At 44.7% G+C, this 69,173-nt stretch overlaps 3 protein-coding genes across 3 annotated transcripts; 2 read left to right on the forward strand and 1 right to left on the reverse strand.

Moving 5' to 3' along the window:
- Positions 1-40,645: 40,645 nt before the first annotated feature.
- LOC141027890 (basic leucine zipper 19-like) lies at positions 40,646-44,748 on the forward strand. The gene is made up of 3 exons (XM_073505487.1): positions 40,646-40,873; positions 41,220-41,984; positions 44,249-44,748. The coding sequence occupies exon 2, from the start codon at positions 41,222-41,224 to the stop codon at positions 41,972-41,974; it is 753 nt and encodes a 250-aa protein (XP_073361588.1). The 5' UTR covers positions 40,646-40,873; positions 41,220-41,221; the 3' UTR covers positions 41,975-41,984; positions 44,249-44,748.
- Positions 44,749-49,301: 4,553 nt separating this feature from the next.
- On the forward strand, positions 49,302-52,278 carry LOC141027891 (basic leucine zipper 19-like). Its single transcript, XM_073505488.1, has 2 exons — positions 49,302-51,609; positions 51,710-52,278. The coding sequence occupies exon 1, from the start codon at positions 49,402-49,404 to the stop codon at positions 50,089-50,091; it is 690 nt and encodes a 229-aa protein (XP_073361589.1). The 5' UTR covers positions 49,302-49,401; the 3' UTR covers positions 50,092-51,609; positions 51,710-52,278.
- Positions 52,279-53,292: 1,014 nt separating this feature from the next.
- On the reverse strand, positions 53,293-54,458 carry LOC141026493 (uncharacterized). Its single transcript, XM_073503142.1, has 2 exons — positions 54,049-54,458; positions 53,293-53,969 (listed from the first exon to the last, which is right to left on the reverse strand). The coding sequence occupies exons 1-2, from the start codon at positions 54,208-54,210 to the stop codon at positions 53,466-53,468; spliced, it is 666 nt and encodes a 221-aa protein (XP_073359243.1). The 5' UTR covers positions 54,211-54,458; the 3' UTR covers positions 53,293-53,465.
- Between the last annotated feature and the right edge of the window lie 14,715 nt (positions 54,459-69,173).

The raw sequence follows: 69,173 nt of genomic DNA on the forward strand, positions 1-69,173 counted from the left end.
CGATCTCTTTCGGAGTATCAGGGTTTCGGACGAGAACTCATCTGTTACACGGGTAGTTCAATGTTTTTTAAACTTATTTGAACTCCAGCCTATTTTTGCGTTCAGTATGCATCATTCAAAGCGATGTCATCAATTTCCAACACGTTCTGACATCATTTGCTGTTTTTTCAGTGATTTACGGATTTGTTTAAGGAGCTAAATGACGGTGAAATTAAAAATCACTACAAAATGAACTCTGAAAATGTTGGAACTTGGCATGGTATCATCATTTCGCCCGCATAGCATGTGCAAAAGACTAGAGAGGGTCACGGCGAAAACTGGATGCACCTCGTGTACAAACTGGACAATCTCTTTCGGAGTATCAGGGTTTCGGACGAGAACTCATCTGTTACACGGGCACTTCAATGTATTTTAAACTTATTTGAACTCCAGCCTATTTTTGCGTTCAGTATGCATCTTTCAAAGCGACGTCATCAATTTCCAACACGTTCTGACATCATTTGCTGTTTTTCAGTCATTTACCGATTTGTTTAGGGAGCTAAATGAAGGTGAAATTGAAAATCACTACAAAATGAATTCTGAAAATGTTGGAACTTGGCATGGTATCATCATTTCGCCCGCATAGCATGTGCAAAAGAGTAGAGAGGGTCACGGCGAAAACTGGACGCACCTCGTGTACAAACTGGACAATCTCTTTCGGAGTTTCAGGGTTTCGGACGAGAACTCATCTGTTACACGGGCACTTCAATGTTTTTTAAACTTATTCGAACCCTAGCCTATTTCTGCGTTCAGTATGCATCTTTCAAAGCGACGTCATCAATTTCCAACACATTCTGACATCATTTGCTGTTTTTCAGTCATTTACCGATTTGTTTAGGGAGCTAAATGACGGTGAAATTGAAAATCACTACCAAATGAATTTTGAAAATGTTGGAACTTGGCATGGTATCATCATTTCTCCCGCATAGCATGTCCACAAGAGTAGAGAGGGTCACGGCGAAAACTGGACGCACCTCGTGTACAAACTGGACAATCTCTTTCGGAGTATCACGGTTTCGGACGAGAACTCATCTGTTACACGGGCACTTCAATGTTTTTTAAACTTATTCTAACTCCAGCCTATTTCTGCGTTCAGTGTGCATCTTTCAAAGCGACGTCATCAATTTCCAACACGTTCTGACATCATTTGCTGTTTTTCAGTCATTTACCGATTTGTTTAGGGAGCTAAATGACGGTGAAATTGAAAATCACTACAAAATGAACTCTGAAAATGTTGGAACTTGGCATGGTATCATCATTTCGCCCGCATAGCATGTGCAAAAGAGTAGAGAGGGTCACGGCAAAAACTGGACGCACCTCGTGTACAAACTGGACAATATCTTTCGGAGTATCAGGGTTTCGGACGAGAACTCATCTGTTACACGGTCACTTCACTGTTTTTTAAACTTATTTGAACTCCAGCCTATTTTTGCGTTCAGTATGCATCATTCAAAGCGACGTCATCAATTTCCAACACGTTCTGACATCATTTGCTGTTTTTCAGTCATTTACCGATTTGTTTAGGGAGCTAAATGACGGTGAAATTAAAAATCACTACAAAATGAACTCTGAACATGTTGGAACTTGGCATGGTATCATCATTTCGCCCGCATAGCATGTGCAAAAGAGAAGAGAGGGTCACGGCGAAAACTGGACGCACCTCGTGTACAAACTGGACAATCTCTTTCGGAGTTTCAGGGTTTCGGACGAGAACTCATCTGTTACACGGGCACTTCAATGTTTTTTAAACTTATTCGAACTCCAGCCTATTTATGCGTTCAGTACGCATCTTTCAAAGCGACGTCATCAATTTCCAACACGTTCTGACATCATTTGCTGTTTTTCAGTCATTTACCGATTTGTTTAGGGAGCTAAATGACGGTGAAATTGAAAATCACTACAAAATGAATTCTGAAAATGTTGGAACTTGGCATGGTATCATCATTTCGCCCGCATAGCATGTGCAAAAGAGTAGAGAGGGTCACGACGAAAACTGGACGCACCTCGTGTACAAACTGGACAATCTCTTTCGGAGTTTCAGGGTTTCGGACGAGAACTCATCTGTTACACGGGCACTTCAATGTTTTTTAAACTTATTCGAACCCTAGCCTATTTCTGCGTTCAGTATGCATCTTTCAAAGCGACGTCATCAATTTCCAACACGTTCTGACATCATTTGCTGTTTTTCAGTCATTTACCGATTTGTTTAGGGAGCTAAATGACGGTGAAATTGAAAATCACTACCAAATGAATTTTCAAAATGTTGGGACTTGGCATGGTATCATCATTTCGCCCGCATAGCATGTGCAAAAGAGTAGAGAGGGCACGGCCAAAGTTGGACGCACCTCGTGTACAAACTGGACAATCTCTTTCGGAGTATCAGTGTTTCGGACGAGAACTCATCTGTTACACGGGCACTTCAATGTTTTTTAAACTTATTTGAACTCTAGCCTATTTTTGCGTTCAGTATGCATCTTTCAAAGCGACGTCATCAATTTCCAACACGTTCTGACATCATTTGCTATTTTTCAGTCATTTACCGATTTGTTTAGGGAGCTAAATGACGGTGAAATTGAAAATCACTACAAAATGAACTCTGAAAATGTTGCAACTTGGCATGGTATCATCATTTCGCCCGCAGAGCATGTGCAAAAGAGTAGAGAGGGTCACGGCAAAAACTGGACGCACCTCGTGTACAAACTGGACAATCTCTTTCGGAGTATCAGGGTTTCGGACGAGAACTCATCTGTTACACGGGCACTTCAATGTTTTTTAAACTTATTTGAACTCCAGCCTATTTTTGCGTTCAGTATGCATCTTTGAAAGCGACGTCATCAATTTCCAACACGTTCTGACATCATTTGCTGTTTTTCAGTCATTTACCGATTTATTTACGGAGCTAAATGACGGTGAAATTGAAAATCACTACAAAATGAACTCTGAAAATGTTGGAACTTGCCAAGGTATCATCATTCCGCCCGCATAGCATGTGCAAAAGAGTAGAGAGGGTCACGGCGAAAACTGGACGCACCTCGTGTACAAACTGGACAATCTCTTTCGGAGTTTCAGGGTTTCGGACGAGAACTCATCTGTTACACGGGCACTTCAATGTTTATTAAACTTATTCGAACTCCAGCCTATTTCTGCGTTCAGTATGCATCTTTCAAAGCGACGTCATCAATTTCCAACATGTTCTGACATCATTTGCTGTTTTTCAGTCATTTACCGATTTGTTTAGGGAGCTAAATGACGGTGAAATTGAAAATCACTACAAAATGAATTCCGAAAATGTTGGAACTTGGCATGGTATCATCATTTCGCCCGCATAGCATGTGCAAAAGAGTAGAGAGGGTCACGGCGAAAACTGGACGCACCTCGTGTACAAACTGGACAATCTCTTTCGGAGTATCAGGGTTTCGGACGAGAACTCATCTGTTACACGGGCACTTCAATGTTTTTTAAACTTATTTGAACCCCAGCCTATTTTTGCGTTCAGTATGCATCTTTCAAAGTGACGTCATCAATTTCCAACACGTTCTGAAATCATTTGCTGTTTTTCAGTCATTTACCGATTTGTTTAGGGAGCTAAATGACGGTGAAATTTAAAATCACTACAAAATGAATTCCGAAAATGTTGGAACTTGGCATGGTATCATCATTTCGCCCACATAGCATGTGCAAAAGAGTAGAGAGGGTCACGGCGAAAACTGGACGCACCTCGTGTACAAACTGGACAATCTCTTTCGGAGTATCAGGGTTTCGGACGAGAACTCATCTGTTACATGGGCACTTCAATGTTTTCTAAACTTATTTGAACTCTAGCCTTTTTTGCGTTCAGTATGCATCTTTCAAAGCAACGTCATCAATTTCCAACACGTTCTGACATCATTTGCTGTTTTTTAGTCATTTACCGATTTGTTTAGGGAGCTAAATGACGGTGAAATTGAAAATCAGTACAAAATGAATTCTGAAAATGTTGGAACTTGGCATGGTATCATCATTTCGCCCGCATAGCATGTGCAAAAGAGTAGAGAGGGTCACGGCGAAAACTGGAGGCACCTCGTGTACAAACTGGACAATCTCTTTCGGAGTTTCAGGTTTCGGACGAGAACTCATCTGTTACACGGGCACTTCAATGTTTTTAAGCTTATTTGAACTTCAGCCTATTTTTGCGTTCAGTATGCATCTTTCAAAGCGACGTCATCAATTTCCAACACGTTCTGACATCATTTGCTGTTTTTCAATCATTTACCGATTTGTTTAGGGAGCTAAATGACGGTAAAATTAAAAATCACTACAAAATGAACTCTGAAAATGTTGGAACTTGGCATGGTATCATCATTTTGCCCGCATAGCATTTGCAAAAGAGTAGAGAGGGTCAGGGCGAAAACTGGACGCACCTCGTGTACAAACTGGACAATCTCTTTCGGAGTATCCGGGTTTCGGACGAGAACTCATCTGTTACACGGGCAGTTCAATGTTTTTAAAACTTATTTGAACTCCAGCCTATTTTTGCGTTCAGTATGCATTATTCAAAGCGACGCCATCAATTTCCAACACGTTCTAACATTATTTGCTGTTTTTCAGTCATTTACCGATTTGTTTAGGGAGCTAAATGACGGTGAAATTGAAAATCACTACAAAATGAACTCTAAAAATGTTGGAACTTGGATGGGTATCATCATTTCGCCCGCATAGAATGTGCAAAATAGTAGAGAGGGTCATGGCGAAAACTGGACGTACCTCGTGTACAAACTGGACAATCTCTTTCGGAGTATCAGGGTTTCGGACGAGAACTCATCTCTTACACGGGCAGTTCAATGTTTTTAAACTTATTTGAACTCCAGCCTATTTTTGCGTTCAGTACGCATCATTCAAAGCGACGCCATCAATTTCCAACACGCTCTGACCTCATTTACTGTTTTCAGTCATTTACCGATTTGTTTAGGGAGCTAAATGACGGTGAAACTGAAAATCACTACAAAATGAAATCTGAAAATGTTGGAACTTGGCATGGTATCATCATTTCGCCCGCATAGCATGTGCAAAAGAGTACAGAGGGTCACGGCGAAAACTGGACGCACCTCGTGTACAAACTGGACAATCTCTTTCGGAGTATCAGGGTTTCGGACGAGAACTCATCTGTTACACGGGCACTTCAATGTTTTTAAACTTATTTGAACTCCAGCCTATTTTTGCGTTCAGCATGCATCATTCAAAGCGATGTCATCAATTTCCAACACGTTATGACATGATTTGCTGTTTTTCAGTCATTTACGAATTTGTTTAGGGAGCTAAATGACGGTGAAATTGAAAATCACTACGAAATGAACTCTGAAAATGTTGGAACTTGGCATGGTATCATCATTTCGCCCGCATAGCATGTGCAAAAGAGTAGAGAGGGTCACGGCGAAAACTGGACGCACCTCGTGTACAAACTGGACAATCTCTTTCGGAGTATCAGGGTTTCGGACGAGAACTCATCTGTTACACGGGCACTTCAATGTTTTTTAAACTTATTTGAACTCCAGCCTATTTTTGCGTTCAGTATGCATCTTTGAAAGCGACTTCATCAATTTCCAACACGTTCTGACATCATTTGCTGTTTTTCAGTCATATACCGATTTGTTTAGGGAGCTAAATGACGGTGAAATTGAAAATCACTACTAAATGAACTCTGAAAATGTTGGAACTTGGCATGGTATCATCATTTCGCCCGCATAGCATGTGCAAAAGAGTAGAGAGGGTCACGGCGAAAACTGGACGCACCTCGTGTACAAACTGGACAATCTCTTTCGGAGTTTCAGGGTTTCGGACGAGAACTCATCTGTTACACGGGCACTTCAATATATATTAAACTTATTCGAACTCCAGCCTATTTCTGCGTTCAGTATGCATCTTTCAAAGCGACGTCATCAATTTCCAACACGTTCTGACATCATTTGTTGTTTTTCAGTCATTTACCGATTTGTTTAGGGAGCTAAATGACGGTGAAATTGAAAATCACTACAAAATGAATTCTGAAAATGTTGGAACTTGGCATGGTATTATCATTTCGCCCGCATAGCATGTGCAAAAGAGTAGAGAGGGTCACGGCGAAAACTGGACGCACCTCGTGTACAAACTGGACAATCTCTTTCGGAGTATCAGGGTTTCGGACGAGAACTCATCTGTTACACGGGCACTTCAATGTTTTTTAAACTTATTTGAACCCCAGCCTATTTTTGCGTTCAGTATGCATCTTTCAAAGCAACGTCATCAATTTCCAACACGTTCTGACATCATTTGCTGTTTTTCAGTCATTTACCGATTTGTTTAGGGAGCTAAATGACGGTGAAATTGAAAATCACTACAAAATGAATTCTGAAAATGTTGGAACTTGGCATGGTATCATCATTTCGCCCACATAGCATGTGCAAAAGAGTAGAGAGGGTCACGGCAAAAACTGGACGCACCTCGTGTACAAACTGGACAATCTCTTTCGGAGTATCAGGGTTTCGGACGAGAACTCATCTGTTACACGGGCACTTCAATGTTTTTTAAACTTATTCGAACTCCAGCCTATTTCTGCGTTTAGTATGCATCTTTCAAAGCGACGTCATCAATTTCCAACACGTTCTGACATCATTTGTTGTTTTTCAGTCATTTACCGATTTGTTTAGGGAGCTAAATGACGGTGAAATTGAAAATCACTACAAAATGAACTCTAAAAATGTTGGAACTTGGCATGGTATCATCATTTCGCCCGCATAGAATGTGCAAAAGAGTAGAGAAGGTCACGGCGAAAACTGGACGTACCTCGTGTACAAACTGGACAATCTCTTTCGGAGTATCAGGGTTTCGGATGAGAACTCATCTCTTACACCGGCAGTTCAATGTTTTTTAAACTTATTTGAACTCCAGCCTATTTTTGCGTTCAGTATGCATCATTCAAAGCGACGCCCTCAATTTCCAACACGTTCTGACATCATTTCCTGTTTTTCAGTCATTTACCGATTTGTTTAGGGAGCTAAATGACGGTGAAATTGAAAATCACTACAAAATGAAATCTGAAAATGTTGGAACTTGGCATGGTATCATCATTTCGCCCGCATAGCATGTGCAAAAGAGTAGAGAGGGTCACGGCGAAAACTGGACGCACCTCGTGTACAAACTGGACAATCTCTTTCGGAGTATCAGGGTTTCGGACAAGAACTCATCTGTTACACGGGCAGTTCAATGTTTTTAAACTTATTTGAACTCCAGCCTATTTTTGCATTCAGTATGCATCATTCAAAGTGACGTCATCAATTTCCAACACGTTCTGACATCATTTGCTGTTTTTCAGTCATTTACGAATTTGTTTAGGGAGCTAAATGACGGTGAAATTGAAAATCACTACAAAATGAACTCTGAAAATGTTGGAACTTGGCATGGTATCATCATTTCGCCCGCATAGCATGTGCAAAAAGAGTAGAGAGGGTCACGGCGAAAACTGGACGGACCTCGTGTACAAACTGGACAATCTCTTTCGGAGTATCAGGGTTTCGGACGAGAACTCATCTGTTACAGGGGCACTTCAATGTTTTTTAAACTTATTTGAACTCCAGCCTATTTTTGCGTTCAGTATGCATCTTTGAAAGCGACGTCATCAATTTCCAACACGTTCTGACATCATTTGCTGTTTTTCAGTCATTTACCGATTTGTTTAGGGAGCTAAATGACGGTGAAATTTAAAATCACTACAAAATGAACTCTGAAAATGTTGGAACTTGGCATGGTATCATCATTTCGGCCGCATAGCATGTGCAAAAGAGTAGAGAGGGTCTCGGCGAAAACTGGACGCACCTCGTGTTCAAACTGGACAATCTCTTTCGGAGTTTCAGGGTTTCGGACGAGAACTCATCTGTTACACGGGCACTTCAATGTTTATTAAAAAAATTCGAACTCCAACCTATTTCTGCGTTCAGTATGCATCTTTCAAAGCGACGTCATCAATTTCCAACACGTTCTGACATCATTTGCTGTTTTTCAATCATTTACCGATTTGTTTAGGGAGCTAAATGACGGTGAAATTGAAAATCACTACAAAATGAATTCTGAAAATGTTGGAACTTGGCATGGTATCATCATTTCGCCCGCATAGCATGTGCAAAAGAGTAGAGAGGGTCACGGCGAAAACTGGATGCACCTCGTGTACAAACTGGACAATCTCTTTCGGAGTATCAGGGTTTCGGACGAGAACTCATCTGTTACACGGGCACTTCAATGTTTTTTAAACTTATTTGAACCCCAACCTATTTTTGCGTTCAGTATGCATCTTTCAAAGCGACGTCATCAATTTCCAACACGTTCTGACATCATTTGCTGTTTTTCAGTTATTTACCGATTTGTTTAGGGAGCTAAATGACGGTGAAATTGAAAATCACTACAAAATGAATTCTGAAAATGTTGGAACTTGGCATGGTATCATCATTTCGCCCACATAGCATGTACAAAAGAGTAGAGAGGGTCACGGCGAAAACTGGACGCACCTCGTGTACAAACTGGGAAATCTCTTTCGGAGTTTCAGGGTTTCGGACGAGAACTCATCTGTTACACGGGCACTTCAATGTTTATTAAAAAAATTCGAACTCCAACCTATTTCTGCGTTCAGTATGCATCTTTCAAAGCGACGTCATCAATTTCCAACACGTTCTGACATCATTTGCTGTTTTTCAGTCATTTACCGATTTGTTTAGGGAGCTAAATGACGGTGAAATTGAAAATCACTACAAAATGAACTCTAAAAATGTTGGAACTTGGCATGGTATCATCATTTCGCCCGCATAGAATGTGCAAAAGAGTAGAGAGGGTCACGGCGAAAACTGGACGTACCTCGTGTACAAACTGGACAATCTCTTTCGGAGTATCAGGGTTTCGGACGAGAACTCATCTCTTACACGGGCAGTTCAATGTTTTTAAACTTATTTGAACTCCAGCCTATTTTTGCGTTCAGTATGCATCATTCAAAGCGACGCCATCAATTTCCAACACGCTCTGACCTCATTTACTGTTTTGTCATTTACCGATTTGTTTAGGGAGCTAAATGACGGTGAAATTGAAAATCACTACAAAATGAATTCTGAAAATGTTGGAACTTGGCATGGTATCATCATTTCGCCCGCATAGCATGTGCAAAAGAGTAGAGAGGGTCACGGCGAAAACTGGACGCACCTCGTGTACAAACTGGACAATCTCTTTCGGAGTATCAGGGTTTCGGACGAGAACTCATCTGTTACACGGGCACTTCAATGTTTTTTAAACTTATTTGAACCCCAGCCTATTTTTGCGTTCAGTATGCATCTTTCAAAGCGACGTCATCAATTTCCAACACGTTCTGACATCATTTGCTGTTTTTCAGTCATTTACCGATTTGTTTAGGGAGCTAAATGACGGTGAAATTGAAAATCACTACAAAATGAATTCTGAAAATGTTGGAACTTGGCATGGTATCATCATTTCGCCCACATAGCATGTGCAAAAGAGTAGAGAGGGTCACGGCGAAAACTGGACGCACCTCGTGTACAAACTGGGAAATCTCTTTCGGAGTTTCAGGGTTTCGGACGAGAACTCATCTGTTACACGGGCACTTCAATGTTTATTAAAAAAATTCGAACTCCAACCTATTTCTGCGTTCAGTATGCATCTTTCAAAGCGACGTCATCAATTTCCAACACGTTCTGACATCATTTGCTGTTTTTCAGTCATTTACCGATTTGTTTAGGGAGCTAAATGACGGTGAAATTGAAAATCACTACAAAATGAACTCTAAAAATGTTGGAACTTGGCATGGTATCATCATTTCGCCCGCATAGAATGTGCAAAAGAGTAGAGAGGGTCACGGCGAAAACTGGACGTACCTCGTGTACAAACTGGACAATCTCTTTCGGAGTATCAGGGTTTCGGACGAGAACTCATCTCTTACACGGGCAGTTCAATGTTTTTAAACTTATTTGAACTCCAGCCTATTTTTGCGTTCAGTATGCATCATTCAAAGCGACGCCATCAATTTCCAACACGCTCTGACCTCATTTACTGTTTTGTCATTTACCGATTTGTTTAGGGAGCTAAATGACGGTGAAATTGAAAATCACTACAAAATGAATTCTGAAAATGTTGGAACTTGGCATGGTATCATCATTTCGCCCGCATAGCATGTGCAAAAGAGTAGAGAGGGTCACGGCGAAAACTGGACGCACCTCGTGTACAAACTGGACAATCTCTTTCGGAGTATCAGGGTTTCGGACGAGAACTCATCTGTTACACGGGCACTTCAATGTTTTTTAAACTTATTTGAACCCCAGCCTATTTTTGCGTTCAGTATGCATCTTTCAAAGCGACGTCATCAATTTCCAACACGTTCTGACATCATTTGCTGTTTTTCAGTCATTTACCGATTTGTTTAGGGAGCTAAATGACGGTGAAATTGAAAATCACTACAAAATGAATTCTGAAAATGTTGGAACTTGGCATGGTATCATCATTTCGCCCACATAGCATGTGCAAAAGAGTAGAGAGGGTCACGGCGAAAACTGGACGCACCTCGTGTACAAACTGGGAAATCTCTTTCGGAGTTTCAGGGTTTCGGACGAGAACTCATCTGTTACACGGGCACTTCAATGTTTATTAAAAAAATTCGAACTCCAACCTATTTCTGCGTTCAGTATGCATCTTTCAAAGCGACGTCATCAATTTCCAACACGTTCTGACATCATTTGCTGTTTTTCAGTCATTTACCGATTTGTTTAGGGAGCTAAATGACGGTGAAATTGAAAATCACTACAAAATGAACTCTAAAAATGTTGGAACTTGGCATGGTATCATCATTTCGCCCGCATAGAATGTGCAAAAGAGTAGAGAGGGTCACGGCGAAAACTGGACGTACCTCGTGTACAAACTGGACAATCTCTTTCGGAGTATCAGGGTTTCGGACGAGAACTCATCTCTTACACGGGCAGTTCAATGTTTTTAAACTTATTTGAACTCCAGCCTATTTTTGCGTTCAGTATGCATCATTCAAAGCGACGCCATCAATTTCCAACACGCTCTGACCTCATTTACTGTTTTGTCATTTACCGATTTGTTTAGGGAGCTAAATGACGGTGAAATTGAAAATCACTACAAAATGAATTCTGAAAATGTTGGAACTTGGCATGGTATCATCATTTCGCCCGCATAGCATGTGCAAAAGAGTAGAGAGGGTCACGGCGAAAACTGGACGCACCTCGTGTACAAACTGGACAATCTCTTTCGGAGTATCAGGGTTTCGGACGAGAACTCATCTGTTACACGGGCACTTCAATGTTTTTTAAACTTATTGGAACCCCAGCCTATTTTTGCGTTCAGTATGCATCTTTCAAAGCGACGTCATCAATTTCCAACACGTTCTGACATCATTTGCTGTTTTTCAGTCATTTACCGATTTGTTTAGGGAGCTAAATGACGGTGAAATTGAAAATCACTACTAAATGAACTCTGAAAATGTTGGAACTTGGCATGGTATCATCATATCGCCCGCATAGCATGTGCAAAAGAGTAGAGAGGGTCACGGCGAAAACTGGACGCACCTCGTGTACAAACTGGACAATCTCTTTCGGAGTATCAGGGTTTCGGACGAGAACTCATCTGTTACACGGGCACTTCAATGTTTTTTAAACTTATTTGAACCCCAGCCTATTTTTGCGTTCAGTATGCATCTTTGAAAGCGACGTCATCAATTTCCAACACGTTCTGACATCATTTGCTATTTTTCAGTCATTTACCGATTTGTTTAGGGAGCTAAATGACGGTGAAATTGAAAATCACTACTAAATGAACTCTGAAAATGTTGGAACTTGGCATGGTATCATCATTTCGCCCGCATAGCATGTGCAAAAGAGTAGAGAGGGTCACGGCGAAAACTGGACGCACCTCGTGTACAAACTGGACAATCTCTTTCGGAGTATCAGGGTTTCGGACGAGAACTCATCTGTTACACGGGCACTTCAATGTTTTTTAAACTTATTTGAACTCCAGCCTATTTTTGCGTTCAGTATGCATCTTTGAAAGCGACGTCATCAATTTCCAACACGTTCTGACATCATTTGCTGTTTTTCAGTCATATACCGATTTGTTTAGGGAGCTAAATGACGGTGAAATTGAAAATCACTACTAAATGAACTCTGAAAATGTTGGAACTTGGCATGGTATCATCATTTCGCCCGCATAGCATGTGCAAAAGAGTAGAGAGGGTCACGGCGAAAACTGGACGCACCTCGTGTACAAACTGGACAATCTCTTTCGGAGTTTCAGGGTTTCGGACGGGAACTCATCTGTTACACGGGCACTTCAATATATATTAAACTTATTCGAACTCCAGCCTATTTCTGCGTTCAGTATGCATCTTTGAAAGCGACGTCATCAATTTCCAACACGTTCTGACATCATTTGCTGTTTTTCAGTCATATACCGATTTGTTTAGGGAGCTAAATGACGGTGAAATTGAAAATCACTACTAAATGAACTCTGAAAATGTTGGAACTTGGCATGGTATCATCATTTCGCCCGCATAGCATGTGCAAAAGAGTAGAGAGGGTCACGGCGAAAACTGGACGCACCTCGTGTACAAACTGGACAATCTCTTTCGGAGTTTCAGGGTTTCGGACGGGAACTCATCTGTTACACGGGCACTTCAATATATATTAAACTTATTCGAACTCCAGCCTATTTCTGCGTTCAGTATGCATCTCTCAAAGCGACGTCATCAATTTCCAACACGTTCTGACATCATTTGCTGTTTTTCAGTCATTTACCGATTTGTTTAGGGAGCTAAATGACGGTGAAATTGAAAATCACTACAAAATGAATTCTGAAAATGTTGGAACTTGGCATGGTATTATCATTTCGCCCGCATAGCATGTGCAAAAGAGTAGAGAGGGTCACGGCGAAAACTGGACGCACCTCGTGTACAAACTGGACAATCTCTTTCGGAGTATCAGGGTTTCGGACGAGAACTCATCTGTTACACGGGCACTTCAATGTTTTTTAAACTTATTTGAACCCCAGCCTATTTTTGCGTTCAGTATGCATCTTTCAAAGCGACGTCATCAATTTCCGACACGTTCTGACATCATTTGCTGTTTTTCAGTCATTTACCGATTTGTTTAGGGAGCTAAATGACGGTGAAATTGAAAATCACTACTAAATGAACTCTGAAAATGTTGGAACTTGGCATGGTATCATCATTTCGCCCACATAGCATGTGCAAAAGAGTAGATAGGGTCACGGCAAAAACTGGACGCACCTCGTGTACAAACTGGACAATCTCTTTCGGAGTATCAGGGTTTCGGACGAGAACTCATCTGTTACACGGGCACTTCAATGTTTTTTAAACTTATTCGAACTCCAGCCTATTTTTGCGTTCAGTATGCATCTTTGAAAGCGACGTCATCAATTTCCAACACGTTCTGACATCATTTGCTGTTTTTCAGTCATATACCGATTTGTTTAGGGAGCTAAATGACGGTGAAATTGAAAATCACTACTAAATGAACTCTGAAAATGTTGGAACTTGGCATGGTATCATCATTTCGCCCGCATAGCATGTGCAAAAGAGTAGAGAGGGTCACGGCGAAAACTGGACGCACCTCGTGTACAAACTGGACAATCTCTTTCGGAGTTTCAGGGTTTCGGACGGGAACTCATCTGTTACACGGGCACTTCAATATATATTAAACTTATTCGAACTCCAGCCTATTTCTGCGTTCAGTATGCATCTTTCAAAGCGACGTCATCAATTTCCAACACGTTCTGACATCATTTGCTGTTTTTCAGTCATTTACCGATTTGTTTAGGGAGCTAAATGACGGTGAAATTGAAAATCACTACAAAATGAATTCTGAAAATGTTGGAACTTGGCATGGTATTATCATTTCGCCCGCATAGCATGTGCAAAAGAGTAGAGAGGGTCACGGCGAAAACTGGACGCACCTCGTGTACAAACTGGACAATCTCTTTCGGAGTATCAGGGTTTCGGACGAGAACTCATCTGTTACACGGGCACTTCAATGTTTTTTAAACTTATTTGAACCCCAGCCTATTTTTGCGTTCAGTATGCATCTTTCAAAGCGACGTCATCAATTTCCAACACGTTCTGACATCATTTGCTGTTTTTCAGGCATTTACCGATTTGTTTAGGGAGCTAAATGACGGTGAAATTGAAAATCACTACTAAATGAACTCTGAAAATGTTGGAACTTGGCATGGTATCATCATTTCGCCCACATAGCATGTGCAAAAGAGTAGATAGGGTCACGGCAAAAACTGGACGCACCTCGTGTACAAACTGGACAATCTCTTTCGGAGTATCAGGGTTTCGGACGAGAACTCATCTGTTACACGGGCACTTCAATGTTTTTTAAACTTATTCGAACTCCAGCCTATTTTTGCGTTCAGTATGCATCTTTGAAAGTGACGTTATCAATTTCCAACACGTTCTGACATCATTTGCTGTTTTTCAGTCATATACCGATTTGTTTAGGGAGCTAAATGACGGTGAAATTGAAAATCACTACAAAATGAACTCTGAAAATGTTGGAACTTGGCATGGTATCATCATTTCGCCCGCATAGCATGTGCAAAAGAGTAGAGAGGGTCACGGCGAAAACTGGACGCACCTCGTGTACAAACTGGACAATCTCTTTCGGAGTTTCAGGGTTTCGGACGGGAACTCATCTGTTACACGGGCACTTCAATATATATTAAACTTATTCGAACTCCAGCCTATTTCTGCGTTCAGTATGCATCTTTCAAAGCGACGTCATCAATTTCCAACACGTTCTGACATCATTTGCTGTTTTTCAGTCATTTACCGATTTGTTTAGGGAGCTAAATGACGGTGAAATTGAAAATCACTACAAAATGAATTCTGAAAATGTTGGAACTTGGCATGGTATTATCATTTCGCCCGCATAGCATGTGCAAAAGAGTAGAGAGGGTCACGGCGAAAACTGGACGCACCTCGTGTACAAACTGGACAATCTCTTTCGGAGTATCAGGGTTTCGGACGAGAACTCATCTGTTACACGGGCACTTCAATGTTTTTTAAACTTATTTGAACCCCAGCCTATTTTTGCGTTCAGTATGCATCTTTCAAAGCGACGTCATCAATTTCCAACACGTTCTGACATATTTGCTGTTTTTCAGTCATTTACCGATTTGTTTAGGGAGCTAAATGACGGTGAAATTGAAAATCACTACAAAATGAACTCTGAAAATGTTGGAACTTGGCATGGTATCATCATTTCGCCCACATAGCATGTGCAAAAGAGTAGAGAGGGTCACGGCGAAAACTGGACGCACCTCGTGTACAAACTGGACAATCTCTTTCGGAGTTTCAGGGTTTCGGACGAGAACTCATCTGTTACACGGGCACTTCAATGTTTATTAAAAAAAATCGAACTCCAACCTATTTCTGCGTTCAGTATGCATCTTTCAAAGCGACGTCATCAATTTCCAACACGTTCTGACATCATTTGCAGTTTTTCAGTCATTTACCGATTTGTTTAGGGAGCTAAATGACGGTGAAATTGAAAATCACTACAAAATGAATTCTGAAAATGTTGGAACTTGGCATGGTATCATCATTTCGCCCGCATAGCATGTGCAAAAGAGTAGAGAGGGTCACGGCGAAAACTGGACGCACCTCGTGTACAAACTGGACAATCTCTTTCGGAGTATCAGGGTTTCGGACGAGAACTCATCTGTTACACGGGCACTTCAATGTTTTTTAAACTTATTTGAACCCCAGCCTATTTTTGCGTTCAGTATGCATCTTTCAAAGCGACGTCATCAATTTCCAACACGTTCTGACATCATTTGCTGTTTTTCAGTCATTTACCGATTTGTTTAGGGAGCTAAATGACGGTGAAATTGAAAATCACTACAAAATGAATTCTGAAAATGTTGGAACTTGGCATGGTATCATCATTTCGCCCACATAGCATGTGCAAAAGAGTAGAGAGGGTCACGGCGAAAACTGGACGCACCTCGTGTACAAACTGGACAATCTCTTTCGGAGTTTCAGGGTTTCGGACGAGAACTCATCTGTTACACGGGCACTTCAATGTTTTTTAAACTTATTAGAACTCCAGCCTATTGTTGCGTTCAGTATGCATCTTTCAAAGCGACGTCATCAATTTCCAACACGTTCTGACATCATTTGTTGTTTTTCAGTCATTTACCGATTTGTTTAGGGAGCTAAATGACGGTGAAATTGAAAATCACTACAAAATGAACTCTAAAAATGTTGGAACTTGGCATGGTATCATCATTTCGCCCACATAGCATGTGCAAAAGAGTAGAGAGGGTCACGGCAAAAACTGGACGCACCTCGTGTACAAACTGGACAATCTCTTTCGGAGTATCAGGGTTTCGGACAAGAACTCATCTGTTACACGGGCACTTCAATGTTTTTTAAACTTATTTGAACTCCAGCCTATTTTTGAGTTCAGTATGCATCATTCAAAGCGACGCCATCAATTTCCAACAAGCTCTGACATCATTTGCTGTTTTTCAGTCATTTACCGATTTGTTTAGGAAGCTAAATGACGGTAAAATTGAAAATCACTACAAAATGAACTCTGAAAATGTTGGAACTTGGCATGGTATCATCATTTCGCCCACATAGCATGTGCAAAAGAGTAGAGAGGGTCACGGCGAAAACTGGACGCACCTCGTGTACAAACTGGACAATCTCTTTCGGAGTTTCAGGGTTTCGGACGAGAACTCATCTGTTACACGGGCACTTCAATGTTTTTTAAACTTATTCGAACTCCAGCCTATTTCTGCGTTCAGTATGCATCTTTCAAAGCGACGTCATCAATTTCCAACACGTTCTGACATCATTTGCTGTTTTTCAGTCATTTACCGATTTGTTTAGGGAGCTAAATGACGGTGAAATTGAAAATCACTACAAAATGAACTCTAAAAATGTTGGAACTTGGCATGGTATCATCATTTCGCCCGCATAGAATATGCAAAAGAGTAGAGAGGGTCACGGCAAAAACTGGACGTACCTCGTGTACAAACTGGACAATCTCTTTCGGAGTATCAGGGTTCCGGACGAGAACTCATCTCTTACACGGGCAGTTCAATGTTTTTTAAACTTATTTGAACTCCAGCCTATTTTTGCGTTTAGTATGCATCATTCAAAGCGACGCCATCAATTTCCAACACGTTCTGACATCATTTACTGTTTTTCAGTCATTTACCGATTTGTTTAGGGAGCTAAATGACGGTGAAATTGAAAATCACTACAAAATGAACTCTGAACATGTTGGAACTTGCCATGGTATCATCATTTCGCCCGCATAGCATGTGCAAAAGAGTAGAGAGGGTCACGGCGAAAACTGGACGCACCTCGTGTACAAACTGGACAATCTCTTTCGGAGTTTCAGGGTTTCGGACGAGAACTCATCTGTTACACGGGCACTTCAATGATTTTAAACTTATTCGAACTCCAGCCTATTTCTGCGTTCAGTATGCATCTTTCAAAGCGACGTCATCAATTTCCAACACGTTCTGACATCATTTGCTGTTTTTCAGTCATTTACCGATTTGTTTAGGGAGCTAAATGACGGTGAAATTGAAAATCACTACAAAATGAACTCTAAAAATGTTGGAACTTGGCATGGTATCATCATTTCACCCGCATAGAATATGCAAAAGAGTAGAGAGGGTCACGGCAAAAACTGGACGTACCTCGTGTACAAACTGGACAATCTCTTTCGGAGTATCAGGGTTTCGGACGAGAACTCATCTCTTACACGGGCAGTTCAATGTTTTTTAAACTTATTTGAACTCCAGCCTATTTTTGCGTTTAGTATGCATCATTCAAAGCGACGCCATCAATTTCCAACACGTTCTGACATCATTTGTTGTTTTTCAGTCATTTATCGATTTGTTTAGGGAGCTAAATGACGGTGAAATTGAAAATCACTACAAAATGAAATCTGAAAATGTTGCAACTTGGCACGGTATCATCATTTCGCCCGCATAGCATGTGCAAAAGAGTAGAGAGGGTCACGGCGAAAACTGGACCCACCTCGTGTACAAACTGGACAATCTCTTTCGGAGTATCAGGGTTTCGGACGAGAACTCATCTGTTACACGGGGAGTTCAATGTTTATTAAACTTATTTGAACTCCAGCCTATTTTTGCGTTCAGTATGCATCATTCAAAGCGACGTCATCAATTTCCAACATGTTCTGACATCATTTGCTGTTTTTCAGTCATTTACGAATTTGTTTAGGGAGCTAAATGACGGTGAAATTGAAAATCACTACAAAATGAATTCTGAAAATGTTGGAACTTGGCATGGTATCATCATTTCGCCCGCATAGCATGTGCAAAAGAGTAGAGAGGGTCACGGCGAAAACTGGACGCACCTCGTGTACAAACTGGACAATCTCTTTCGGAGTTTCAGGGTTTCGGACGAGAACTCATCTGTTACACGGGCACTTCAATGTTTTTTAAACTTATTCGAACTCCAGCCTATTTCTGCGTTCAGTATGCATCTTTCAAAGCGACGTCATCAATTTCCAACACGTTCTGACATCATTTGCTGTTTTTCAGTCATTTACGAATTTGTTTAGGGAGCTAAATGACGGTGAAATTGAAAATCACTACAAAATGAACTCTGAAAATGTTGGAACTAGGCATGGTATCATCATTTCTCCCGCATAGCATGTGCAAAAGAGTAGAGAGGGTCACGGCGAAAACTGGACGCACCTCGTGTACAAACTGGACAATCTCTTTCGGAGTATCAGGGTTTCGGACGAGAACTCATCTGTTACACGGGCACTTCAATGTTTTTTAAACTTATTTGAACCCCAGCCTATTTTTGCGTTCAGTATGCATCTTTCAAAGCGACGTCATCAATTTCCAACACGTTCTGACATCATTTGCTGTTTTTCAGTCATTTACCGATTTGTTTAGGGAGCTAAATGACGGTGAAATTGAAAATCACTACAAAATGAATTCTGAAAATGTTGGAAATTGGCATGGTATCATCATTTCGCCCGCATAGCATGTGCAAAAGAGTAGAGAGGGTCACGGCGAAAACTGGACGCACCTCGTGTACAAACTGGACAATCTCTTTCGGGGTATCCGGGTTTCGGACGAGAACTCATCTGTTACACGGGCACTTCAACGTTTATTAAACTTATTCGAACTCCAGCCTATTTCCGCGTTTAGTATGCATCTTTCAAAGCGACGTCATCAATTTCCAACACGTTCTGACATCATTTGATGATTTTCAGTCATTTACCGATTTGTTTAGGGAGCTAAATGACGGTGAAATTGAAAATCACTACAAAATGAATTCTGAAAATATTGGAACTTGGCATGGTATCATCATTTCGCCCGCATAGCATGTGCAAAAGAGTAGAGAGGGTCACGGCGAAAGCTGGACGCACCTCGTGTACAAACTGGACAATCTCTTTCGGAGTATCAGGGTTTCGGACGAGAACTCATCTGTTACACGGGCACTTCAATGTTTTTTAAACTTATTTGAACCCCAGCCTATTTTTGCGTTCAGTATGCATCTTTCAAAGCGACGTCATCAATTTCCAACACGTTCTGACATCATTTGCTGTTTTTCAGTCATTTACCGATTTGTTTAGGGAGCTAAATGACGGTGAAATTGAAAATCACTACAAAATGAATTCTGAAAATGTTGGAACTTGGCATGGTATCATGATTTCGCCCACATAGCATGTGCAAAAGAGTAGAGAGGGTGACGGCGAAAACTGGACGCACCTCGTGTATAAACTGGACAATCTCTTTCGGAGTTTCAGGGTTTCGGACGAGAACTCATCTGTTACACGGGCACTTCAATGTTTTTTAAACTTATCCGAACTCCAGCCTATTTCTGCGTTCAGTATGCATCTTTCAAAGCGACGTCATCAATTTCCAACACGTTCTGACATCATTTGCTGTTTTTCAGTCATTTACCGATTTGTTTAGGGAGCTAAATGACGGTGAAATTGAAAATCACTACAAAATGAACTCTAAAAATGTTGGAACTTGGCATGGTATCATCATTTCGCCCGCATATAATGTGCAAAGGAGTAGAGAGGGTCACAGCAAAAACTGGACGTACCTCGTGTACAAACTGGACAATCTCTTTCGGAGTATTAGGGTTTCGGACGAGAACTCATCTCTTACACGGGCAGTTCAATGTTTTTTAAACTTATTTGAACTCCAGCCTATTTTTGCGTTCAGTATGCATCATTCAAAGCGACGCCATCAATTTCCAACACATTCTGACATCATTTACTGTTTTTCAGTCATTTACCGATTTGTTTAGGGAGCTAAATGATGGTGAAATTGAAAATCACTACAAAATGAAATCTGAAAATGTTGGAACTTGGCATGGTATCATCATTTCGCCCGCATAGCATGTGCAAAAGAGTAGAGAGGGTCACGGCGAAAACTGGACCCACCTCGTGTACAAACTGGACAATCTCTTTCGGAGTTTCAGGGTTTCGGACGAGAACTCATCTGTTCCACGGGCAGTTCAATGTTTTTAAACTTATTTGAACTCCAGCCTATTTTTGCGTTCAGTATGCATCATTCAAAGCGACGTCATCAATTTCCAACACGTTCTGACATCATTTGCTGTTTTTCAGTCATTTACGAATTTGTTTAGGGAGCTAAATGACGGTGAAATTGAAAATCACTACAAAATGAAATCTGAAAATGTTGGAACTTGGCATGGTATCATCATTTCACCCGCATAGCATGTGCAAAAGATTAGAGAGGGTCACGGCGAAAACTGGACGCACCTCCTGTACAAACTGGACAATCTCTTTCGGAGTATCAGGGTTTCGGACGAGAACTCATCTGTTACACGGGCACTTCAATGTTTTTTAAACTTATTTGAATTCCAGCCTATTTTTGCGTTCAGTATGCATCATTGAAAGCGACGTCATCAATTTCCGACACGTTCTGACATCATTTGCTGTTTTTCAGTCATTTACCGATTTGTTTAGGGAGCTAAATGACGGTGAAATTGAAAATCACTACAAAATGAACTCTGAAAATGTTGGAACTTGGCATGGTATCATCATTTCGCCCGCATAGCATGTGCAAAAGAGTAGAGAGGGTCACGGCGAAAACTGGACGCACCTCGTGTACAAACTGGACAATCTCTTTCGGAGTTTCAGGGTTTCGGACGAGAACTCATCTGTTACACGGGCACTTCAATGTTTATTAAACTTATTCGAACTCCAGGCTATTTCCGCGTTCAGTATGCATCTTTCAAAGCGACGTCATCAATTTCCAACACGTTCTGACATCATTTGATGTTTTTCAGTCATTTACCGATTTGTTTAGGGAGCTAAATGACGGTGAAATTGAAAATAATTCAAAATGAATTCTGAAAATGTTGGAACTTGGCATGGTATCATCATTTCGCCCACATAGCATGTGCAAAAGAGTAGAGAGGGTCACGGCGAAAACTGGACGCAGCTCGTGTACAAACTGGACAATCTCTTTCGGAGTATCAGGGTTTCGGACGAGAACTCATCTGTTACACGGGCACTTCAATGTTTTTTAAACTTATTTGAACCCCAGCCTATTTTTGCGTTCAGTATGCATCTTTCAAAGCAACGTCATCAATTTCCAACATGTTCTGACATCATTTGCTGTTTTTCAGTCATTTACCGATTTGTTTAGGGAGCTAAATGACGGTGAAATTGAAAATCACTACAAAATGAATTCTGAAAATGTTGGAACTTGGCATGGTATCATCATTTCGCCCACATAGCATGTGCAAAAGAGTAGAGAGGGTCACGGCAAAAACTGGACGCACCTCGTGTACAAACTGGACAATCTCTTTCGGAGTTTCAGGGTTTCGGACGAGAACTCATCTCTTACACGGGCAGTTCAATGTTTTTTAAACTTATTCGAACTCCAGCCTATTTCTGCGTTCAGTATGCATCTTTGAAAGCGACGTCATCAATTTCCAACACGTTCTGACATCATTTGCTGTTTTTCAGTCATTTACCGATTTGTTTAGGGAGCTAAATGACGGTGAAATTGAAAATCACTACAAAATGAACTCTGAAAATGTTGGAACTTGGCATGGTATCATCATTTCACCCGCATAGCATGTGCAAAAGAGTAGAGAGGTTCACGGCGAAAACTGGACGCACCTCCTGTACAAACTGGACAATCTCTTTCGGAGTATCAGGGTTTCGGACGAGAACTCATCTGTTACACGGGCAGTTCAATGTTTTTTAAACTTATTTGAATTCCAGCCTATTTTTGCGTTCAGTATGCATCTTTGAAAGCGACGTCATCAATTTCCAACACGTTCTGACATCATTTGCTGTTTTTCAGTCATTTACCGATTTGTTTAGGGAGCTAAATGACGGTGAAATTGAAAATCACTACAAAATGAACTCTGAAAATGTTGGAACTTGGCATGGTATCATCATTTCGCCCGCATAGCATGTGCAAAAGAGTAGAGAGGGTCACGGCGAAAACTGGACGCACCTCGTGTACAAACTGGACAATCTCTTTCGGAGTATCAGGGTTTCGGACGAGAACTCATCTGTTACACGGGCACTTCAATGTTTTTTAAACTTATTTGAACTCCAGCCTATTTTTGCGTTCAGTATGCATCTTTGAAAGCGACGTCATCAATTTCCAATACGTTCTGACATCATTTGTTGTTTTTCAGTCATTTACCGATTTGTTTAGGGAGCTAAATGACGGTGAAATTGAATATCACTACAAAATGAACTCTGAAAATGTTGGAACTTGGCATGGTATCATCATTTCGCCCGCATAGCATGTGCAAAAGAGTAGAGAGGGTCACGGCGAAAACTGGACGCACCTCGTGTACAAACTGGACAATCTCTTTCGGAGTATCAGGGTTTCGGACGAGAACTCATCTGTTACACGGGCACTTCAATGTTTTTTAAACTTATTTGAACTCCAGCCTATTTTGCGTTCTGTATGCATCTTTGAAAGCGACGTCATCAATTTCCAATACGTTCTGACATCATTTGCTGTTTTTCAGTCATTTACCGATTTGTTTAGGGAGCTAAATGACGGTGAAATTGAAAATCACTACAAAATGAACTCTGAAAATGTTGGAACTTGGCATGGTATCATCATTTCGCCCGCATAGCATGTGCAAAAGAGTAGAGAGGGTCACGGCGAAAACTGGACGCACCTCGTGTACAAACTGGACAATCTCTTTTGGAGTATCAGGGTTTCGGACGAGAACTCATTTGTTACACGGGCACATCAATGTTTTTTAAACTTATTTGAACTCCAGCCTATTTTTGCGTTCAGTATGCATCATTCAAAGCGACGTCTTCAATTTCCAACACGTTATGACATCATTTGCTGTTTTTCAGTCATTTACCGATTTGTTTAGAGATCTAAATGACGGTGAAATTGAAAATCACTACAAAATGAATAGCAGAAAATAAATAATGCAGAAAAGAAAAAAACTATATAATTTTTTTATATTCACAAAGAAACTAAATACAGCAAAAAAATTACTCGGAAATAAATAGAAGAAAATTATATAAAAAATTGTTGAGGCGTTGCCCGCTAGGCCTGCCAACCCTAGGGTTTGCAAATACAGACCCAGAAGGGCCAGTAGGCTCAACGGGCAGCGCGCCAAAGTTAGGCAGAAGCATGCTATTGAGAGGAGTTCGAGACAGCAGCCGCGCCGGGGCTTTTAAACTGGTGCGGGCGCCCCTCGGCTAGCGAGGTGGGACTAAACTTGCCCGCACCGCTCCTGCGCCAGCGCACACCTTTAGTACCGGGTCGTGGCTCCAACCGGTACTAAAGGGGGGCCTTTAGTACCGGTTGGAGCCACGAACCGGTACTAAAGGGGCAGTTTCCCGCCCCTTGGCCTGGCGAAAGTTGGCCTTTAGTACCGGTTGGTAGCTCCAACCGGTACTAAAGGCCCCTCCTATATATATGGCATTTACGAAAAATTCAGTTTCATCGACCACCACTTCTTCTCCAACTACTTCGCGCGACATCGCCGCCGCCCTCGCCGCCCCCGCCGCCCGTCGTCGCCCTCACCGCCCGTCGTCGCCGTCACCGCCGTCGCCCTCACCGCCCATCGTCGCCGTCACCGCCGTCGCCCCCGCCGCCCGTCGCCGCCGCCCCATACCACGTCACCGTCTCGATCGCGTCGTCGCCCCCGTCCTGCCGCTCGTCGTCGCGCCGTCCCCGTCGCATCGCCGTTTCGCCCCGCCGCCCCCCCCCCCCCCCCCGCTCGTACACACACACACACATACACACGCGGACACACACACACACACACACATATTGTTTTTACTTATTTTCTATTTTCTGTTGTTTAGATTAATGTTAGATAAATTACGTAGATAAGAATGTTAGAATGTTAATGTTAGATGAATTATATGGAAAAGATGTTAAATATTAATGCCAATTTTAGATGAATTAGCTAGATATTAATTAGGTATATATATGAGATTTGAACTAGTTGAATTAATATAACTAGTTTATTTTTAGTATGAAAATTAATAGAACAAATTTATTTTTGGTAAGAAAATTTAGGTATATGAGATTATTTAAACTAGTTGAATTATTATAACTAGTTTATTTTTAGTAAATGCTTAGTTGAACTAGTTGAATTAGTAGAACTAGTTTACTTTTAGTAAGAAAATTTAGGTATATGAGATTTGATGATCTAATTAAAATATTACTATATATAGCTACTTTATATATTTTAGTAAGAAAATTAATAGAACTAGTTTATTTTTAGTAAATTCTTAGTTGAATTAGTTGAATTAATAGAACTAGTTTATTTTTAGTAACAAAATTTAGATATCCGAGATTTTATGATCTAATTAAAATATTACTATATGGAACTAGCTACTTTATTTTAGTAAGAAAATTAATAGAACATGTTTATTTTTATTAAATGCTTAGTTGAATTAGTTGAATTAATAGAACTAGTTGAACTAATAGAAGTAGTTGAACTAATAGAACTAGTAAGTGTTTAATGTTTCACCTATATGAACATAGGAAATGTCGTCTAACGACGAAAAAGATTTCATTAAGTGCGAATTCTGTGAAGACCAGCGCGGCCTGTGCGACAGAAATTTCCTTGTTGATGATAGGCACTTCAGTATCAAGCTGGATGAGACATTCGAAGTGGATACAGTAAGTCACAATGACAAGTCTTTTTTCGTAATTAAGCATGACTTATATATGCTTCATTTGCTTCAACTTATAATTTTAAATTTTCACTATTCTACTAGCGCATCCCCTGCCATGCAAGAATTTTTGTCTTGGATAAGATAGGTTTCAGTGCTATGGAAACTATGAAGGTAAAGAGATTTTAGCTGAAGACCGAGCATGCTGGTTATACTTTCAACGTCAAATTATACAATGTAGACACGTACACCTATTTTGAATGCAAAACTTGGCAAGCACTATGCAAGGCTTATGCATTTGAGCCTGATATGGTTATCACCTTTGATATTCGTCCGGAAGATGATATTGAAGGTAATAGGGACATCTGGGTCGATGTGCAGACGCCTCCAGTTCTACCATTATGTGAGTTTCTCAACCATATTTATGTCTTTGATATTGTTTATTCAAAAATAGTTCACAACTAATTTCTATTGACGGCTTATTTCCATTCAAGCAAACATGTCCGGCGCTTGGTAGACAGGACCTACTACTGTCCCGGAGCTGAACTAAACTACGAGGAGATAAGTCATTATGTTTCATGGCTTGAGGATCTTGATGCTGTTAAGAGAAATCATTTTCCTGAATTTGAAAATCTTAGTACTCAAAACGTGCGACCAATAGTGATCGTATTGAACTACAGTCACATGTATTTAGGAAAGATGGTAAGATTTTTACTATTAGTCCTTAGTGCATCTTTTGCATACATTATTTTTCAAGCTAAACTTTCATTGCTAAGTATATTAATTACTATACGATGTTCTTCAACAGGGACTCCCGATGACAATTGTGCCTCAGTGGATCGAGACTAAAGGTCGCATGTCAATTGTTAGCTTACGGCCAAGATAGCCTACAGTGCACATGAGTGCATTCAGGATTTCTGAAAGCGATGAATGCTTAATAGTGAAAGATTGGAGCAAAATTGTTAACGATCGCAGAGAAGTACTAGGGGGCAGCAATCAGAAGCGCAGCCCACGATTAGGAGACAGGTTCATCTGCATGCTCCAATATGATGAATCAGGAGAGCTATACATGTTCTATGCTATTTTACCAGAGAGAGAGCAGCAGGAGTGATTTAGCTAGTTATCATGCTCTTAGTACTTGTTGTCCTCTCATGCGTGTCCGTGTTCTTCGTCCTGAACTTAATCTCAAAGAGTGATTTGCTTTTGTGGTGTTATGAACGCTTATAATATCATGACGATGTTGAACTCGATGATATCTTTGCTAGCTAGTATATACTGTTGTTGGTGATGATATGATGCAAGAGTTTTTATATTAATATGATGATGATGATGATGAGTTATTATATCATTTATGAAAGAAACCACATATTAGTGATCAAGTAATATGGATATGGCATATACTTGATCACTTAGCTAGGATCCACATGCATCCAGTCGAAACTAATCTGCGGTACTTTCACCTAATGATTTAACAACTCATTATAATGTAAAACAATCACTAAATTAAATTGAAAACACAAAACTAAAGGAAAAATTAAAATTAAAACCAAAACACACCCAAACATTTAGTACCGGTTGGTGTTACCAACCGGTACTAATGTCCTACACGCACACGGGCCTGGCTCGTGCCACGTGGTGGCACGTTAGCGCCGGTTCGTGCCAAACTAGTACTAAAGGGGGGGCGCCTTTAGTCTCCACTCCATAGTGCCGGTTGCAGAACCGGCACTAAAGGCCCTTACGAACCGGTGATAAAGGCTGGTTCTGCACTAGTGATGGGCCTCTGGAACTATGGCCGCAAAGGCAAGCACGACCGCGAGGCTGGTTCCTCGTTGGGACGCCGCCACGGCTCGGTGAAGAAGGAGGAGCCCGCGTCGCCATCGCCACCACGTCGGGGCCCCGCGCCGCCCGCGTTCTCCATCGCGCCCATGGCCGCCGGCTAGCACGACCGGCACTACATCGAGGCGGTCGTCTGCCGCCGGTATTGGGAGACGAGGACGCCGCTGCCCTGGAGCGACGTCCACCTCCCCAATAACTGGCACCTGTCGGCCGACCGCGTGCCGATCCCGCCCGTCCCGCAGACGTCGACACCGGCGGCCAGTGAAGACGGCGACGGCCACGGCCACGGCATCGACGGGCGCAGCAGGAGCGCGCGGGAGGCGTTTTTTTTATTTTGGTTTTAAGTTAATTATGAAACTAGGCCGTTTAAGTGGACGAGAAACTGGGCCGTTTTGTGGCCGTAACCCCTATATATGTTTTATGTTTTTTAACTGCGTTTATTTACTTTTTTAGTCATTTCATTTAAGTTTTTATATTTTTTTATTCACGTCCACCCCGGACAGGTTTTGGGGTGCGGCCGCGCGTTGGGCGCACCCACGACCCATCGGACAAACGCGGACATGGGCGAACCCATCGGCGCCCCAAAGGGACAACATCCGGCCAAACCGGACGTCCGTTTGGGGTCGCGCGGTGGAGTTGGCCTTAGAGCAACTCCAACGGGCCGACCCAAACGGACGGCAATTTTGTCCGCTTTTTGTCCGTTTGGACCGGCCAGGCGGGCACGGATGTCCGCTTCCGCCTTTGGGTTGCCGCGTGCGCCCAACGCTGGCCTGTCCCATTTTGAGCGCGCTAGAAAAATAATAATAAACGCATGCATATTAAAACAGAGAAACAACATTAATTAAACATTAAAGCTGGCCACGAAGGCCGGCGAGAGTCCACGCGTCCACATTTGCATTTAAAAAAATAAAAATAGCCTAAACTACGAGGCGGCGCGCTGCACTAGGCGTCATCGTCGTCCTCGGGGTCGGTGAGGTCGATGAGCGTCGACGCCGGCCCGGCCCAGGCGAATGCCGTGTTCCAGAGCGCCGTCATGTCGGTCGCAGGCTGTGCCGGCGCGGGGGGGGGGGGGGGTGTGCGGCCGCCTGTGCAGCCGCGGCCTGGCGCGCCTCCTGCTCGGCCACGCGCTGCTCCTCCTCGAGGTCGCGCTCGAGCATCTCGAGGTACTCGCCGTCGCGGCGCTCCTCGGCCACCCGGATCTGGCGCCAGTGCTCGAGGTACGCCGCCTCCTGCGCCGGCGTCGCTCCCATCCAGACCGGCGGCGCGCGTACCCACTCCCGCACTACTCCCGTCCAGGAGTAGCGCTTGATGGGGACGGCTCCGGCTCAGGCTCCGGCTCAGGCTCTGGCTGCGGCTTGATATGGGACGGCGGGCCCACCAGCGGCACCACGCAGTTGTTGGGGATCGTAGCAGAATTTTAAAATTTCCTACGCATCACCAAGATCCATCTATGGAGTATACTAGCAACGAGGGGAAAGGAGTGCATCTACATACCCTTGTAGATCGCGAGCGGAAGCGTTCCAATGAACGGGGTTGATGGAGTCGTACTCGCCGTGATCCAAATCACCGCTGACCGAGTGCCGAACGGACGGCACCTCCGCGTTCAACACACGTACGAAGCAGCGACGTCTCCTCCTTCTTGATCCAGCAAGGGGGAAGGAGAGGTTGATGGAGATCCAGTAGCACGACGGCGTGGTGGTGGATGTAGCGGGATCTCGGCAGGGCTTCGCCAAGCCTCTGCGAGAGGGAGAGGTGTTGCAAGGGAGGAGGGAGGCGCCAAAGGCTGTAGTGTTGCTGCCCTCCCTCCCCCTTTATATAGGCCCCTCGGAGGGGGGGCGCCGGCCAAGAACCCATCTATGGGGGGGCGGCCAAGGGGGGAAACTTCCCCCCCAAGTCAAGTGGGGCGCCCCCCACCCTAGGGTTTCCAACCCTAGGCGCAGGGGGGAGGCCCATGGGGGGCGCCCCAGCCCACTAAGGGCTGGTTCCCTTCCCACTTCAGCCCATGGGGCCCTCCGGGATAGGTGGCCCCACCCGGTGGACCCCCGGGACCCTTCCGGTGGTCCCGGTACAATACCGATAACCTCCGAAACTTTCCCGGTGGCCGAAACTGGACTTCCTATATATAATTCTTCACCTCCGGACCATTCCGGAACTCCTCGTGACGTCCGGGATCTCATCCGGGACTCCGAACAACTTTAGGGTTTCCGCATACTCATATCTCTACAACCCTAGCGTCACCGAACCTGAAGTGTGTAGACCCTACGGGTTCGGGAGACATGCAGACATGACCGAGATGCCTCTCCGGTCAATAACCAACAGCGGGATCTGGATACCCATGTTGGCTCCCACATGTTCCACGATGATCTCATCAGATGAACCACGATGTCGAGGATTCAATTAATCCCGTATACAATTCCCTTTGTCAATCGGTATGTTACTTGCCCGAGATTCGATCGTCGGTATCCCAATACCTTGTTCAATCTCGTTACCGGCAAGTCTCTTTACTCGTACCGTAATGCATGATCCCGTGGCTAACTCCTTAGTCACATTGAGCTCATTATGATGATGCATTACCGAGTGGGCCCAGAGATACCTCTCCGTCATACGGAGTGACAAATCCCAGTCTCGATCCGTGCCAACTCAACAGACACTTTCGGAGATACCCGTAGTGTACCTTTATAGTCACCCAGTTACGTTGTGACGTTTGGCACACCCAAAGCACACCTACGGTATCCGGGAGTTGCACGATCTCATGGTCTACGGAAAAGATACTTGACATTGGAAAAGCTCTAGCAAACGAACTACACGATCTTTGAGCTATGCTTAGGATTGGGTCTTGTCCATCACATCATTCTCCTAATGATGTGATCCCGTTATCAATGACATCCAATGTCCATAGTCAGGAAACCATGACTATCTGTTGATCAACGAGCTAGTCAACTAGAGGCTTACTAGGGACACGTTGTGGTCTATGTATTCACATATGTATTACGATTTCCGGATAACACAATTATAGCATGAACAATAGACAATTATCATGAACAAAGAAATATAATAATAACCCTTTATTATTACCTCTAGGGCATATTTCCAATAGTCTCCCACTTGCACTAGAGTCAATAATCTAGTTACATTGTGATGAATCGAACACCCATTGCGTCCTGGTGTTGATTATGTTTTGCTCTAGGGAGAGGTTTAGTCAACGGATCTGCTACATTCAGGTCCGTATGTACTTTACAAATATCTATGTCTCCATTTTGAACACTTTCACGAATGGAGTTGAAGCGACGCTTGATATGCCTGGTCTTCCTGTGAAATCTGGGCTCCTTCGCAAGGGCAATAGCTCCAGTGTTGTCACAGAAGAGAGTCATCGGGCCCGACGCATTGGGAATCACCCCTAGGTCGGTAATGAACTCCTTTATCCAGACTGCTTCCTGTGATGCCTCTAAGGCCGCCATGTACTCCGCTTCACATGTAGATCCCGCCACGACGCTTTGCTTGCAACTGCACCAGCTTACTGCTCCTCCATTCAAAATATACACGTATCCGGTTTGTGACTTCGAGTCATCCAGATCTGTGTCGAAGCTAGCGTCGACGTAACCCTTTACGACGAGCTCTTTGTCACCTCCATAAACGAGAAATATATCCTTAGTCCTCTTTAGGTACTTCAGGATATTCTTGACCGCTGTCCAGTGTTCCATGCCGGGATTACTTTGGTACCTTCCTACCAAACTTACGGCAAGGTTTACATCAGGTCTGGTACACAGCATGGCATACATAATAGACCCTATGGCCGAGGCATAGGGGATGACACTCATCTTTTCTCTATCTTCTGCCGTGGTCGGGCATTGAGCCGTGCTCAATTGCACACCTTGCAATACAGGCAAGAACCCCTTCTTGGACTGATCCATATTGAACTTCTTCAATATCTTGTCAAGGTACGTACTCTGTGAAAGACCAATGAGGCGTCTCGATCTACCTCTATAGATCTTGATGCCTAATATATAAGCAGCTTCTCCAAGGTCCTTCATTGAAAAACACTTATTCAAATAGGCCTTAATACTTTCCAAGAATTCTATATCATTTCCCATCAATAGTATGTCATCCACATATAATATGAGAAATGCTACAGAGCTCCCACTCACTTTCTTGTAAACACAGGCTTCTCCATAAGTCTGTGTAAACCCAAACGCTTTGATCATCTCATCAAAGCGAATGTTCCAACTCCGAGATGCTTGCACCAGCCCATAGATTGAGCGCTGGAGCTTGCATACTTTGTTAGCATTCTTAGGATCGACAAAACCTTCCGGCTACATCATATACAATTCTTCCTTAAGGAAGCCATTAAGGAATGCCGTTTTGACGTCCATCTGCCATATCTCATAATCATAGTATGCGGCAATTGCTAACATGATTCGGACGGACTTCAGCTTCGCTACGGGTGAGAAAGTCTCATCGTAGTCAACCCCTTGAACTTGTCGATAACCCTTAGCGACAAGTCGAGCCTTATAGATGGTCACATTACCATCCGCGTCTGTCTTCTTCTTAAAGATCCATTTATTTTCTATGGCTCGCCGATCATCGGGCAAGTCAGTCAAAGTCCATACTTCGTTTTCATACATGGATCCTATCTCGGATTTCATGGCTTCTAGCCATTTGTCGGTATCCGGGCCCGCCATCGCTTCTTCATAGTTCGAAGGTTCACCGTTGTCTAACAACATGATTTCCAGGACAGGGTTGCCGTACCACTCTGGTGCGGAACGTGTCCTTGTGGACCTACGAAGTTCAGTAGTAACTTGATCCGAAGCTTCATGATCATCATCATTAACTTCCTCCCCAGTCGGTGTAGGCACCACAGGAACATCTTCCCGCGCTGCGCTACTTTGATGTTCGGAAGGGGTGACTATCACCTCATCAAGTTCCACTTTCCTCCGACTCAATTCTTTCGAGAGAAACTCTTTCTCCAGAAAGGACCCGTTCTTGGAAACGAAGATCTTGCCTTCAGATCTGAGGTAGAAGGTATACCCAATAGTTTCCTGAGGGTATCCTATGAAGACGCATTTCTCCGACTTGGGTTCGAGCTTTTCAGGTTGAAGTTTCTTGACATAAGCATCGCATCCCCAAACTTTTAGAAACGACAGCTTAGGTTTCTTCCCAAACCATAATTCATACGGTGTCGTCTCAACGGATTTCGACGGAGCCCTATTTAAAGTGAATGCGGCAGTCTCTAAAGCATAGCCCCAAAATGAGAGCGGTAAATCGGTAAGAGACATCATAGATCGCACCATATCCAATAGAGTGCGATTACGACTTTCGGACACACCGTTTCGCTGAGGTGTTCCAGGCGGCGTGAGTTGCGAAACGATTCCACATTTCCTTAAGTGCGCTCCAAATTCGTGACTTAAATATTCTCCACCACGATCTGATCGTAAGAATTTTATTTTCCTGTCACGTTGATTCTCAACCTCACTCTGAAATTCCTTGAACTTTTCAAAGGTTTCAGACTTGTGTTTCATTAGGTAGACGTACCCATATCTACTTAAGTCATCAGTGAGAGTGAGAACATAACGATATCCTCCGCGAGCCTCAACACTCATTGGACCGCACACATCGGTATGTATGATTTCCAATAAGTTGGTTGCTCGCTCCATTGTTCCGGAGAACGGAGTCTTGGTCATCTTACCCATGAGGCATGGTTCGCACGTGTCAAATGATTCATAATCAAGAGACTCCAAAAGTCCATCTGCATGGAGCTTCTTCATGCGTTTGACACCAGTGTGACCAAGGCGGCAGTGCCACAAGTATGTGGGACTATCGTTATCAACTTTACATCTTTTGGTATTCACACTATGAATATGTGTAACATCACGTTCGAGATTCATCAAGAATAAACCATTGACCAGCGGGGCATGACCATAAAACATATCTCTCATATAAATAGAACAACCATTATTCTCGGATTTAAATGAGTAGCCATCTCGAATTAAATGAGATCCGATACAATGTTCATGCTCAAAGCTGGCACTAAATAACAATTATTGAGGTTTAAAACTAATCCCGTAGGTAGATGCAGAGGTAGCGTGCCGACGGCGATCACATCGACCTTGGAACCATTCCCGACGCGCATCGTCACCTCGTCCTTTGCCAGTCTCCGTTTATTCCGCGGTTCCTGTTTTGAGTTACAAATATGAGCAACCGCACCGGTATCAAATACCCAGGAGCTACTACGAGTACTGGTAAGGTACACATCAATTACATGTATATCACATATACCTTTGGTGTTGCCGGCCTTCTTGTCCGCTAAGTATTTGGGGCAGTTCCGCTTCCAGTGACCACTTCCCTTGCAATAAAAGCACTCAGTCTCAGGCTTGGGTCCATTCCTTGACTTCTTCCCAGTAACTGGCTTACCGGGCGCGGCAACTCCCTTGCCGTCCTTCTTGAAGTTCTTCTTGCCCTTGCCTTTCTTGAACTTAGTGGTTTTATTCACCATCAACACTTGATGTTCTTTTCTGATCTCCACCTCCGCTGATTTCAGCATCGAATATACCTCAGGAATGGTCTTTTCCATCCCCTGCATATTGAAGTTCATCACAAAGCTCTTGTAGCTCGGTGGAAGCGACTGAAGGATTCTGTCAATGACCGCGTCATCCGGGAGATTAACTCCCAGCTGAGACAAGCGGTTGTGTAACCCAGACATTCTGAGTATGTGCTCACTAACAGAACTATTTTCCTCCATTTTACAGCTGAAGAACTTGTCGGAGACTTCATATCTCTCGACCCGGGCATGAGCTTGGAAAACCATTTTCAGCTCTTCGAACATCTCATATGCTCCATGTTTCTCAAAACGCTTTTGGAGACCCGGTTCTAAGCTGTAAAGCATGCCGCACTGAACGAGGGAGTAATCATCAGCACGTGATTGCCAAGCGTTCATAACGTCTTGGTTCTCTAGGATTGGTGCTTCACCTAGCGGTGCTTCTAGGACATAATTTTTCTTGGCAGCTATGAGGATGATCCTCAGGTTCCGGACCCAGTCCGTATAGTTACTGCCATCATCTTTCAGCTTGGTTTTCTCTAGGAACGCGTTGAAGTTGAGGACAACGTGGGCCATTTGATCTACAAGACATATTGCAAAGATTTTAGACTAAGTTCATGATAATTAAGTTCATCTAATCAAATTACTCAATGAACTCCCAGTCAGATAGACATCCCTCTAGTCATCTAAGTGAAACATGATCCGAGTTAACTAGGCCGTGTCCGATCATCACGTGAGACGGACTAGTCAAGATCGGTGAACATCTCCATGTTGATCGTATCTTCTATACGACTCATGCTCGACCTTTCGGTCCTCCGTGTTCCGAGGCCATGTCTGTACATGCTAGGCTCGTCAAGTCAACCTAAGTGTATTGCGTGTGTTCCGAGGCCATGTCTGTACATGCTAGGCTCGTCAACACCCGTTGTATGCGAACGTTAGAATCTATCACACCCGATCATCACGTGGTGCTTCGAAACAACGAACCTTCACAACGGTGCACAGTTAGGGGGAACACTTTCTTGAAATTATCATAAGGGATCATCTTACTTACTACCGTCGTTCTAAGCAAATAAGATGCAAAACATGATAAACATCACATGCAATCAAATAGTGACATGATATGGCCAATATCATTTTGCTCCTTTGATCTCCATCTTCAGGGCGCCATGATCATCTTTGTCACCGGCATGACACCATGATCTCCATCATCGTGTCTTCATGAAGTTGTCACGCCAACGATTACTTCTACTTCTATGGCTAACGCGTTTAGCAATAAAGTAAAGTAATTTACATGGTGTTATTCAATGACACGCAGGTCATACAAAATAATAAAGACAACTCCTATGGCTCCTGCCGGTTGTCATACTCATCGACATGCAAGTCGTGATTCCTATTACAAGAATATGATCAATCTCATACATCACATATATCATTCATCACATCTTCTGGCCATATCACATCACATAGCACATGCTGCAAAAACAAGTTAGACGTCCTCTAATTGTTGTTGCAAGTTTTTACGTGGCTTGTATAGGTTTCTAGCAAGAACGTTTCTTACCTACGTAAAACCACAACGTGATATGCCAATTTCTATTTACCCTTCATAAGGACCCTTTTCATCGAATCCGTTCCGACTAAAGTGGGAGAGACAGACACCCGCTAGCCACCTTATGCAACTAGTGCATGTCAGTCGGTGGAACCTGTCTCACGTAAGCGTACGTGTAAGGTCGGTCTGGGCCGCTTCATCCCACAATACCACCGAAACAAGATAAGACTAGTAGCGGCAAGAAGAATTGGCAACATCTACGCCCACAACTGCTTTGTGTTCTACTCGTGCATAGTAACTACGCATAGGCCTGGCTCATGATGCCACTGTTGGGGATTGTAGCAGAATTTTAAAATTTCCTACGCATCACCAAGATCCATCTATGGAGTATACTAGCAACGAGGGGAAAGGAGTGCATCTACATACCCTTGTAGATCGCGAGCGGAAGCGTTCCAATGAACGGGGTTGATGGAGTCGTACTCGCCGTGATCCAAATCACCGATGACCGAGTGCCGAACGGACGGCACCTCCGCGTTCAACACACGTACGGAGCAGCGACGTCTCCTCCTTCTTGATCCAGCAAGGGTGGAAGGAGAGGTTGATGAAGATCCAGTAGCACGACGGCGTGGTGGTGGATGTAGCGGGATCTCGGCAGGGCTTCGCCAAGCCTCTGCGAGAGGGAGAGGTGTTGCAGGGGAGGAGGGAGGCGCCAAAGGCTGTAGTGTTGCTGCCCTCCCTCCCCCCTTTATATAGGCCCCTAGGAGGGGGGGCGCCGGCCAAGAACCCATCTATGGGGGGGGGCGGCGGCCAAGGGGGGAAACTTCCCCCCCAAGTCAAGTGGGGCGCCCCCCACCCTAGGGTTTCCAACCCTAGGCGCAGGGGGGAGGCCCATGGGGGGCGCCCCAGCCCACTAAGGGCTGGTTCCCTTCCCACTTCAGCCCATGGGGCCCTCCGGGATAGGTGGCCCCACCCGGTGGACCCCCGGGACCCTTCCGGTGGTCCCGGTACAATACCGATAACATCCAAAACTTTCCCGGTGGCCGAAACTGGACTTCCTATATATAATTCTTCACCTCCGGACCATTCCGGAACTCCTCGTGACGTCCGGGATCTCATCCGGGACTCCGAACAACTTTCGGGTTTCCGCATACTCATATCTCTACAACCCTAGCGTCACCGAACCTTAAGTGTGTAGACCCTACAGGTTCGGGAGACATGCAGACATGTCCGAGACGCCTCTCCGGTCAATAACCAACAGCGGGATCTGGATACCCATGTTGGCTCCCACATGTTCCACGATGATCTCATCAGATGAACCACGATGTCGAGGATTCAATTAATCCCGTATACAATTCCCTTTGTCAATCGGTATGTTACTTGCCCGAGATTCGATCGTCGGTATCCCAATACCTTGTTCAATCTCGTTACCGGCAAGTCTCTTTACTCGTACCGTAATGCATGATCTCGTGGCTAACTCCTTAGTCACATTGAGCTCATTATGATGATGCATTACCGAGTGGGCCCAGAGATACCTCTCTGTCATACGGAGTGACAAATCCCAGTCTCGATCCGTGCCAACTCAACAGACACTTTCGGAGATACCCGTAGTGTACCTTTATAGTCACCCAGTTACGTTGTGACGTTTGGCACACCCAAAGCACACCTACGGTATCCGGGAGTTGCACGATCTCATGGTCTAAGGAAAAGACACTTGACATTGGAAAAGCTCTAGCAAACGAACTACACGATCTTTGAGCTATGCTTAGGATTGGGTCTTGTCCATCACATCATTCTCCTAATGATGTGATCCCGTTATCAATGACATCCAATGTCCATAGTCAGGAAACCATGACTATCTGTTGATCAACGAGCTAGTCAACTAGAGGCTTACTAGGGACACGTTGTGGTCTATGTATTCACACATGTATTACGATTTCCGGATAACACAATTATAGCATGAACAATAGAAAATTATCATGAACAAAGAAATATAATAATAACCATTTATTATTGCCTCTAGGGCATATTTCCAACAGCAGTTGCCCGCCGCGGAGAGGGCAAGTGCATGCGCCATTGTCGCCTCGTACCGAGCCTCCTCTTCCTCCGCCGCCTCCGCCCTGCGCCGCTCGTCCTCCTCGCTCTCCTGGTAGACGGCCGCAAGGGCCGCCTGGTCCTCCTCGCGGACGACGAGCGTCGGCGGCGGCGAGCTCCGGTCGACCTCGCGCACGCCCCGTCGCCTTGCCTCCTCGTGATCGAAGGCGACCACCTCGCCCAGTTGGGCGAGTCGGATGCGTAGGCGGCCTCGCGGCGCTGCTCCGGCGTTAGCACCTCCTCCGCATGAGCCCGAGCCGTCCGCGACACCGCCGGCACTGGGATCCTATGGGATCCAGATGCCAGTCGTGCGGCAGTGTCACGTCGGGATACGGTAGAGGCTGCCGGTGCTGCCAGTGCCACTCCGTCTGGTGCACTCACGTTCACGCGTTGCCTCTGCCGGCGAGGCGCCGACGCCGGCGGAGGCAGAGAAACTCTGAGGGGAAAGGGGTGGCGGGGGCCTTGCCCTTGGCCTTGCTGCCGCTTGCGCCGGAGAAGAGGCCCATCTCGCTGTGGTTGTGGTGGAAAGGATTTGCCGGCGACGGGGGAGCAAAGCTTGGCAGATGTGGACGACGAGTTTGGATGAGGACGGCCCCGCCGCACGGTCGGCTTAAAAAAGGACGAGCGCCGTCGCTGACACGTGGGCCCGTGGTCATAAATTGAGCTGACCGCGTGGGCAGCGGGTAGTTGGACGGCCGCCATGTGGGGACGCGGCGGACAGCGAGAAGGCGCGCGAAGCGTCCGTTCGGCGTCCGCGCCGACGCATTTGGGCCGCAAATGCGTCGGCGCGGACGCGACGCGGACGTGATTTGGGTTTGGGTCGGCGCGTTGGGCCGCCACTTTTGTCCGTGCCGACCCAAACGAACGCAGGCGGACGAAATGGGTCGGCCCTTTGGAGTTGCTCTTAAATGCCCGGAGGATTACGTTTTTTGCCCGATTTAGGGACAACCCAAAAGTCTGACCCAAGCAGGTCCCGCATAAGGGCATGTACGATGGTGGCATATGAATACCGATGCCTCGTGACAAAAAGTAGTTTGAGGCATCTACATTTATTTATTCTCCCCAATGCAACCTATCACTAGTGGGCCTCATTAAGAAATAGAAAATAAAGACTCATGCATCTCAAATTTTCACTTCAACCTTTTTCAGCTTTTGACATCGGACCACATTTTTTCTTTTCAAGCACCCGCCTCCTGCAGAGGATCCCACTTCCTTATTCGAACCTACTTTACCTGATATCCGATCCTCTAGATGACATGCGAGACATCACCCAGGGGCTATGCATTGTACATGCCCTAAACGGCCCGGCTCATGAAAAGTTTACGGGAGGCTCGTAAACCGCGCTCGCATCCGGTATATATGTCGGTTTCCAGCCAATTTAGGGTATCCCTCCCCTTTCTCCCCTTTCCATCTCCGCCACAAATCCTCCAAATCAGACGACAAATCGATTCGTCTCGGCAGCATTTTGTCGCGGTTTGCTCGAGCGGATCTGACGATGGGTGCGGGGCATGGCGGCGGCAGGGGTTTCGGCGACCGCGGTGCTTCTGGTGCCACGGTGGGTTCGACGCCCACGGTGGCTTCATCGCCCACAAGCGTGGGAACGACGATGAGGCAGGCGGCTCCAGCCTTCGCCCTCCCGTGTCGGACAGGCAGAGGGAGGCGGCACGCACTCGCGGTGCGAAGTCCCTCAGCGCTGGCTCGCGGGCGTGGGCGAGTTTCCGCCGTCTCTGGAGGCTCTTCAACCCGGCCCTCCAGCGGCTCTGGGCGGCCGAGACCGCGTGGTCGCAGGCAAGGGACGCCGCTGCAGCCGGCGATGCAGCTGCGACCGCGCGCCTGCCAGAGCTCTGGGAGGAGTACCAACTCCAGCAGACGCTCTCCAGCACCCTGATCTACAACACGCTCCACGGCAACGGGCCCCGTCAGCCCAGGACGGCTCCGGCGACGACGGTGACTCCGGCTCCGAAGCGTAGAAGCAAGTACCCCCGTGTAGTACGATGAACTAGTTTCAATTTCCGTTTGAACTATGTTTAATTAAGTTTGTATGAACTATGTTGCAACTCCAGTAATGTTTAATGCCGCGAATTACTCGTTTTATAATCATGTTGAATTCCGATGATGTATGCGGGATCTGCTCTGTTTTGTGTATGTGTCTGTCATCCCGTGAATTTGAATTTGGAGCCCATAAATGAATTTTACAGGCCGGACAGTTACGGGATCTGCTAGAGATTCTCTTACAAACACATACTACAAAGCTGTAAAACAGCAGAGAAGCTCATTCAAGAGATCAGCGGGAGGGGAGGCCTAAACAAAAAAGCGTCACGGGCCAGCCCAGCCAGCCAGTGACCCAGAAATCTACTCTAGTCTACTCTATCTCGTGGTAATACTATGACGCTAATCGCCGACCTATTTTTCTCCATGGACCAGATGCATATACGTAGTACTCGTATATAATATACATACATAAGTGGTATTATTCATCGTCCTCCATGGCACGGACTAGGTTACTACACCAGAGCCTCGGCGGCGCACGGTATCGCGACGTGCCCGGCGACAACGAGGAAGTTGGGCCAAGGAATGACTCATCCATTCATACTCCCTCTGTCCCAAGATAAGTGTCTTAATTTTAGTATAAAGTTGTACTAAAGTCAATACACTTATTTTGAAACAGAGAAAATATTATTTTTGTCATGTTAACATGTCATAAGCGTCATAATACAAACCGTACCGAAAAGATAGCCAAATGCCAACCTTTATACACAGAAACACCAGCCAAAAAGTAAGATATAAACAAGACCTACGAATCCTCTGAGTTTGACATCAACGTCCGTCATCTGCGCGTGGACCTTCAAGGTGGCTCGCTAATAAAGGCGAAGCCATTGCCGCTGAAAGAATCAAACCAGACAACACCTCGGACACGCCATCAAACTTCAGGTCTGGCACCCCGCACGACTAAACGTCGGAGGAGGAAAACCCTATACGCTACTAATGCCTAAAAACGATACACACACGTGAATCTGGCGACCCCCTCACCACCGACAACCGAGGTCGGCGGCGGAGGGAAGCGAGATCGCCTTTCTTTCTTCTCCTAGAAGGCAATAGTTAATTGATCCATCCATATATTCAACAGCGAAGCAATCTCACGGCCTACACTGCCATGTGTTCATATATATTCCGCAAAAAAAAGTGTTAATATATATTCCGTTGACAGCCTAAAAGAATATGATTTTTTTTGGCATCCAGCGCAGCACCGTCCGCATCTACACAACGGGCGTATTATTGTACTATACAACCAGTACAATACAAGAAACGATAATAGTACAGTACACAACTATAGTACTAACAATAAATAAATAAATAAAAAGGAGGGGGCGAAAAGGCACTGATTAATTGATTATTGGGCACCGCCCGTCCGCAGGTGGCTGATATTCCTATCCCACCCGCGCCCCATCGCCACGACCGTCCTATACTCCCCCCAACGGAAAGCCCAGATAAATTCGCCCGCCCGCCGCCGCCGCCGCCTCCCCTCCTCCCCCTCCTGCCCTCGCTCCCGAGCCTCCGCCGCCGCACCGGCGGCCGTGGGCGGGACGGACGGGCGCCGCGCCTCCTCGCCTGGTAAGCCCGGTTTCTCCGCTTCGTATCTACTTCCTCCCCTTCCTTCCCCGTCGAGATCGGCTCGCTTCGGATCAGCCGCGCCGCCGGGATTCCGCCGCGCCGTCCATTGCCCCACCCGCTCCCCTCCGCAGCCGGTCAACGGGCGGGCGGATGGGGAGCCATGGGCGAAGCTGCTTGTTATTTTGCTTATTGTTATTATTGTCAGCAACCTCTCCATCCCCCTTTTTTGTGACCCGGACGGGCGACTTTCCCGGCGCTGCCTGTCGAATTGCCGCTGGCGGCTCCCGATTCCCGGTGCCGACGGGAGCATCTGACTCTCCTTATCTTTTGCTCTGCTCGTGGCCAGCCATGGACGACGGGGACATCGACTTCTCCAACCCGGAGACGTTCCTGTGCGAGGCCATGGGCAACGACCCGCCGGCCAGCTGCTCCATGGGGACCTACTTCGACGACATCCTCAACGGCGACACCGACCACCTCGCCTGCACCCACACCCACACCTGCAACCCGCCCGTGCACGACCTCGCGCACCACACCCACACCTGCGTCCACGTCCACACCAAGATCCTCTCCGCCTCCGACGACGCCGCCGAGACCTCCGAGTCGCTGCCGGAGAGCAAGAAGCAGCGCCCCTCCGGTAACCGCGCGGCCGTCAGGAAGTACCGCGAGAAGAAGAAGGCCCACACCGCGCTGCTCGAGGAGGAGGTGGCTCACCTCAAGGCTGTCAACCAGCAGCTCGTCAAGAAGCTCCAGAGCCACTCCGCGCTCGAGGCCGAGGTCGCCAGGCTCCGCTGCCTGCTTGTTGACATCAGAGGGAGGATCGAGGGGGAGATTGGCACCTTCCCTTACCAGCGGACGGTCAAAAGCAACGATTTTGTCGACCAGGGGAGCTTTCTCGGTGGTGCCCAGGTTATGAATTCCTGCGGTTTCAGATGCAACGATCAGCTGTACTGCAATCCAGGAATGCAGCAGGCCAGAACTATGGACGACGATGGTGTTATGAGTGGCCAGGTTTTGGGGCAAGGTGCTGGTGACTCTATGGGCTGTGTAAAACCAGGTTCTTTAAACCCCCCAGGCTGCCGTGGGGGCCAAATGCTGTAAACAGGTCGAGGTTAGTTATGCTTCTCTTTTGCCATTTTTTCTGCATCCAGCAACATCAATTTACTTTCTATGTGTTTTAGTATGTTTGAACTCTCAACAAGTGTGCAAATGGGCAGATTTTGATGTGGCGACTTGGTGTGTTAGTTGTTTTGGCCTAACTATAGGATCCTGGCGCTTATATTATCTACCTATAGCCAGTGATATGTCTCTGGCTTTAGTTTGGGCTTATAGAAGAAGCTGGGGAGGGGGCAGCTTATTTCCACAGCCAGCCAGAAGTCCCAAAAGAACTGGCCCTAAAGCCACTGTGGATTTGATTGATACTAGATCTAACAACTGTTTCATTTGGTTTGCACAAACATTCTTTTGAATGACAATATCATGTGGTTTTATTAGAAATGAATTAGCAGTATGGTTTGCATGCAAACAGTGCTTGGCTGCTGCTTGCTTAACTTTTCAGTTATCACATTCACAGACCGATTGGACAAGCAATAATTGTGCATTTCCATCTATCTTTCTGATCATAGCCATCTTTGGTGTCAATTGATATTGAAAGTCCGAAACTACAAGCACATAGTTTAGGTTGTTCACAACAATAGTCTGCATTAGTTTGTGTTTATAAAATCAGTACCACTGGTGGTTAATTTAGGTTGCTAGAAATGTCTCCAGCGAAAGTACTGTTTCTGTCTCAAACATTCCGGCTGCCACCTGTGCACTGCTTTCAGTGTGTAGCATATTTCCAAAAATCAGAATTCATAATTCCTATGATTCAAGGTTTTTGGACAAAGTTTCAAACTAGTAAAAACAGTTTCTCATGTAGTGCCTCGAATGCACCGATACTTCAGGAAACTAGCGAATCGGTATCGGATACCGTATCCGATACCGATACGCCCCCGATACGTATCCAAGGAGTATCCATTAATAAACGGTTTAAAACAATTCAGATACTTGAAGGATACTTTTTCAGTTTGTTTTGGATACGGCCCAGCCCATCTAAGAGACCACTCAGCCCAGCTTAGAGGCAGACAGCAACCCTAGTACCCCAATGCCCCCTTCCTTTCCCTCCCAGTTTTCTTTCCTCCCTCCCGAGCTCACACCAGGCGGCGGCTGGTGGCTGCGTACCTAGCAGCTACTCACCCAGGGCGGGCGGCAGCGGCGTCTAGCCAGCGACGAGCTGCTACTCCTCACCAACGCCTCTTCTCCTTTTTCCTGCCCAGCCAAGCTCATCCTCTCTTCTTTCTCCTCTGATCTGTGAAGATCTCATTTTTCTCATCTCCTCCAGATGGCTCCTCCTGCTGAACCTCCTACTGTACCTACAAATCTAAGGGCACCATTGTGGAGCCATGTTCAAATCATAGAGAAATCACCTGGAGGGGGCAACACTAAATGGAAATGTGACTACTGTGGTCATGAAGCTTTGAGTAGCTACTCTAGAGTTTCTGCTCATTTGCTAAAGAAGACAGGGAACCATGGAATCCATGCATGTAAAAAGGCCACGGTTGACATTCTGAATCCCTTCTAAAAAAAAAAATAGTAAAACGTATCCGTATTGGCACTTTTTCAAAATGACGAATTTACGTATCCGTATTGGCCCGATACTGATACCCGTATCCGTATCTGTGCATTCGAGTGTAGCGCCACCTCAAAATTTTGTGTTATTATGAAGAGTTCTTTTTTCCAGGTGCTTAATATTAGCATCACTTGTCTTCACGGATTATCGAACAATCTTCTCTCAGAGTTGATCATTTTAGATGCGCTAGTAGTAAATTATGGTTTTGTAATCAGAAACTTGGTTCGGGAACTTGCCCGTGTACGTTATAATGCACCAGCCTTTCCATACTTTTGATTGACTTTAGGTTGTTGTATAGTGGACATTGATGCAGGGCTTTCATCAATATGTGCACCTGATTCTCCACTTGTCAATAGGTATGCTATGCTGATAAGTGATAACAGCATATAGTGGTGGAGTGCCTCCATGATTCTATTACTAGATGCAACTTTTGTTCATCCCTAGTCTTGAAACTTAAAAGTCATCCAATGTCTCTGCAATAATGCCATGTTGTACCAATAGTTCTTATTAGGTGTATCCAGTACTTCCGAGTTGCTATCCACATAGTGTGTGGCTTTTATCTAGGTCAGATACCATGTGCCAACGCCTCTTCTGTCAATTGTCATTGCAATTTATTTGTCTTTATTGTTCTGTCTTTTGAAGTTTCTTAAAGTCGATGCTAACGATTGTTTCAGGACTGAGTAACACATTCTACTGCTTCTTTTCAGGACTCTGAGGTGCTTATCTTCTCCTTGCGAGAGACTATTGGCTTCTCCGTAAAAGGAGGACTGTATAAATTGCTGGCTTCTACCAGAGGGCCGCGTTTGGTTCAAACTGTCGTGTTTGTGGCTCTGTTGCCGATGGTGCCTTCTATGGTGCCTGGGGCGCCACAAGTTCGTTAGCTAGGATGCTATCCAGCCTCAGTAATGTTCTTGGAGTTGGACAGCCTTTGCTCCTAGTCCTAGATGCTCGCTGATAATTAGTAGAACAGACTGCGTTCGAAGGTTTCTTGAATAATTTAGATTTCAGCATCCAGGTTTTGTGGGAAGATTACAAGTTCAGTCTTGGGTAGACCTCAAGTTGGATGTCAGCTGCATGAATTCTTTCGTTGGTATGTATGCCCGTTGTGTTTGTTGTCTACACCGTGCCTATGATCAAAGCAATCGCATGGATTCCATCATTGCTTGGGTGTTATTTGATTCTTAAGGGAATGTTCTGTGCCATGATATATTATTTGTACAAAGTAACCTCTGCAGAAATGGGGTTGGTTTGGAGGGTCGTATTGCCGCCCAGTTTGGCTCTGTGGTTCAATATTTACTGAAAAGTTGTGGTCTCTTTTACTAAAATGGTGTATTTTTCTTCAGAATTTTTAACCCTTTTAAGTATGAGCTAGTTTATCGAGAAAATAATATCAATACCTTTAATACCAAATACATGGAACATGAAAATAGATTCCATAATGAATCTATCATTACTGATTTGGTATTCTATTGGTCAAACATAAAAAACGTTTGACTTTGGCTTAAATCTTGGAATGGAGAGTACCTGTAAAAAATTGCATGTCCTGGCCAAGATTCACTTCTGTTCTAGTAGATCTATACAACCTTGTGTGGTATCTCTTCTATTCTCAGTCACATGTACACTAGTGTAAAAGGTGCTCTTATATTATGGAACGGAGTAGATCTTAATCTTCGGCTGGTCTCCTCCTAATTGCCATGAGCATCAACTTGAGATGAGCACCTCCTCCTTGACTCACATGGCTGCTTAGGTCACCGCCACTCATGTTCCATGTTCTCGATCGCCATGAGCACCTCCTACTCCGGGCCTTCCTACTTGACTCACTTTGCATCCACGCCCCATCACACACTTGATCTCAGGGAGACCAATAATGGTCACCGCTCTCCATGCTCTCGATTGCCATGACCACCTCCACCTATAGTTTTGATCCCTCCTCCTCGACTCACCTGGACACTCATGCTGCCAGCGCTACCACTCCTCCCACCATACCCAGCGGACCAACATATGTAACCATGCTTCGATCACACCTGATCTCCGAGAGGCCAACACGATGGACACCAATCCCACCCCCTCCACTTACCGAGCACCTCCGGAGCCATGCCCTCCTCCCCGTCTCACCTAACCTATCAAGTCACCGCCATATCCAATTGACAAGTATTTGCAACAAAACTCCAATCACACTCAATCTCTGGGGGACCAACTATGCTTAGTGGTATTGCTTCTTCCATGTATTCTTCAGCAAATTTGGCCTGGCGGGGTCTAGAGCGAATTTCGCCATAGTCTCCACGGAGGTTCTGTTGATCGTGATGCCCGTGAGGACATCGCCTACTCCCTTGAGCGGTCGTCAAGGTGCTGTTAGGCAATGTACATCTTATTGTAGTTTCACTTTGTCATCTAGGGTTATATGTCCATCATGGCTTACTGTTCGCGGATGAAGTCTCTCGCTGACAAACTCCGCAATCTCCTTTTTGCCAGTGATGTGCAACGAACTCATACACATGATTCTTGACAATTAGTGCAAAGATCTTCAATATTCTATCTTGCACCTCATGCACACTCAAGTACAACCATCGTTCCTCGAGTTGTGCCCCTTTATCTCCAGGCAAGCGTCATGACTCACCTACTCTGCCTAGCTATGGACGCAGTCTGTGCTGGTCATGCAATAGTCATCATGTCACCTTCTCCTGGCACGCCCCTGCCCATGCCGACGCTTTATGACTCGGTCACTCCTCCTGATTGCGGTGGCTTTATGACTCGTGGCTCTTCATGTGTACCTTGTTGTCATAGCATCTTGGGTTAATGAAAACAGACAGATTTGACTTCAGCACAAAATGATCTGAATCTGAAAATATTTTTAAAAATAACCCATTTTCATGACGCCCTAGGTTGGGGCGCCATGCTAGATAGCATGAAGCTTGCACCGGGGTGCCATGCTAGATTACACGATATCTACCTTCACCAAGGGTTTCATGGTATCTAGCATGGAGCCCCAAGCCTGGGCATCATGAAAAAAAGGTCATTCTGTGAAATATTTTCAGAACTGGTTCATTTTGTGATGAAGTTTCAGAAAAAGGGTCAAATCTGTCCATTTTCATGTGTTTTGGCACCCCATGCCCCAATCAATGACGGCCACTCAAGTGTCCACCGTCATGCCGCACTCAATGATACCCACGTTGATGCCCGCCACCATGTCACAGTATTTTCCACCCCCGCTTGCGTACCACTATGACCTGATACTTCTCCAGGTTTCGAGCAAAGTCCATCAACTCCCACGCTTGTGTTGACATTGGTCCTCAACAATGGCACATTCTCACATATGTTAAACAACTTTGTCAAGTTTTCGTCCATCCTCCTACTCCTCTTCTCAAATCGTTATGGGCAATGGTGCAACTTGACCAATCTCCCTATTACCCACACTTGACACTTATGACGAGATCCATCTTGTTTATCATATGATTTAACAAGGCATGTGTTGCTATGCTTTCCACTTTTTGAGTCTGATTTGAATTCTTTTTGTCATATCTGGTGTAGGCTTCTCACCTTTAACTCTACTATTCTGAATATGAGGCCTTATTACACTGCTTGAGAGCGTCTAGTTTCTATCTTGCCTGCTTGTTGGCGGCATAGAACATTGACCAACACGGGGTGCACCAAAATGGCCCCTTAGTGCAATCCAAAAGTCCGTCGGCCTCATCATTTTTATGAATTCTCCCACAAGTGATTCAACCATATGATGTGATGTTTTTCATGGAGAGGTGGTGTCAACATAGATGATGTGTGGGTTAAGCATCTGTGTTGGGCCACAAGTGATTCAACCATATGATGCCTTATAGTGAAAGTCATGAATCCCGAGCTAGGTGTGGCATCGGTGCATAAAAATGCATCGAGCGCTAGCATGCAGTTAGCTATGGTATACGTTGTTATTAGTCTGGGTTAAGCATCTGTGTTTAGCAGCTAGTGTTGGAGAACTCTTAGGTGCTTTTTTAGTTTCATGAAATTTCTTTTTCTTTCTATAAGCGCCTACACAAGGGTCTTCCATTGTGGATGCCTAATACCTCTTAAAGCGATTTCTTGTAAAAAGTGTAAACTACATGCGGTTTCCGATGATTTTCTTATCACAGAGAAATAAACAAACGATGCATTTTTGGAGAAGTCCAAAGTCCTTTCTGCAAATTTGTGATGTGGTTTTTTTATTATTAAATTTTTCCTAAATGTCTCCTGTTCTTGAGCTCAACCCAATGGGTTGGCCCGTCTCCATCCTTTTCTTTTTCCTTTTTCTGCGTTCTTTTCTCTTGGGAGGGTTTTGGGTCCTTTCGCATCATGGGCCGAATTGTCAGAGGTGGATGCAACTGCGAGAGTTCAGAGGGACGTGTGCAATGGTGCGGCAACAATGACAAAGCCTAGTGAGGACCAAACTGTAATGCGGTACATCGCCGGACATAAACACATGCTCACCACCAAAGCCCCGAGCCCTATGTGGACCCATGACATGGGCACGAGCACTAGCCATACTAATTGAGGTGACTTCATTCGTCATTGAGCTTCCTTTGCATTTAAATCAGACATGTCTAGTATGTCAATCAGTAAACCTTTGTGCACTCTAGTACAAAAGCATGGATCAGGGAGAAGCAATGGAAGAAGGTTATATCGTGATCGAGGAGCAGGGAGTCAAACAAGGAGGAGGAGAGCTCTAACGAGGAGGCTGGACAGTTCAGACATATTCACTTGGACAGTCCGGTCCTAGGCCTAGAGCAGCCGGACAGAAGGCCGGGACCGAAAGCACCCAAACACTCGCCCAGACCCTCCGGGTCATGGCTAAGCGCACCCAAACGGATCTTAGAATTTGTCCTGGATTGTTGAGGCCCTCATGTCGATGTCGCCAACCGCAAAGTTAACCCGCGGAGGCCCCAACACTCGAACACTGGATTGTTTGGGCACCTACATGCACACAAGAATCATGCCGAAGTGTGTGTACATCCACTCTATCTATCCCTTCACCCCCAAACTATACAAGTCATACCTAGGGTCAGACCTAGAGTTAGCAAAGCGTAAATTAAGAACTTGAACCTCTAATGGGATCAAGGCATTCCTCTTGCGCAGAGGACTCCTATGAAATTCAAGACCCCTAAGGCTCCGTGGAGCTCAAGACCTCCATCTCTTAGGATTTCGGGATAAATTATCCTACGCTTGTCCCTTTCTCCCATTTCGAGTTGTTGGGTCGATAGGACTGGCCGAATAAACTTTATTCGTGAGATGTATGGTTTACTTGAGGCTCTTATGCTTCTATTTGTGTCCTTGTGGTTGTTTGTGTTTAGCCTCTAGCTCTTAGGTCTTGGTGTTCTTCATGGTTCCTTATCCAATTTGTAAATATCCATCAAACCTGCTAAACGATCCGTATCACCGTAATCCGCCCTCTAGTCCACAAGAGTTTTGTTGGACTACCCCCGAATAGATGACCTATAGATAACCAATGAAAATTGGCCTAAATCTTGTTTTGATCTCCGCTCAAACAATGGCGCTCAAGCTCTGCCACTGTGTGCCGATATGATACGCGTGCATGGTGGCAATGGTTCATGGAGGAGTGTGGGAGATGGGTGGCGTGTGCCAAGGTCCATGCGGGCGCGACCTTGTGGCGGCAATGCTCTCGGGTGCGCGGTTGCATCGGTTCAGGTGGTGCGACAACGTCGGTGGTACAGGCACGCCGGCACGGTGGGGGCGGGAGCATGGCAGACATTTATCACCTCCCTCTCAGTAATATTCCCTACAGGCTTTTTTTTCCTCTGGAAAAAGGCGAATATCTAGATAAAAGTCGGTTGCTACTTCTGGTCTATTTTTTAAAATTATTTGAGGATTCTTCTGGTCCATGTTGCAGTATTTCTCATCATGTCGACACCTTTCTAAAAAACAAAACGAAAATTGCACGCAAGCAGCACGTGAGCACAGCTTAATTAAGCGTCTCCAAGCCAAGCAGCTGCTAATCGCGGCCATGGACGACGGGAACCTCGACTGCTCCTCCATGGGCAGCTACTTCGACGACATCCTCATGGACACGGAGCAGGTTGCTTGCACCCATACCCACACCTGCAACCCGCCCGCCCACCACCTCCCCCACACACACACCTGTCTCCACGTCCACTCCAAGATCGCCGCCTCCGCCTCCTCCGACGCCGGCGCGGAGACCCCGGCCGGGTTCGAGGACGCCCACGCCACCTCCAGGAGCAAGAGGCGCCGTCCGTCGGGCAACCAGGCGGCCGTGCGCAAGTACCGGGAGAAGAAGAAGGCGCACACGGCGCTGCTGGAGGAGGAGGCGGCCCGTCTGAGGGCTATGAACGAGCAGCTCGCCAAGAAGGTCCAGGACCACGCCGCGCTCGAGGCCGAGGCGGCCAGGCTCCGATGCCTGCTCGTCGACGTCAGGGGCAGGATCGAAGGGGAGATCGGCGCCTTCCCTTACCACCGCCGGCCGGCCAAGGGCGCCGGTCAGGGCGGTGCCCAGGTTATGAGCTCATGTGATTTCATAGCAACCTGTGAACAACCTCATACGTGTTTTCTTTAATATCAGAGCAGATCTATGCAATGGAGAATATTATTCTCTGAGGTAGTGGGCTAGTGCTGGAGGGCGGTTGACATGGAAGGAGAGAGGACGGTGGCGACAGTCGTCGGTAGGTTGAAGAAAGCGCAAGTTGATCAAAACTTTAGATTTGGCGTCCCACATGGTTTAGTCTTCAGTAGATGTAGATGTACTGTGAGTGTGTACTCAATCTGGTTCTTTTTACTCCCCATTTAAAAAATATTCTGAAATCAAACTTCGTAAATTTTGTAGAAAAAAAAAATCTTGTGAAGTACCTTTTTTTCGACAAACGGTGGATTTTATTGGCTCAAAAAGGAGCATCAAGAGAATACATATCCTAAGAGCACACACCCGGCCTCTGTATAAATAAAATGCACACAGCTAACACCAACACATGCACACAAAAAACACGACAACAACAGCAAAGTCATATTAGACCAAGGCTATGCGTAAGCGAGGAAGAATAAAAAACTCCAAAGAGGTCAGATCCATGATCGGCAAACTAAAACAATGAGCATATCCACACCATCCATCTCATGACACCACACAGACAACGAATTTTTTCAACAGCAACGCCTTCAAGAAGGGAGCAACACTCAAGCATCATTTTCACCAGATCCAACCACCCAGGCTAGGATCTAGGTTTTCACCCTGAAGAATCAATCTGAGCATACCCGAGCAATGCCTTGAACAATGTAACTATGTAAAAACATCGTCATTGCCAGGTATAACCAGCTCGGGTCAGACCAAGACTTTCACCCCAGAGCTCGCGACCTGATGCTTGAGTAGTACCATCGAAGTCATCAAGTTGTGGTATCATCAAGAAGATTACAATTACGACTATAAGCCAGAAGATAATGTCAAATCTTGGAGACGCTGACACCAAGGAGAGCCAGAAGATAATCTCAAATCAGGCAGGACAGGGGAGGGAGATAAATTCACCCGCGGTCACTGTATTTGATCACAAAGTTCACTTTGGTCACTGGATTACGGAATACCCAAATTACGGTGCTTATCATTACATTTGTTAACAGCGCATGTCACCGCGTACGCTGCGTCGCCGTATTTGTCCCACGTGGCATACTGTTTGACTGTTTGACCAGCCACGCAAGCGAGGCGGGGGTTCTTTTGCACTGGCGAGTTGATTTGGGGGGCTATTTTGCAAATTTCGCGTTGTATTAAAACCCCCTCCCCCATCGTCCTCCAAATCCCTAGCCATTTTCCTCTTTCGTCGTCGGCCACCAAATCCCTAGCCGGCGTCGTCCTGCCGTCGCCCACTCCCCGCCCAGCACCGCTCACCGCCGGCGTCGCCGCTTCTGCAACGAGTTGTTCTTCCCCTGAAGCATGTCTGCATCGAGCTCCTGCCGCTCTTCTCGCCGCGGCGGCGGTCCATTCATCCCCCTCATCTACTGCCCGTGGGGGTGTGGTTCCATGGTGAAGAAGCATGTTTCCGGCACTGAGGATCACCCTGGATGGGTGTACTACCGCTGCCCCAGCCATGGTGTAAGTTCTCTGACATTTGGTCTTGGAAAGCATTGATTTTGCCACATTTGGTCTCTGTTTTTGGCACATTTGGTCTCTGATTTTGCATTCATTTTGACAGAATGGATGCAATTTTTGGCATTGGGAGAGGGAGTATGTTGCTTACTTGGCGGAGAAGATGTTTCTCACTGGAGATAATGCTGTGGATGCAATTGGGTGGTCTGAAGACAGGAGAGAAGAGCTGGAGCGGCGCAATGAAGAGAGAAGAGCTAGAGGGATGATGGCAGTAGGATTCAGGGGTTCATGCTGTGAGGAGAGGAGTGAATCTTTGTTGCAAGTTGGCAGGCAGATTGTTCTTCTGTTGAAGATAGTTGTGGCAGTAGGTGTGCTTGTGTGTGTGCTGTGTGTGATGCTGCTGATGAAGTGATGCAAGTGTTGTGTGTGATGCTGCTGAGGAGAGGAGGAGTGAACTATGTGTGTGATGATGTTGAAGATAGCTTTGGCAGTAGGTGTGCTTGTGTGTGTGCTGTGTGTGACCTGTTGAATTGTTGGTAGTATGAAGATGCTAGTAAGCTAGTAATGTAATGGAACTATGTAGTGTAGTGATGGTGGTGATGAAGAAGTGATCCAAGTGTCCCCTTTTGGTAATGTAATGAAAGTATGTTGTTGATCAATCTATGTTGCATATTATGTCTTTCTGTTGGCCAATATATATGATCACAGTTGGGTTGTTTGCATTACTATATTATGATCTGACATAATGATAAGTGGTAAGTGACATCAGAAAATGTTGGCAAAATGATAAGCATGTCAAAGATGATCATCACAAGATATGTAACAAAGATGATCACCAAGTTCAAGAAATATATATGACAAGCAACATATATACCAAGCACAACATAGCACCAGGTTAAATAACATAGTAAAGATCCACCAAAAGCACATGTCTAACAAGCTTAACAGTAAGGTTAAGTTCAGCAGAAGAACTTGACACCGACCAAATTTAAGTTTAACATGACAAGAAACACCAAAATACTGGATTAGTTCACCAGAAGAACTTGATACAGACCAAATTTTCTACTTCCTAGGCTCTCTCAGTTCATCAAACATGCTGACCTTCCTGGTTTTCTTGCTTGTAGAGCCACCTCCCATGTCATGTGCACTTGTAGAGGCCCTCTTAAGCCTGGACCTGTTGTGCTGATCTTCCTTTCTTTTGGCAGCAAGCTCAGAAGCTTTTCTCTTCCTTGCCTCCTCTCTAGCAGCTGCCAGCTCTGCTGTTTTCTTCTCTCTTTGTTGTAGGACAATTGCTCTATTTTCTTCAGCTATTTCCTTCTTCTTTGCAACATTAGCAGCTCTTTTCTGTTGTGTTTCATGCTTCTTTGCTTCTCTTTCTATTACTTTCTTCTTTGCAGCCAGGTCTCTCTTCTCTTGTGCCTCAGCAGCTCTCTTCTCTGCTGCAGCATTTAGTGCCTCCAGTGCAGCATCTCTCTTCTCTGCCATTTCTCTGTCTTTCTCCATCTTCATCTGCCTGAGCTTCATGGCTTGACTACCATCCCTGCTAGCAGTTGTAGTAACATGTGGCATGCTACTGCTCTGAGCTCTTGCTGAGCTAATGAAGCTTGATTCAGGCATGGGTTGCTGAGAAAGTCCAGGTCTCCTAGATGATTGTTGCTCCCTTCTCATCTGTTGTACCATTGTGTCACCAAACACTTCCTGAAAAGATGAAAGTAACATCATTAGAACACTTCACAAGTCATAAATTGTTGTCAATGTGAATATGTAAAGCTTGACAATGATTAAGGAAGACAAACCTGAGTTATTACTGGTTCCTCTTCACTTTCTTCACTGCCTGAATCAACTTCAACTTGATGCACATTCTATTGTTCATCATCTGATGAGTCAACAGGAATAGGAGGAATAGGTTGTGGTTGTGGCACATGCCTCACAGGTGGCAAACCAGCTTTCCTCTTGTTGCAACCTGCTCTGTTGTGACCCTCCTCTTGGCAATGAGAGCAAGTGATGACCACACCATGCCTTGTGAGCTTTTTGCCTCCTCTCTTGTCCTTGGCTTCATGTGGTTGTTTCCTTCTATTCTTCTGATGCCTTCCCTTTTTGTCATTCTTCTTGGGTGGGGGTTTGATCACTGGACCATGCATCTTTTCCCACTCTCTCTCATCTCTGTCTGGCATGATGATAGGCTGGTAGGCTTTCAGAAATGAGGCAATGCTGTAGCATTTGTCAACTAGGTCCTCAGGCTCAATTCTCTCATCTTTGCAGCAAACAACAGAATGATGGCATGGTATGCCATTGAGGTCCCACCTTTTGCAAGTACAACTTAAAGCTTTTATGTCCACTATGTAAGATCTCCCTTTGTTATCAACCTACACAGATGACATAGGGCACTTATTCAATGCAAGAAAACAGGATGAATATGCAAAATGCTAAGTCAGGCTAGATTACCTGGAATATTCCATCCCCTGCATTTGATGCATGACATGTAGCTGACAAATCATCATTCTTCTCAAGTCTTTTCTTAATTTTGGGGCAAACAGTGCCATCCCATGTTTCTGCTTCCTCTCTCTTGTTGTAGAACCTTGTCATCAACTGCTTTTTTATTGTCATGATCAATGACAATATGGGGAGCTCTCTGGCCTCAAGAATGTACCTAAGCCAACAGTTGGTTCATGTCAGAAGAATATTGTGATGGAGAACTACCTGTTGAATGCTTCATGTGATGAAAAACACAAACAATGATGCAACTTACTTGTTAAACACTTCACAAGCATTATTGAGAAGAATATCACACTTGGGGAACTCTTGTTGATATGCCCTAACCCAAGTGTTGGGGTCCATCCCTGACAGCCATTTCCATGCTTTAAAGTTTATCACTTTAAGCTCTTCCATGTTCTGTTCAAAATCAGAAGGAGTTGTGCTCCTAGCACATTTCCACAGCTGGTTCTTGAGCACTTCACCCCTAAACTGCTGTTGGTAGTTTTGCCACAAGTGCCTGACACAGAACTTGTGCTCTGCATGTGGAAAGTAATCTCTGACAGCTTTGATCAAACCCTAAAAGAAATGTGAAAGACAATGTCAGCATCATGACAAAACAATTGTGGAAGCAGAAACTTTGAAGCATGGAAATGAAAGACAAAGTTATGAAAGTACCTTCTGCTTGTCAGACATAATAGTCCACAGATCAGTTTCAGTAATGACTAGGTCTTGTTTCAGAGAGGATAAGAACCACCTCCAGGTGTCAGTGTTCTCAATGTCAACAATAGCACAAGCAATTGGATAGATGCAATCATTTGGATCTAGGCCAACTGCAGTGAGAAGAACACCTCCATATCTGGTCTTCAAATGGCATCCATCTAGGCAGATTACTGGCCTACAAGCCTGCATAAACCCTCTCTTGCATGGATCCAAAGAGAAATAGCAGTGTAGGAAAGTACCATCTGTATCTGCTGCTAAATAAAATGTGCTCCCTGGATTTGACCTTCTCCATTCATTTGCATAGTCCCAAAGCTTATTGTACTGTTTCTCCTCATCTCCATGGACAATATTAAGAGCCAACCTTTTTGCTCTCCTAATCTTACTCCTTGTAGGCTTCATATTCCATTGTTCCTGCACCACCCTAGAGAAGTTCTTCATGCTCATGTTTTCATCTGCCCTAAATGAGTCCAAATACTTCTCTGCCATGTATGGAGCTGTGAAGCTTTTCACTTGCCATTTCTTGCTGCATGTGTGTTTGTCCACAAGCTTCTTAACCATGAATGCCTTTGTCCTATTATCATTGGATGCAAATAGATACCAAGGGCACCCCTCCTCACATTTTGCACAAACCCTCATCTTGTCATTAGTTGGCATCTTCAGGTTGACCCTGTTCCTGCATGAGTATTCTTTGATAGCCTTCCTAAGCAGCTGCACATTCTGAAAAACTTGCCCCACATGAAACTTAGGGCTTATTAAATCTTCATCCCTAAATGTCTTGAAGTTCATCTCAATTATTCCTTCATCATCAGAATCTGGCCTTCTTAACTCATCATCTTCTGACACATCCAATTGTTCCTCATTCCTATTCTCCTCTACAGCATCAAAGCAATTGTTCACATACAAGTCATCATCTCCCTCTGATATGGCATAGTCACTATCTGCAATTTCAGGCACATAATCAATGTCACTACCCTCTTCTTCTGAATCTGTTGATCCTCCACTTGCATCATTGTCATGAACATCATCTGCATCCATATTGATAACTGACTTGCCTTTCTCCTTTAGTACTTCAGTTGCTGTCCTGAAACCTTCCCCTGATTCAGGTCTGACCACATTCAATGGCTTCATTGGGCTGATGACTTTTGGGAGATCTTGAATTGGGAACCTAACTACATCATCAAGATCCCTGATAGAATCATCATGTTCCAAAAAAATATCCATGAAATGATGCCCAAATGTCACAAAAGCTCTCATGTTATCTGTGGCATCCTCTCCATTGATCACTCTAAGCCCATTTGTGTTAAGTTGAAGACCTGGCATGCAGTAGTACACTGTCATCTTTCCTTCCTTCTCATACCCTATCTGCTCTATGAGATCATCCACATCTGGGGGTGACCATGTGTTCTTGTCTATGTTATCAAACCAGATGCTCTGCCCTCCATAGTACTTTTTGCTTCTGCCCTGGCCCATGAAAAAACCTCCATGCCATATTTGAACAGAAAACATCGGATCATCATCACCTGCAATCAATAAGTGGAGTTGTTCAGAATAACATTTTCAATCAAAATGTAACTGATTGTGACCGCAAGTTTCTGTCCTAAAAAATGAACACTGATTGTGACCACAAGTTTCTGAATTTAAACATGCATCTCTCCATAATGTCAAACTTATCTGAATGTACCTGAATGTGCCTTAATTTGAACTACTTCAACAAATTATATCAGAATTTAAACAACTTGACATATGCACCAATCAATTCATAATAGAAAAAGACAATGTTATAAAATATTGCATAAATCATTGCCTGCATTGGAAGCAACTCCAACAAAAAGAGCCTGCTTTCATTACAAACTCCTCCCAAATTAGTACTAACCCTACTCAATTCACTACAAACCCTAGCTCTCGTCAACATATCGCATAGTATCTACACACTCCTCCTAAATCAGTCCAGATCGTAGTCAATGCCACCCACACCGAGCAAAAACCCAACCTAAATCCCCAAAAAATCCACCTGCCAAAATCCTATCAAAACCCTAGCACTAACCCCTTTCCCCATAAAATTTTGACCTTCAAATCCATGGAACGGCTGTGGACGATCGGATATGAACGGAAACACGTGAATAAAAGCTGGTGCGGGAGAGGGTCGCGGGTTCTTACTGTAATGCGGCGGCGGTCCGTGCTCCGGGCGACGAATAGGGGCCATCGCCAGAGCAGACGCGCGACGCTGCCTTCCGATCTCCTGCGACCAGACGACGGCACGACCTCTTGAAGCCTCGCTCCCGACGACACGAGCAGTCGCCGGTCACCTCCGCTGCCGATCACCGCCTCCCGACGAGAGGAAACCAAGCGTCTCCCTGCCTCGACCGCAACTAACAAAGAAACAGAGCAGGGGAGGAGCTTTATGCAAAACAGAGGCAGCCAGGACGCGAAATTTGCAAAATAGTGTTGGGGAACGTAGTAATTTCAAAAAAATTCCTACGCATACGCAAGATCATGGTGATGCATCGCAACGAGAGGCGAGAGTGTTGTCAAACGTACCCTCGTAGACTGACAGCGGAAGCGTTATCACAACGCGGTTGATGTAGTCGTACGTCTTCACGATCCGACCGATCAAGTACCGAACGCACGGCACCTCCGAGTTCTACAAACGTTCAGCTCGATGACGTCCCTCGAACTCCGATCCAGCCGAGTGTTGAGGGAGAGTTTCGTCAGCATGACGGCGTGGTGACGATGATGATGTTCTACCGACGCAGGGCTTCGCCTAAGCTCTGCTACGATATTATCGAGGTGTAATATGGTGGAGGGGGGCACCGCACACGGCTAAAAGATCAATAGATCAATTGTTGTGTCTATGGGGTGCCCCCCCCCCCGCCCCCGTATATAAAGGAGCAAGGGAGGAGGAGGCCGGCCCTAGGAGGGGGCGCACCAAGTGTGGAGTCCTACTAGGACTCCCTAGTCCTAGTAGGATTCCACCTCCCATATGGAATAGGAAAAGAGGAAGGGAAAAAGAGAAGGAAGGAAGGGGGCGCCCCCCTTCCCTAGTCCAATTCGGACCAGACCAAGGGGAGGGGTGCGGCCACCCTTGAGGCCCTTTTTCTTCTTTCCCGTATGGCCCAATAAGGCCCAATACGTATTCCCATAACTCTCCGGTACTCCAAAAAATACCCGAATCACTCGGAACCTTTCCGAAGTCCGAATATAGTCGTCCAATATATCGATCTTTACGTCTCGACCATTTCGAGACTCCTCGTCATGTCCCCGATCTCATCCGAGACTCCGAACTCCTTCGGTACATCAAAACTCAATAAAACTGTCATCGTAACGTTAAGCGTGCGGACCCTACGGGTTCGAGAACTATGTAGACATGACCGAGACACCTCTCCGGTCAATAACCAATAGCGGCACCTGGATGCCCATATTGGCTCCCACATATTCTACGAAGATCTTTATCGGTCAGACCGCATAACAACATACGTTGTTCCCTTTGTCATCGGTATGTTACTTGCCCGAGATTCGATCGTCGGTATCTCGATACCTAGTTCAATCTCGTTATTGGCAAGTCTCTTTACTCGTTCCGTAATACATCATCCCGCAACTAACTCATTAGTCACAATGCTTGCAAGGCTTATAGTGATGTGCATTACCGAGTGGGCCCAGAGATACCTCTCCGACAATCGGAGTGACAAATTCTAATCTCGAAATACGCCAACCCAACAAGTACCTTTGGAGACACCTGTAGAGCACCTTTATAATCACCCATTTACGTTGTGACGTTTGGTAGCACACAAAGTGTTCCTCCGGTAAACGGGAGTTGCATAATCTCATAGTCATAGGAACATGTATAAGTCATGAAGAAAGCAATAGCAACATACTAAACGATCGGGTGCTAAGCTAACGGAATGGGTCAAGTCAATCACGTCATTCTCCTAATGAGGTGATCTCGTTAATCAAATGACAACTCATGTCTATGGCTAGGAAACATAACCATCTTTGATTAACGAGCTAGTCAAGTAGAGGCATACTAGTGACACTCTGTTTGTCTATGTATTCACACATGTATTATGTTTCCGGTTAATACAATTCTAGCATGAATAATAAACATTTATCATGATATAAGGAAATATATAATACTTTATTATTGCCTGTAGCGCATATTTCCTTCAAATAGCCCCCCAAATCAACTCGCCAGTGCAAAAGAACCCCCGCCTCGCTTGCGTGGCTGGTCAAACAGTCAAACAGTACGCCACGTGGGACAAATACGGCGACGCAGCGTACGCGGTGACCTGCGCTGTTAACAAATGTAATGATAAGCACCGTAATTCGGGTATTCCGTAATCCAGTGACCAAAGTGAACTTTGTGATCAAATACAGTGACCGCGGGTGAATTTATCTCCAGGGGAGGGGACTCAATCCTCGCGAGTTCCTTGATCGAGGCGCATGTATCTGGCTCTCCTTGGTGTCAGCTTCTCTAAGATTGTGATCTGTCAAATCTTGGAGAAGCTAACACCATCGAAGTCATCAAATTACGACTATAAGTCATCAAGGAGATTACAATTCAGAGACGCCAACAACCACATTTGAGAGATCACAGTCTTGGAGAAGCTGCCACCAAGGAGAGGCAGTAGATAATCTCAAATCCGTCTGGAAAGAGGAGATGACTCAATACTCGTGAGTTCCCTGACCAAGGCACATCTATCTTAGCTTCATCGGGTGGAAAAGGCACTGGAGAACAAAATAACACAATGACATCATCACCTCCATAGGACATGGTCGGTCACTTTGACAAAGTAAAGATAAAATGAGGCATGTACTAAAACTCCACATGCCCACCTCCGATGCCAAACAACATCCTTGGAACGAGGAGGGAACGGGGAGGTCTTATTCGACGCCACTAATGGCACCATTGTCTCACTACCACCATCTAGACACCTAGTCTTTACCCTAAGTCCCTAAATAAAGCTGGGCGATCAGAGACTAGGCACACACCGCATACCGAGTTCACCCCACCTCACCGATGCGAGAAGGCACCTGGAAGCGAGGGAACTGGCGGTGGAAGCCCTAAGGATGAACTCTAGTTGCACCTGTTTTTTTCTCTCTGGTGGAGGCGCACCTGTTCGTGCATGGCGGCTATCCTTGCTTGGTCTTGCAGAACTCACAGGGGCACGCACCTGCCCCGATGCGTCGGCCGCCCGATTGCCTCGCAATCTGCAAAGTCGTTGGTTCTGTGATGACCGTACCACTCTGGTGCGGATCTTACTCTGGTTGACCTACGAGGTTCAGTAATAACTTTATCGGAAGTTCCATGATCATCATCATTAACTTCCTCACTAATTGGTGTAGGAGTCACAGGAACAGATTTCTGTGATGAACTACTTTCCAATAAGGGAGCAGGTACAGTTACCTCATCAAGTTCTACTTTCCTCCCACTCACTTCTTTCGAGAGAAACTCCTTCTCTAGAAAGGATCCATACTAAGCAGCGAATGTCTTGCCTTCAGATCTGTGATAGAAGGTGTACCCAACTGTCTCCTTTGGGTATCCTATGAAGACACATTTCTCCGATTTGGGTTTGAGCTTATCAGGATGAAACTTTTTCACATAAGCATCGCAACCCCAAACATTAAGAAACGACAACTTTGGTTTCTTGCCAAACCACAGTTCATAAGGCGTCGTCTCAACGGATTTTGATGGTGCCCTATTTAACGTGAATGTAGCTGTCTCTAATGCATAACCCCAAAACGATAGTGGTAGATCGGTAAGAGACATCATATATTGCACCATATCTAATAAAGTACGGTTACGATGTTCGGACACACCATTACATTGTGGTGTTCCAGGTGGCGTGAGTAGTGAAACAATTTCACATTGTTTTAACTGAAGGCCAAACTCGTAACTCAAATAGTCTTCTCCACGATCAAATCGTAGAAACTTTATTTTCTTGTTATGATGATTTTCCGCTTCACTCTGAAATTATATGAACTTTTCAAATGTTTCAGACTTCTGTTTCATTAAGTAGATATACCCATATCTGCTCAAATCATCTGTGAAGGTCAGAAAATAATGATACCTGCTACGAGCCTCAATATTCATCGGGCCACATACATCTGTATGTATGATTTCCAACAAATCTGTTGCTCTCTCCATAGTTCCGGAGAACGGCGTTTTAGTCATCTTGCCCATGAGGCATGGTTCGCAAGCATCAAGTGATTCATAATCAATTGATTCCAAAATCCCACAGTATAGAGTTTCTTCATGCGCTTTACACCAATATGACCTAAACAGCAGTGCCACAAATAAGTTGCACTATCATTATTAACTTTGCATCTTTTGGCTTCATTATTATGAATATGTGTATCACTACGATCGAGATCCAACAAACCATTTTCGTTGGTGTGTATGACCATAGAAGGTTTTATTCATGTAAACAGAACAACAATTATTCTCTAATTTAAATGAATAACCATATTGCAAAAAACATGATCAAATCATATTCATGCTCAACGCAAACACCAAATAACACTTATTTAGTTTCAACACTAATCCCGAAAGTATAGGGAGTGTGCGATGATGATCATATCAATCTTGGAACTACTTCCAACACACATCGTCACCTCGCCTTTTACTAGTCTCTGTTTATTCTGCAACTCCCATTTTCGAGTTACTACTCTTTAGCAACTGAACCAGTATCAAATACTGAGGGGTTGTTATAAACACTAGTAAGTACACATCAATAACATGTATATCCAATATACCTTTGTTCACTTTGCCATCCTTCTTATCCACCAAATATTTGGGGCAGTTCCGCCTCCAGTGACCAGTCCCTTTGCAGTAGAAGCACTTAGTCTCAGGCTTAGGTACAGACTTGGGCTTCTTCACTTGAGTAGCAACTTGCTTGCCGTTTTTTTTGAAGTTCTCCTTCTTCCCTTTGCCCTTTTCTTGAAACTAGTGGTCTCGTCAACCATCAACACTTGATGTTTTTCTTGATTTCTACCTTCGTCGATTTCAGCATCACGAAGAGCTCGGGGATTACTTTCGTCATCCCTTGCATACTATAGTTCATCACGAAGTTCTACTAACTTGGTGATGGTGACTAGAGAATTCTGTCAATCACTATTTTATCTGGAAGATTAACTCCCACTTGATTCAAGCGATTGTAGTACCCAGACAATCTGAGCACATGCTCACTAGTTGAGCGATTTTCCTCCATCTTTTAGCTATAGAACTTGTTGGAGACTTCATATCTCTCAACTTGGGTATTTGCTTGAAATATTAACTTTAACTCCTGGAACATCTCATATGGTCCATGACGTTCAAAACGTCTTTGAAGTCCCGATTCTAAGCCGTTAAGCATGGTGCACTAAACTATCAAGTAGTCATCATATTGAGCTAGCCAAACGTTCATAACGTCTACATCTGCTCCTGCAATAGGTCTGTCACCTAGCGGTGCATCAAGGACATAATTTTTCTGTGCAGCAATGAGGATAATCCTCAGATCACGGATCCAATCCGCATCTTTGCTACTAACATCTTTCAACATAAGTTTTCTCTAGGAACATATCAAAAAATAAACACAGGGAAGCAACAACACGAGCTATTGATCTATAACATAATTTGCAAAATACTATCAGGACTAAGTTCATGATAAATTTAAGTTCAATTAATCATATTACTTAAGAACTCCCACTTAGATAGACATCCCTCTCATCATCTAAGTGATTACGTGATCCAAATCAACTAAACCATGTCCGATCATCACGTGAGATGGATTAGTTTCAATGGTGAACAGCACTATGTTGATCATATCTACTATATGATTCACGCTCGACCTTTCGGTCTCTGTGTTCCGAGGCCATATCTGCATATGCTAGGCTCGTCAAGTTTAACCTGAGTATTCCGCGTGTGCAACTGTTTTGCACCCGTTGTATTTGAACGTAGAGCCTATCACACCCGATCATCACGTGGTGTCTCAGCACGAAGAACTTTCGCAACGGTGCATACTCAGGGAGAACACTTTATCTTGAAATTTTAGTGAGAGATCATCTTATAATGCTACCGTCAATCAAAGCAAGATAAGATGCATAAAGGATTAACATCACATGCAATCAATATAAGTGATATGATATGGCCATCATCATCTTGTGCTTGTGATCTCCATCTCCGAAGCACCGTGCTCGTGATCTCCATCTCCGAAGCACCGTGCTCGTGATCTCCATCTCCGAAGCACCGTCATGATCACCATCGTCACCGGCTCGACACCTTGATCTCCATCGTAGTATCGTTGTCGTCTCGCCAACTTATTGCTTTTACGATTATCGCTACCGCTTAGTGATAAAGTAAAACTATTACATGGCGATTGCATCTCATACAATAAAGCGACAACCATATGGCTCCTGCCAGTTGCCGATAACTCGGTTACAAAACATGATCATCTCATACAACAAATTATATCACATCATGTCTTGACCATATCACATCACAACATGCCCTGCAAAAACAAGTTAGACGTCCTCTACTTTGTTGTTGCATGTTTTACGTGGCTGCTACGGGCTTAGCAAGAACCGTTCTTACCTACGCATCAAAACCACAACGATAGTTTGTCAAGTTGGTGATGTTTTAACCTTCGCAAGGACCGGGCGTAGCCACACTCGGTTCAACTAAAGTGAGAGAGACAGACACCCGCTGGTCACCTTTAAGCAACGAGTGCTCCGAACGGTGAAACCAGTCTCGCCTAAGCGTACGCGTAATGTCGGTCCGGGCCACTTCATCTCACAATACCGCTGAACCAAAGTATGACATGCTGGTAAGCAGTATGACTTATATCGCCCACAACTCACTTGTGTTCTACTCGTGCATAGCATCAACGCATAAAACCAGGCTCGGATGCCACTGTTGGGGAACGTAGTAATTTCAAAAAAATTCCTACGCATACGCAAGATCATGGTGATGCATAGCAACGAGAGGGGAGAGTGTTGTCCACGTACCCTCGTAGACCGACAGCGGAAGCGTTATCACAACGCGGTTGATGTAGTCGTACGTCTTCACGATCCGACCGATCAAGTACCGAACGCACGGCACCTCCGAGTTCTACACACGTTCAGCTCGATGACGTCCCTCGAACTCCGATCCAGCCGAGTGTTGAGGGAGAGTTTCGTCAGCAGGACGGCGTGGTGACGATGATGATGTTCTACCGACGCAGGGCTTCGCCTAAGCTCTGCTACGATATTATCAAGGTGTAATATGGTGGAGGGGGGCACCGCACACGGCTAAAAGATCAATAGATCAATTGTTGTGTCTATGGGGTGCCCCCCTGCCCCCGTATATAAAGGAGCAAGGGAGGAGGAGGCCGGCCCTAGGAGGGGGCGCACCAAGTGTGGAGTCCTACTAGGACTCCCTAGTCCTAGTAGGATTCCACCTCCCATATGGAATAGGAAAAGAGGAAGGGAAAAAGAGGAAGGGAAAAAGAGAAGGAAGGAAGGGGGCGCCCCCCTTCACTAGTCCAATTCGGACCAGACCAAGGGGAGGGGTGCGGCCACCCTTGAGGCCCTTTTTCTTCTTTTCCGTATGGCCCAATAAGGCCCAATACGTATTCCCGTAACTCTCCGGTACTCCGAAAAATACCCGAATCACTCGGAACCTTTCCGAAGTCCGAATATAGTCGTCCAATATATCGATCTTTACGTCTCGACCATTTCGAGACTCCTCGTCATGTCCCCGATCTCATCCGGGACTCCGAACTCCTTCGGTACATCAAAACTCAATAAAACTGTCATCGTAACGTTAAGCGTGCGGACCCTACGGGTTCGAGAACTATGTAGACATGACCGAGACACCTCTCCGGTCAATAACCAATAGCGGCACCTGGATGCCCATATTGGCTCCCACATATTCTACGAAGATCTTTATCGGTCAGACCGCATAACAACATACGTTGTTCCCTTTGTCATCGGTATGTTACTTGCCCGAGATTCGATCGTCGGTATCTCGATACCTAGTTCAATCTCGTTATTGGCAAGTCTCTTTACTCGTTCCGTAATACATCATCCCGCAACTAACTCATTAGTCACAATGCTTGCAATGCTTATAGTGATGTGCATTACCGAGTGGGCCCAGAGATACCTCTCCGACAATCGAGTGACAAATTCTAATCTCGAAATACGCCAACCCAACAAGTACCTTTGGAGACACCTGTAGAGCACCTTTATAATCACCCATTTACGTTGTGACGTTTGGTAGCACACAAAGTGTTCCTCCGGTAAACGGGAGTTGCATAATCTCATAGTCATAGGAACATGTATAAGTCATGAAGAAAGCAATAGCAACATACTAAACGATCAGGTGCTAAGCTAACGGAATGGGTCAAGTCAATCACGTCATTCTCCTAATGAGGTGATCTCGTTAATCAAATGACAACTCATGTCTATGGCTAGGAAACATAACCATCTTTGATTAACGAGCTAGTCAAGTAGAGGCATACTAGTGACACTCTGTTTGTCTATGTATTCACACATGTATTATGTTTCCGGTTAATACAATTCTAGCATGAATAATAAACATTTATCATGATATAAGGAAATATATAATACTTTATTATTGCCTTTAGGGCATATTTCCTTCAAATAGCCCCCAAATCAACTCGCCAGTGCAAAAGAACCCCCGCCTCGCTTGCGTGGCTGGTCAAACAGTCAAACAGTACGCCACGTGGGACAAATACGGCGACGCAGCGTACGCGGTGACCTGCGCTGTTAACAAATGTAATGATAAGCACCATAATTTGGGTATTCCGTAATCCAGTGACCAAAGTGAACTTTGTGATCAAATACAGTGACCGCGGGTGAATTTATCTCCAGGGGAGGGGACTCAATCCTCGCGAGTTCCTTGATCGAGGCGCATGTATCTGGCTCTCCTTGGTGTCAGCTTCTCTAAGATTGTGATCTGTCAAATCTTGGAGAAGCTAACACCATCGAAGTCATCAAATTACGACTATAAGTCATCAAGGAGATTACAATTCAGAGACGCCAACAACCACATTTGAGAGATCACAGTCTTGGAGAAGCTGCCACCAAGGAGAGGCAGTAGATAATCTCAAATCCGTCCGGAAAGAGGAGATGACTCAATACTCGTGAGTTCCCTGACCAAGGCACATCTATCTTAGCTTCATCGGGTGGAAAAGGCACTGGAGAACAAAATAACACAATGACATCATCACCTCCATAGGACATGGTCGGTCACTTTGACAAAGTAAAGATAAAATGAGGCATGTACTAAAGCTCCACATGCCCACCTCCGATGCCAAACAACATCCTTGGAACGAGGAGGGAACGGGGAGGTCTTATTCGACGCCACTAATGGCACCATTGTCTCACTACCACCATCTAGACACCTAGTCTTTACCCTAAGTCCCTAAATAAAGCTGGGCGATCAGAGACTAGGCACACACCGCATACCGGGTTCACCCCACCTCACCGATGCGAGAAGGCACCTGGAAGCAAGGGAACTGGCGGTGGAAGCCCTAAGGATGAACTCTAGTTGCACCTGTTTTTTCCTCTCTGGTGGAGGCGCACCTGTTCGTGCATGGCGGCTATCCTTGCTTGGTCTTGCAGAACTCACAGGGGCACGCACCTGCCCCGATGCGTCGGCCGCCCGATTGCCTCGCAATTTGCAAAGTCGTTGGTTCTTGCACGAGTTCACGACAAGTTTTAGTTCTAGTTTCTGTAACTTCCGATTTTCTTGGTCACTTGTTCTAAAACATAAGATTTTTTTGTCGCAATTTCTGAAACTTATGATTTTGTTGGTCACTCGTACAAAGTTTCAGCAGTAGAAACCTAACGAAGTTTCAAAAACTCGGCAAAACATATTCAAAACGGATCTCATTTGAAGGCCCTCATCACCAGAAACACGAATATGCAAACCAAACTTAATTTATTTGTTTGGTTCAAATGATATGAAAGAATGAAAATCGGAAGCTGAAAGAAAAAGGGGTTGCGTGCCCCGCCCCTGCGTGCTTCAAATCCCTCCCCTTGGTCCTGTCGTTGTTGCCACTGAAACAATATGATTTTCAAACAATTGCTTAGAGTGAAAAACTTTCTCCCTTTTTCTTTTGCAATCTCGACCGATTTCTCAACCTGACGCTGTGCTGTTTTTTTTTTTGGATTTGCTATTTTACAGTCGACTGTTTTTCAATTCGTTTACATTCAAATCTCTGTCCGTTTGTTCTTGCGCAGAGATTCAAGCTGGGAGGTGTGGTTTTCGGCCCGGTTTTCTGTTTGTCGGGCGTGGTTTTTATTTCGTCCCAACCCGTTAAGGCCGCCCCGGTCCTTCACCGTCATGTTTTTCCCTTTTTTGATTTTTCTCTGTGTCTTTTTCCCATTTTCATTTGGGCAGCCGCGTGAAAAGAAGGCAGAGAGGAGGGTGAGAGAGGAAGAGGCGCTCGACGGCTTGAGCAGCGGAGGAGCGGAGGCGATTCCTGTGGTTCATGTCGATTCCGAGATCCTCTTCCGCTCGAGCTTGATTACTCTTCCCTTTCTCTTCGTTCCTCGGCTGCCCCGGTTGTTTTTTCTCGTCTCTCTCTCTTCGCTGTGTGATCTAGTTCTCTCCTCTGTTTCTGCTAGTGTAGCTTCGAGATCTATGTGTGTTCTGGTGTTGGATTGATGGATGGTGTATGTTGCTGCCCGTGTTTGGTGTAGGTTTCGTTGCTCTTGTAGATTTCCCCATGGCTCCCAATGTGTTTGTGTAAGATCTATGTAATCGATGTGATTCCTCTATTTAGGCCTTTAGCTATTTCTTGTTTGAATCCCCTCTGGTGTAGGCGCTGGTAGGTGTTTCGCTTCATGTAGTCGTTGGTAGGTGTCTAGATTTATGGATTTTGTTGGGGGTTTTCTTGTGGTTAGGGTTGGTGATTTTGCTCTGGTAGGGGGCTCTGTATTGCTTCGTGTGGCTCGCCCTTGGGATTATCCCTTGTATCCTCTTGATTTTTCGTTCTAGATGTATGTAATTTGGGGTAGGTTAGATGTAGGTGTTTGTTTCCCTGGTTTAGGATTTGCTCAGTGTATCATAATTTTAGAGATTAGTACTACTATATTTTCTTTGCCAGTATGATTCTTCAGTGGATGTCCCTGATTGTGTTTTTTCGGTAATCCCCTATGTTCTAGCCCTGCTATTGCCCTTATGTTGTCAGTCTTAGACCCCTCCAGTGCATTTTTTCAATTTCCTTTGTATTATAGTGCAAGCTTAGATATTAATGTGTACTTTCAGTAGTATTTTCGTCGGTAAATCCTATGCACTTAGTCATTGGCAGCATTTTTCATGTGCGTACACCGTAGTTCATGTTCTTGCCCTGAATTTTTGTGTAGGGTTTTCATTACACTGTAATATTCATCTGATTTTGCAGTGTAATTCCGATGCTTAGTCAGTGTATTTTTTAGATATATTACAATGTCATTTACCCCCGAATTACACTGTAATTCCCATGAATTTCCTCTTTATTTTCATATTTCTTAGGCTACTTCTTTTACACTGTAATATTCATCTGGTTTGCAGTGTAATTCCCATGCTTAGTCACTGTATTTTTTAGTTATATTACAATGTAATTTACCCCAGAATTCCACTGTAATTCCCATGAATTTCATGTAGGTTTTCATTTCTTAGGCTTCTTCATCACACTAAGTGTAATTTTCAGAACTATGGTCCGTCTAGGCTTGATGTGTATTGCATCCATTTTTAGAACTTTTTTTGGTCTGCTGCTTAACTTGCAATTTCATAGCAAGTGTAATTTCAGGGGCAATCAATACTGTAAATTCAGGTCAATTACAATGGAAATCAGTGTAATAATTTGAGGAGTTTTACAGTGTAAATTTAGGGAAATTACTACTGTAATTCATGTACAATATTCAGTGTAATTTGCAGGGCAATTACTGTGTAAATCAGAGGGAAATTACACTGTAATTTACTAATTCTTGTGCAACTCACTGTAAGTCACAGGGCAGTTACAATATAATTTTCATGGCTAATTTGTTTGGTTTGTCTTTGTTGGGTAACATCTCTTTTCTAGATAGTTTTAGGGGTTTGTCAACGTCAGGTGATACTGTCAAAACTACAAATCTACGGATTTATAATGTAATTCAACTGCATATTTACACTGTAACTCCACCGTAGAACTGTAAATATACTAGTGTAATTCAACCGATTCACTACTGTAAATTACAAATGAGGTTCACATACCTGTACTAATTTATAGTGGTATAATCTACTGTTCTTACAGTGGTTATATGCAGCAGTTTTTTTCATAATTGTCAAGGTGTACTCATGTTAATTACAGTGCTATTTTTGTTCTACTGTTGATCTACTTTGTTTTCATGTACACCCCCCCCCCCCCCCCCCC

This window comes from Aegilops tauschii, chromosome 7 (genome assembly GCF_002575655.3).
Source record: "Aegilops tauschii subsp. strangulata cultivar AL8/78 chromosome 7, Aet v6.0, whole genome shotgun sequence".
In the NCBI taxonomy this organism is placed as follows: domain Eukaryota; kingdom Viridiplantae; phylum Streptophyta; class Magnoliopsida; order Poales; family Poaceae; genus Aegilops; species Aegilops tauschii.

Bases quoted from the DNA above. Each gene is read 5' to 3' on its own strand.
- LOC141027890 (XM_073505487.1), top strand. From the start codon at position 41,222: ATGGACGACGGGGACATCGACTTCTCCAACCCGGAGACGTTCCTGTGC.
- LOC141027891 (XM_073505488.1), top strand. From the start codon at position 49,402: ATGTTGCAGTATTTCTCATCATGTCGACACCTTTCTAAAAAACAAAAC.
- LOC141026493 (XM_073503142.1), bottom strand. From the start codon at position 54,210: ATGACAATAAAAAAGCAGTTGATGACAAGGTTCTACAACAAGAGAGAG. The intron at 53,970-54,048 runs GTAATCTAGCCT...TCATCTGTGTAG, and splicing joins CAGGGGATGGAATATTCCAG to GTTGATAACAAAGGGAGATC.